This window comes from Oryx dammah, unplaced genomic scaffold, assembly GCF_014754425.2.
Source record: "Oryx dammah isolate SB20612 unplaced genomic scaffold, SCBI_Odam_1.1 HiC_scaffold_23, whole genome shotgun sequence".
Lineage (NCBI taxonomy): Eukaryota > Metazoa > Chordata > Mammalia > Artiodactyla > Bovidae > Oryx > Oryx dammah.
The window spans coordinates 30,598,673-30,670,761 of NW_024070207.1; the positions used below are offsets into that span (position 1 = coordinate 30,598,673).

General features: G+C 39.2%; 2 non-coding genes and 1 pseudogene across 2 annotated transcripts; 1 reads left to right on the forward strand and 2 right to left on the reverse strand.

Annotated features, from left to right (window-relative positions):
* Positions 1–18,280: 18,280 nt before the first annotated feature.
* On the reverse strand, positions 18,281–30,114 carry LOC120882604 (annotated as a pseudogene).
* On the forward strand, positions 22,868–22,939 carry TRNAY-GUA. The gene has a single exon. It is a non-coding gene; the product is annotated as a tRNA-Tyr (tRNA).
* A 12,497-nt stretch (positions 30,115–42,611) lies between the features above and the next one.
* On the reverse strand, positions 42,612–42,683 carry TRNAF-GAA. Its single transcript has one exon. It is a non-coding gene; the product is annotated as a tRNA-Phe (tRNA).
* Positions 42,684–72,089: the final 29,406 nt, after the last annotated feature.

Consider the following 72,089-nt stretch of genomic DNA (forward strand, 5'->3'; position numbering starts at 1 on the left):
CATTAGGCATTCATCAGTGGTCCAGTCAGCTATATTGGTGTAGCAGCCCACAGGTTCAGATACTGTCCCTTCAGTAGAGATTTGAAGAAGGGCCTGAACCCCAAGACTTGTAAAATATACTTTCCTCTGTATTTTACTTTGCTCCCAGATGTACTCTCCTCCCTTGTAGCCTCTGGCCTAGCAAAGAGGGACCCTAGTAGTTAGCCGGACTTTGTCGTACAAAGGAGATCAGATTGTGCCACCCAGGACTTGTAGTGGGAGACGTGTTTAGTTCACCTGGACTTGGGCATCCCAGAGTGTGGCAAAGGGCTCAGAAACCTTTGTAGGAAAATAAATGGAAAAATGTTCTTGGGTATTTGTTTTTGCATGGAGTAAATCCTTACAAAACGACTTTTTGAATTAGAATGAACAACATAAAAAGCCTTTACCGTGTGGAAGAGTTGGTATACACATGGGTAAGAAACATGAATGCAATCTACCTTGCCTGAGGTTTTCCTACCTGTGTAAATAGTAGGAAACATATTTCTATATATAAATTGTACTGGATGCTTTGTTTCTCATAGGTTCACCCATACTTGAAAGAGAAGTATATATGATGTTGCTGCCATTTAAGGCCCAGGACTTCAAAGAGCATCATCAAACTACACTGCAACCCTTTTATACTCATGTGTGTGTGTGTGTGTGTCTGTGTGTGTCTGTGTGTGTCTGTGTTGAGAATGGAGAATTACAGTGTGAGGTGGGAGTAATGCTTACAATATAGGCTAATAAGGTTATAGGAAAGTTTGGCCTTTAGGAGTTATGGTTTGAGTAGATGATAACAATTTTGATATATAAGGACTTGGTTAAGAGAATTCTAGAGCACATGAGTCTAGTCTTGATGTATCATATTGTGAGGCTGCAACTCTGATTTTCTAAAAAGACTAACAAAGGTTTCCTTGGTACTCCTCAGGCATCTTTCATTATGAATACTTAACTGAGGAGGTGAAGAAGAAGGTCATAATCAACAACTCCTCAAACTTGGCTGCATATCACTTTCAGATTTGAGAGTTTTTCCTGGAAGTGCTTTGCTTCTACCGCTTGCCTCTCCCCAGTGTCAGCAGGTTTAGCAGCAGCTTAGGGAGAGCTCCCCTGGTGGCTCAGACAGTAAAGCATCTGTCTACAATCTGGGAGACCTGGGTTCGATCCCTGGGTGGGGAAGATTCCCTAGAAAAGGAAATGGCAACCCACTCCAGTACTCGTGCCTGGAAAATCCCATGGACGGAGGAGCTGGGTGCAGGCTACTATCCATGGGGTCGCAAAGAGTCAGGCACGACTGAGCAACTTCACTTTCAGGGAGGGCTCACCACTCTGTGGTTGCCCAAGCTTTTCTTCCTCAGGGCCTTTGCATATGATGAGTCTCCTAAACTTCATGGATAATGATTACCTGTCACTTCAGGGAGGCCCTCCCCAACTATCCTGTCTAAAACATCCCTCCTATTATCTCACTTAACACTGTTTTATTTTCTGCATTTTACTTATCACAACCTACACTTATTTTGTTTAATCATTTTATGCTTTACTGAATGTTTCCCATCAGACTGTATCTATGTAAGTCACCATTGGTATCCCCAGTGCTTTACACAGCGTTTTGCACAGAAAAGGTGTTCAGTAAGCATTTGATGGATGGATAAATGAAGAAAGCAGTGGAACATTATCACCCATGATTACAAAGGAGCCACATAAACCATTGTTTCACTTTAGAAAACATGTAAGAAATGTATTGCCACACTGGCTGTGTCTCTAATATTCACTTGGTTAGCATTAGTGTCATCCATGCAGAAAGGGATGAGGGATTTGAGCAAATCATATATATGGAAAGTCCTCACATCTGCCTTTTAAAAATGGTATTTATCAAAGTTTATTATAAATATAGAAAAGCTCCCTTACTATAACTGTTCAGGCCAATGATTTTTCATACATTGAACGTACCCATGTAGTCAATGCACAGATCAAGAAACTGAATACCCCTAATACCTTGGAAGCTCCCTTCATGCCTTCTTCCAGTTACTATCCCTTCAAGGTTAACCACCATCTTGTCTTCTAACATCATACATTAGTTTTATCATAGTTTGTACTCTTTCAATATTGTGTTTGTGAGATTCATCCATCAGCCATATTCTTGCATGTCCACAGTTAACCTTTTTAAATGAGTAGAGATGAATCCCAAGACACAATGAGAAGCCAAGGTAATGGGAGAAGGAGGTTACTCATATAGAGTGAAGATTGGAGATTTATGTGCTGAAGTGAGCCATGTTCCAGTCAATTCATTTTGCCTTCTTTGCTTCCTCTAGCCTTGCTTCCCAAATCTTAAACATGTAGCTTACAGATATCTTCCCTTGGGAAAAATACTTACTGATCCACTGAAATCCATCTCTGCTACTGCAAAATAAAGAAATAAAAAATCTTTTGAGCCCATGCTTTCTCCCTGAGGTGTGTCCATAGTGCCATTTTTTATACCAGGGGCAGCATTTAATTATTGATTCTTAATGCATATGTCTTGAAGGTGTTTATTAAATTGAGTTTAGGAGCATTGTTCTTTCCATCTCAATGCATGAGATTATGAGAAGATCTACTGGAGGAGGGGCAATAAAAAAAACTGTGAGTTTCTGGACTTTAACACAGAGACAGATAAAAATAGGATACTATGTGTGATTTAAAATTGGCAAGGACAGGCTTTCAGCATGAAGAAATCTCTTTGAGCTATTAATCATGAGTTATATGTTTTTGTGACAGTGAAAGGTAGAAGAAGCTTTAATTAAACACACCTTAATAACCTTCTCTTAGAAAATGTCTTTAAAAAAATAAATGTGGCATCAAATAATCTATGGAAGGTGGGGAGTAACTCTTCTAGAGTCCAATATAATGAGGAAGCACTCCCTGACAGAGAAGGTTGCCAAACACTTGCACAAATTACTAAAGAAAGCTGGGGAATCAGTGGCCATCTGTTCAGCGTGATTCTCAGGCAAATGTGCCTGGAGGCAGGGGGCTGGTTGACATGATCTTAGAAGGGAAAGGCCTTTTGCTTTACATTTGATGATTATCGAAGATTTTTCAAGCCTTAAAAATGCCTTAAAACTTAAGGAATGAAATAAGATGTGCCTTTGGCTCATGTGGTATATGTGTCTCCCTCTCAAGCGTTTTTAGACTTTATGCCAGAGACTACTTGGAGGCAAAAGACACCATTTATTTTCCTTTTTCTACTCTTAGTACCACACATTAAAAAAAGTTATTGTGCTGTTGCTTAGGTAAAGAGCTATTATTTAATGGGCCTCATTTTGAAATGTTTTTATTGCTTTTTAAAGTGGTCAAAATGACACTTTTAAAACCCACAATTTTGTGTGACCTGTGTATTGAACCAGCCCAGACACCACTTGAAAGGTCTTTGCAGGCCCCTATGGCTCCATACACAATAATAATCAATACCACTTAGACTACTTATTGGGTGTATACTAGGTGCCAGGAACTGGTAGGCACTTTACATATTTTATCTCATTTAATTCTCTCAATGATCTGGCAAGGCAGGTATCATTATTACTTCACTTATAATGAGGGAAATATGTCTTGGCCAAGTCAGATAACTAGCCCTCAGTCACATAGCTAGTTGTTCTAAACACTGAATCATGAACTCAGGTCTCTGACTCCAAAGCCCACAGTTCTTTTCTGTATTATACTTTCCTAATACTTTGAGAACCCTGGCGTATTTAAAATAAGGCTCTGAAACAAATACAACTTCTGATTTGGATATATTTCTAGGTTCAACTGATTTGTTTCCTAGTCGTTTTTGACATATTGGTAAGATTGAGTTTCAGAATTGGAGAGTCCTAGGTTTGATGTTTGAAGTCTTCCTCTTCTACCCATCACCTATGTGACCTGTAGCAAGTTAATTAACCTCTCTGAACTTCAGGGTCCTCTTCTGTGAAGTAAATCAAATTAAAGAACCAACCTCACAGAGCTATTTTAAGGATTAAATGAAGTGGTATAAGTGAAAGTATATATCAAAATAATAAAGAGCAGGTAGTGAATTTTCTAGAAATATTAATAACAGTGATACAAGAATGGATTTTGAACTTATGGGACCTTGACAGTCTCTCTTCCCCTGCTCAGTAGTTAACTTGATTACCTCCCTCAGAAGGCTTTCCAGTTCTAACAGGGCAAGAAAATGTTGCCTACCATTGAGAATTTAGGTTTATCAATTGAATGGAGGCTGTCATAACAAAAGAATCTTGTTTCTCAGACTTAAACCTATCTTCCCATTCTTAAGGTCTGAAGAATAACTACAAAAATATAAACTAACCTCAATCAAATTAAATCATAGTGTTCTAGCACCATAAACCTTTAAAAAGTTTTATGAGTAGAATTCATGCCTATTTACCTGACCTTTTCCCTGGTGGCTCAGTGGTAAAGAATCCGCCTGCCAATGCAGGAGACGCAGGTTTGACCCCTGGGTCAGGAAGATGCCCTGGAGAAGGAAGTGGTAACCCACTCTAGTATTCTTACAAGGGAAATCCCATGGACATAGGAGCCTGGTGGGCTATAGTCCATGGGGTCACAAAAAAGAGTTGGACATGACTGAGCGACTAAACAACAACAACATGAGTCTCATATATTGCAAAATAAAGATTGGGACACATGGCCTAAGCAAGAATTTTTTTTTTCTGATTTGTAGTCTTATTTATAGGCTAAGATTTATGGAGACATACAAATTAAACTGCATTTTTGCATTTTATGCATCACTTTTATGGGGAAAAGTTTAGGAATTCCATAGAGTTGAACTCTCCCAAAAATCAGGTGCTGCTCCACCTCCCTCTTTGGGGTGAAAGCTCATCAATGATCTTTTGAATCTCCTTGAAAAGTACAAGGTGATTAACATCTATTACAATATTAATAACTTCATTCTAGAGTTTCTTTGGGTTTCTCTTATATACCTTCACTTGTAGAACTCTTATTAATGTAATGCTCAGTTTACAGAAACAAATGTTTTCCCTAATTTTGAGTGTTGGTAAAAGTAATGCATATTCAGGGAAGGAAAAAAGATAATTAGCCCAGGGTTAGATAGACATTATTTAGTAGTTATCCAGGTAATCTAAAATCCTGCATATAATCAATTAATTAATAGTATAATGAGATTTTTAATTTTTAAACTTCCTATCCAGTGTCTTTCAATCATTGCTGCAAAACATTTGAGAGCCAACAACGCAGAAGTTGCTTTATAGGCCTGTTTTAGAAATGGTCAGATCTCCAGTAACCTAAAACAAATCACACACATAGAATGATCTTTTTACTCTGAGCAGTATATAATTTAGGCTTTGAAAAAATTGTATTAAGGAGTAAATCTAGCAACTTTCAGTGATTGAAAAAAAACAATTATTGCAAAAACAATTTGCAATCCTGTTCATAGAATACTCACCCAATGCCATGTTTTCTCCTGAGTTTTCCAAGGCAATCATACTAACAAGTGAATCTAGATAAAGGATGTTGAAGGCTGTGGGGGTTAGTAAGAGTCTTGTTTGTTTTCTGTAGGTCTCTATGTGGCTTTTGCTATTTAGGGTCTTCTCTGCTTCTCCTCCCTCATCTTCTTTCCTCTTCTACCTTGTTCTTAAAGAGATTGCCCTATTAGTTGAGGGTGATTCATTTTTACTAGTGGTGAAAAGGCATTTTCTTCTACCACTCTGAGGTAGTATTAATCTGTTAGGCCTTCATAAATTTCATTGTGGAGGGACTTAATTTGTTTCCATTATGAGAACTTTTGAGCACATTCAGTTATCATAATCAAAAAGCACTTAACTGCATGTGTGCTATGCCAAGAGAATTACAGAGACACATTTTCTGCCCTCTGAGTGTTCAAGTTTAAAAGTAGGTGCCAGGTTTTGTGGATCACTGTACAGAAGGACAAGATGATGCCTGATGTTGTTGAGCAAACTTGAGGTCAGAGTGTCTGTCCAGACCAGAGGACCTGTCTCACAATTGGGAATTTCAGGGTAGCTGGGAGGCAATATAAGAAGTCCAGCCATGATAAGGACACAAATGGAAGCATAGTTAGTTTGTGTAGATGGGAGAAAGAACTGCATCCAGAAAATCAAGTACAGCCAAAGGGTATAGGCAGGAGTGGAATCCAAGATATTCATGTCAGACAAGAAGAAACAGGTGATAGAGCCTTGGCCCAGACTCAAAACAGATAGGCCTGTCTACTTGATAACACAGCCATAGTGGGAATCTATTTTCCTTCCTTTGCCTTAATTTTAAAAACTTTTCTGATATATTTGGTTTAAGAATACTGGTTTGGGCTACTTCCTCAGGTGAAGCAGTTAACTATTGATGCTAGAATTGCAACACAGACTGGAATCCTAGAGTGAGCTCTTATTATTTTCCCTTTGAGGCCATATAAATATGAATAATCATTCATTTGAAGAGCAGATGATATCTAGTGTCTCTGAGCTTCAGTGTATCTGGACCTTTTCTTAGAATTCCTTCTTTCTTGGCAATGAAATACAGAATATAGACTGACTTCCATCAAAACAGCTTTTAACATTTAAAACAGAGGAAAACAATTGGTGTCTGAATAGAACTTTTTCTCCATTTCTTAGTCCCTAAGGGCAGTAGATTTCCCAGAAAGGGATCTTAGATTATGGTAAATTCCAGTGAATCTGGTAAATACAATGTTAAGTACCAAATTAGTCCCTGTTTGCAACTTAAAAAAATTTTTTTTATTTATTTTAAAATATTTACCTTGTACCTCTAGTCATCATTTAGTTTGATGCACATTGACTACTATGCTGGTTTCAACTCAGGTAGTGGTATTCTTTCTTTATAGTGTCGACTGTGATTTGGTAAACAGATACTACTGCCCTTTCTGGAATAAAGGCAAACATAAGCCCTTGGGCGGGTGAGAGAGGAAGGAGTCAAGGTCCTAAAGGGATTCTTGACAAGCTGCTAATTACTTTCGTTAGCATTATGCCATTGTACTGAACGACCGAGCAACAAATGCCACTGTGCATGCATTAAGGATTATCTGGATGTGGATCAGTGAACCAGAGAGTATCACTTGGAACCCTGACGGCAGGAGTAAGGGGTTGAAAAAACTGTCCTAAAGAATTCTGGAGCAGTAAGTCCAAGAAAGAAGAGGGCTCCATTTAAGTCTGACAAAAAGAAGTTCTCATAATTCTTGGCTCTATAATGAAAGCTCCATGGGGGCAAGGACTTTGTCTTTTCCACTATTGCATCCCTACCACCCAGAATAGTGACTGGTACATATGGATGCTCAACATATGTTTACTGAATGAATGGATCAATGACCATAAACAAATGAATATAGTCACTCTTAAAACTTGAATTTGAATGAGCTTTTTAGAAAAATATTTCAATTAAGTATGATCAAGGTAAATATTTTGTAGTATACATGTTCTATTTTAATTTTCCATAATAATAAAAATACATAATACTATCTCACCAAAGGAGAATGATCTTCATGTTGACACTTGATGGTATCTAAAGTAATTAATTTTAAAGTAGTTATGCCAAATTTGTTAGCTTATTCTTGTATCATTAATGAAGATAATGAACCTTGTCATTGATGACACTATAATTTACTAGCATTTTGTTATTTGATTTCAGTTTTTCTGTTTTGAGCAGTTGTGTAATATTTTCTGGTGTCTCTGCTTATAATAACATCAGTTGTATTGAATCAGGACCCATCCTTATGATCTTATTTAACCTTAATTATTTCCTTATCTCTAAAAATAGCTAAATCTAACTAGGATTAGGGCTTCAACATAAGAATCTAGGGGGACACAAACATTGAGTCTATAACACACTCCAAGAGCATCACCACAATAATGCTTAGAATAACTAACATTTTTTAAAATTTATTTTAATTGAAGGATAATTGCTTTTCAGTATTGTGTTGGTTTCTACCAAATATAAACATGAGTCAGCCATAGGTTTACCCATGCCCCTTCTACTTGTACATCTCTCCCACTCCCTCCCCATCCCATCCTTCTAGATTGTTACCGAGCCCTGGTTTGAGTTCCCTAAGTCATGGAGTCATGCAGCAAATTCCCATTGGCTATCTATTTTACGTATGGTAATGTATGTTTCCATGTTACTCTCTCCATACATCCCACCCTCTCCTTCCTCCCCACTAGCCGTGTCCATAAATCTGTTCTCTATGACTGTGTTTTCATTGGTATGCTGCAGATAGGTTCATCAGTAGCAACTAAGATTTATTAAGCACTTTTTTGGATATACCAGGCACTGTAATAGACACTTTAAATGAATTATCTCATTTTAGTCATCAAATATTTTGGTGTCTTCTCACAATATTTATTTGGCATTCACATCATAATTCCATGAGGGTCAGTGAAAGGAACTCTTTTTCCATGTAATTATTCAAAACACAGACTCTTTCCATCTTGTGGCTCTCATTTCCTCTGAGTCCTAGGAGTCTAGCCAGTAGATGATTAAAAAGAGTGAAGGTTGCAAAAGGGAGGTTTTTAGGGCCTATGCATGAAAGTGGTACTTCACCACATTTCAGTATCATGAACCTAATCACATGGCTATACCTAACAGTTGAGAAATAGAGTCTACCTGTGTTTTGAGGAAGAGAACAACAAAGAAATATAGATTTTGGTGAGCTTCAGCAGTCTCTACCACATTCATTTGATTTTCCTGGTAACCCACTGAGGTCAGTATCATCATTGTCCTTATTTTACCAATAAAGAAAGGAGAAGTAATTTGCTCAGAGTAACACAACTAGTAATTTGGAGTTGAACTCAGTCCAACTTCAGTGGTTTGCTTTTAAACACTATGCTGTTCTTTCTGAACTAGAAATAAAAGTATTATTTCATTACTATAGTGAATGTTTAAAATGTTTAAACCATCTATCAAAAATGTTTTAGCAAATTGCTATGTTTGCATAATAGATCAGTTTATTAAGTGTTAATTTGTTTTGCTAAGGAAGGAAAGATGAAAAAAAGGAAAGAAGGAAGGAAATAAGGAAGGAGAGAGAGAAAGAACAAATAAGAATAACAAGCGTTTGGTGAAGATCTTGGATGCTGTTTGTTGTATTCAGTGTGTATTTATTAACAGAAGTTTATTCACTATCAGGGTCTTTTCTTCATTGGCATAAATTTTAGAGTTACTTTGAATGTGTTTAGGGTGTGATTGTGATAACAAAGTGTATGGAGTCTTTTGTCTGCTCTCCTCTCATAGGTACCTCTTCAACAAAGGAGGTTGTACTGTCCAGAAAGACAATGCAAACTCATCTCAGAATTTAAATCCATTTGTCCACATTGACCGCAAATGGAAAGGTCAAGGACTAGGATCCTGCTTCCCATTGAACTAAGTGGTTCCTGAAGTGATCCAAGACAGGCAGGATAGAGATTCCCCCTTCCCTTTTATCTAAGTGAATACAGTACTGAATATAAATGACAATAGGCTGCCACTTATCTTCTGTATCTGGAGTGACTTGCAGCCACTTGGATTGGACTTCCTTTCCTTTGTACCACATTAAATGGTGCATTGGTTAATTTGTGCTGTGCTGTGTGCTGTGCTCAGTCGGGTCCGATTCTTTGTGACCCCACCAGGCTCCTCTGTCCATGGAATTTTCCATGCAAGAATACTGAAGTGGGTTGCCATTTCCTACTCCAGGGGATCTTCCTGACCCAGGGTCAAACCCACATCTCCTGTCTCTTTCACTGGCAGGCAGATTCTTTACCACTGTGTCACAATTTGCAATATTCAACAAACATCCATTTTTTTCTATTCTTATATTATAGTTGAGAGTTTTAAAATGTTTCATTGAAATATAGTTGATTTGCAGCATTATGTTAGTTTCACTTGTCTATTTTAATTTCAGTTGTACAACATAGTGATTCAAAACTTTTATGAAGTATTCTCCATTTAAAGTTATTATAAAATATTGTCTATATTCCCTGTGCTATACAATATATTCTTGTGGCTTATTTACTTCATACATAGTAATTTATACCTGTTAATCCCCTACTCTATCTTGCCTCTCCCCACTTCCCTCTTCTCACTTGGTAAAATTAATTTGTTCTCTATATCTGTGAGTCTATTTCTGTTTTTTAAATTCATTCGTTTCCTTTTTTAGATTTCACACATAAGTGAAAACACAGTATTTGTCTTTCTCTATCTTATTTCAATAAGCATAATACCCTCCAAGTCCATCCATGTTGTTGCAAATGGCAAAATTTCATTCTTTTTGAATAATGAATAGTTTTCCACTTTATATTTATCTGCTAATGTACTTTATCAATTCATCTGTTGATGGACACTTGGGTTGCTTCCATATGTTGGCTATTGTAAATAATACTGCTGTGAACATTTGGGGACATCTATCTTTTTGAATAAGTGTTTTCCTTTTTTCCAGATATATACCCAGGAGTGCAATTGCTGGATTGTATAGTAGTTCTATTTTCAGTTTTTTGAGAGACTTCCATACTGTTTTCCGTAGTGGCTAGACAAATTTACATTTCTGTCTACAGTGTATGAGGGCTCCCTTTTCTCTACATCTTTGCCAGTATTTGTTATTTGTGGTCTTCTTAATGATAACCATTCTGACAGGTATGAGGTGATATCTTATTGTGGTTTTGATTTACATTTCCCTGATAATTATCAATTTTGAGCATCTTTTCATGTGCCTGTTGGTCATCTGTATGTCTTCTTTTGAAAAATAGCTATTCAGATATTCTGCCTGTTTTTTAATCACATTGTTTATTTTTTTATATCGAGTTGCATGCAGTTTTAATAAATTTTGGATATCAATCCCTATCAGTCATATTATTTGCAAATGTTTTCTCCCATTCAGTTGGTTGTCTTTTCATTTTGTTGATGGTTTCCTTTTCTGTGCAAAACCTTCTAAGTTTAATTAGATCTCATTTATTCTTGCTTTTATTTCTTTTGCCATAGGAAACAGATTCAAAAATATATTGCTGTAATTCATGTCAAAGAATGTTCTGACTATGTTCTCTTCTGGAAGTTTTATGGTTTCATTTAGGTCTGTAATCCATTTTGAGTTTATTTTTGTACATGGTGTGAGAAAACACTCTAATTTCATTCTTTTACATGTAGCTGTCCAATTTTTCCAACACCACTTATTAAAGAGAGTGTCTTTTCCTCCATTGTATATTCTTATCTCCTTTATTGTAGATTAAGTCACCATAACCCACCCATAAAGTATGTGGGTTTATTCTTGGCTCTCTATTCTATTCCATTGACATATGTGTCTGTTTTCGTGCCAGTACTAAAGTGATTTGATTACTGTAATTTTCCAATATAGTCTGAGGTCAGGAAGCATGATACCTACAGCTCTTTTCTTCTTTCTCAAGATTGCTGTTTTCATATAAGTTTTAGAATTATTGGTTCTAGTTCTGTGAAAAAATGCCATTGGTGTTTTGATAGGGATTGAACTGGATCCAAATAGGAAAAGGAGTACATCAAGGTTTATATTGTCACTCTGCTTATTTAACTTATATGCAGAGTACATCATGAGAAACGCTGGGCTGGAAGAAGCACAAGCTGGAATCAAGATTGCTGGGGGAAAAATAACCTCAGATATTGAGATGAAAGCACCCTTATGGCAGAAAGTGAAGAGGAACTAAAAAGCCTCTTGATGAAAGTGAAAGAGGAGAGTGAAAAAGTTGGCTTAAAGATCAACATTCAGAAAACGAAGATCATGGCATCTGGTCCCATCACTTCATAGGAAATAGATGGGGAAACAGCAGAAACATTGTCAGACTTTATTTTGGGGGGCTCCAAAATTACTGCAGATGGTGATTGCAGCCATGAAATTAAAAGACACTTACTCCTTGGAAGGAAAGCTATGACCAACCTAGATAGCATATTCAAAAGCTGAGACATTACTTTGCCAACAAAGGTCCATCTAGTCAAGTCTATGGTTTTTCCTGTGATCATGTATGGATGTGAGAGTTGGACTGTGAAGAAGGCTGAGCGCCGAAGAATTGATGCTTTTGAACTGTGATGCTGGAGAAGACTCTTGAGAGTCCCTTGGACTGTAAGGAGATCCAACCAGTCCATCCTAAAGGAGATCAGTCCTGGGTGTTCTTTGGAAGGAATGATGCTAAAGCTGAAACTCCAATACTTTGGCCACCTCATGCAAAGAGTTGACTCATTGGAAAAGACTCTGATGCTGGGAGGGATTGGGGCAGGAGGAGAAGAGGACGACAGAGGATGAGATGGCTAGATGGCATCACCGACTCGATGTGCATGAGTTTGGGTGAACTCCAGGAGTTGGTGATGGACAGGAAGGCCTGGCATGCTGCTATTCACGGGGTCGCAAGAGTCAGACACGACTGAGTGACTGAACTGAACTGAACTGAATTGGTTATGTAGATTGCCTTGGGTAGTATGGTCATTTTCATAATATTAATTCTTTCAATCTACATTGAGGGTTCATTTTCTTTTGATAGATGGTACAATACTATCCTAATTCTAGCTAAGTTTCACTAACAAAGTACAGAATATGAAATTCTAAGCTTCTAAAAGTTATTTTCCTACCATTCAGATGGTATGTTTCTTAAAATGCCAACATATCTCAAACATCTTATTTCAGCCTTCTTGAAGCACAAGAAGGAAGTATTTCTCTAGCAAAGCTGTTCTCCTACCATATTAAGTGAAATTTCTCCAATACTATAATAGTTCTGGTAGCTTTTGAAGGTGGAGGGAGATAAACTGTTTAGACAGTGTGTGAAAGAGCTTAAATGTTTCCTTCCTATATTAAGGAGAGTAGCTCACTAGGATAGTTTCATCTTAAAATAAATTTATGTTCTCTGGTTGTTGGTAAAGAAATAAGGAAGTACACTGGACTGACCTGTTCTGTTATTAAAAGCTATATCCAGATTGTTGCCTGTGCATATATATGTGGTCAAATGAGAGTTCATAGACAATGACATTACAACATTAGGCTTTCATCTGGTGCTGTTGATAGTAACAATAATATGGATTAGGCCTCTTTTACCAATTCTGAAGCACTCTATAATCTGAGAAAACATTGAAGTCAGACTTGTAGAACTGAATTAGAGATGTGTGGGTATTAAAATACTCCATCCAACCCATTTCCACATGTACCATCTGTTGTTTCCAGATGTACTGCTTCCTAGAGGCGGTATTCATGGGCATGGTATTATAACAACAAATCGGCATTCCTAGTTCTGAGAACTAATTCCCAGAAATACAAGTTTTCATTGGCTGCACTTCAGGGAATTAGACTCCTCTGTGGCTAGGGACATGCCATTACAACCATGGTAATGGAAATAGACCAATTCAGAGCTTATAAGGCATTAGGGAGCCTTCAAGTTGGGAGCAGTACTAAGTTTCTCTTATGTGTCTGTAACTCAAGGTAAGTTAAGCAACACTTATTAATGCTCCCCCTCCTTGGTGATTAGATATGCTTAGCTCATTGTAGATAATGTGTCACAAGTATCTCTTCTATGTTAGTTTTGATAAGGAAAGTTATAAAACACTCCAAAGGTTCTAGAGTTTATGCTTAAAGCCTCGTATATTGTCCAGCACCTTAATCTGGTGCTGTCTGTAAAGCAATGGGCTGTCACCTCCCTCAAGACCACTGCTTGCCTCATTAATACCACTGGAACAAATTATCACTTCACAGCCCAGAAATCTTCTATAGCAGTTGTGGTGATTGATGTAACAAGGCTAAAAAATAATGATGAAATGCATGTTCCAGAAGACAGATTCAAATGGCAGGAGCTTCAAAGGCAATTAAATGTGACACAGAAGGAGTCTTCCTGGAATAAAGTATTTTCAAATAAATGGTAAGATAAGTGTGATAATCTCCTAGACTCACATTACACATAAATTAGTTTTCAATGAATAATTATTTCTGAAGGCTTAGTATGCAATAAAATAGAAGTTTAGAAACAGCCAGTTTGAACTATTTAAAAAATATATTTTGGGGTTTAAAATGGGAAAAAAGCAATGCTTTGGGACTGGCATATAGGCTCATAGTCTCATAAAGGGACTCATTTATTTGTAGCCATAGTATTTGAATGACACCTTTTGATATGCTTTAAAGATTGCTGTTGGTTGGAAAGTAATTGTGACTACAGATGTCAGGTTTAACTGCCTTCCTCCAAAGTGGGTCAAACGATCCTTACGATGTATTGATTCTATACCACTAAGTTACTAGCTATGAGAGGAACCTGCCTACTCAAGAGAGTGTACCTGTGCATTAGACAGGCACATCAAGATCGCCATGAATGGGAAATTTAAGACATGTGGAAGTAATTGAAACAGCTTGGCAATGTTAAAGCACTCTGGCATCTAAAGTCTTGAAGAAGGTAAACCTCAAACTGCCTTTTTGGCCCTGTAAGTGCCCTTGTTTTCTTGAAATTTGGGCATAGGACAAATAAGATGAGCACTGGCTCAGATGTAGCAAGAGAGGTTATTTTTATAGGAATTCTCCACTAAAAAGTTAATCAGAGGACTGTACTTCCAAAGAGACTTTTTAAATAACTTCTAAATAGTAATTTTAAAAAAATCATGTTTTTGAGTTTGGTGTAAAATTATCTGGGGTTGTATTGGATACTTGTTTAAAGTTATTTCTTCACTAGTCTTATTAGCCAAACCTGATGAGGTCGTTTTTTTGATTTCTTGGCATAATCAAAGGAACACATTTATTTAAGGTAGATTACATGTCTCTCTTACTCAGAATTATTGAGATATAAGTCAATGCAAGTCAAAAATCATTCATTGCACTTCAATAATCAGTTTGAAATTTTTTTTACAATATCTTGACCACCCTTTTTAATAACACGATTGAATTATTCTGAAATGTTTTATAATTGTGCAGTCATCATTAACAGTGTTATTTGCCCTGAGTGGGAGTTTGAAATGTCCTTTTGAAAGAAAAATTAAAGATTATTTTGACCTAGTTCTTTAAAATAAGTAATATTTTATGTCAAGACACTGGTTAATATGTAGAACACAGACAGAAATATTCACCAACTGTCAAAAGAGGCTGAGGAATTATTTCCACTTTAAGATGTCTACAATTCACTAGGTTAGACTAAGAGACATAAACATGAATCAAGTGACTTTTTATTACTTAAATGAACTTTAAAAAATTGCATTAGCCTCTTAAAAACTTTGAATTTGGACTTAGAAAATTCTGCCTTTTACTTTCCTGGCCTGTTAATTGGTTGGAAATACTGAAAATACATAGTTATGTATCATGGATAGCAGAAAACACATATGACTAAAATGACAGCTGCTTAAAATAGAAAAAGCAATAAAATGACTGTACTTTTATGACACATTTATAGGCTGGTAATAAAGCTCCTTCCTAATCTCATTCTCTTATCACAGCACCCAAGTGATTTGTGTAATAATTGTTTTATCTATCTTTTTAAACCATGGAAAAGCCAGAAGATGGACCTAATGACCCAGCATTCCTTTTTTTATTGTTACCATCCTTCAACTGCATGCACATTCCTAGTCATTTTGAAGAAAACCTGGGGTTTTTTAGTCCAATCCCCAAAGCATGTCACTAAATTCTTGTGACAATTGACAAAGAATAGCTAACATGTATTTTTTTCACTAACTGCTTTTAAACAATGTTGAGAACTGGTTGCTTATATAGCATAGTTAAATTAAAACACAGATGGTACGGGGAGGGAGGTGGGAGGGGGGTTCAGGATGGGGAACACGTGTATACCTGTGGCGGATACATGTTGATGTATGGCAAAACCAATACAATATTGTAAAGCAATTAACCTCCAATTAAAAGAAATAATTTTTTTTAAAGAAATAAGCCATTTTAACTGAATACTTGGAACCACCCCACTCCCAATTAGTCATGTAATATTTTGAGAAAGAAAGTATACTTACATTCACTGAGTGCCTGCTCTGGGCCAAACACTGTCGTGTATGTAAACTTATTTAACAGCAATTTCACAACAACATTGTGCGGTAGTTATTTTTATCCCTATTTTTATAAAGGAAGAAACTCAACCTTAGAGATGTTAAGGAGCTTCTCCAGTGACATAACAGCTACTCCATGGCAGAGCCAATATTCAAATGTCCATCTGCCTTGTTCTAACTGTTACATTGCATAGCTTTGAAATAAATGTGGAGAAAATGTTTGATAATAATGGTTATATTGTAATACGTTGGAGTAGATCTGTGTAACACTATTCATCAAGATAAAGTATGTGTTTAGTTTGTTAAATTGCTTGATTTAACATGCTGGAATAAATTAAATGCATGAGCAATGTCAGAATGTACAGAATTGTATTGATTATATTAATGCTATTTTATAAATTATAGTAATGATTTTCATATAGGAACACTCTATACAAGTATTTAATGGAAAAAATAAAGTTATTTGCACCCACACATTCATAAAATTATGGGTTTTAAAGCTATAATTTCTGTTTTCCATAAACTCATATATAAAATAATTCAACTACCAAAATTGAAAAATGATATTGCTTCACATTTGAACTATCTGTTGCTAGGTGTAGGGACTGGTAAAGATATTCAGGTGCAAATTATGCTTTAAAAAGAGAACTTAAATATATTTAATTGTATAATATACTTTTAGCTTTAGGTTGTAATACAATCAATTACTTCACTGTGATTTAATATTGACATATTTCTGCTGAAAAAAAAAAAAAAGGCCAGTGACTATGGAAAGCAATTGTATCATTCTACATTTGTAGAAATCTTACAATATAATTATATTCCTGTTATGTTCCTACTAATCATTTATGAATGTTTAAGGCTTTTTATTTTTTTCACTTTCAATTTAAATGATACTTTTTTTTTGCAGTATTACAGAAAGAATAGGCTAAACCTAGAAATGTATTTATAAGATATAGTGACTATATGAGAAAGTACATCAAAATAAGTTCCTATTTTTTTATGAGATGAATCAGCGCTGTGTACCTATGATAGCCCTTTAATTCCATATAACCTTGTAGTTCAGGGCTTCCCAGGTGGTGCTGTGCACTGTGCTTAATCACTCAGTTGTGTCTGACTCTTTCTGACCCCATGGACTGTAGCCCACCAGTCTGCTGTCTGCTCTGTCCATGGGGAGTCTCCAGGCAAGAACACTGGAGTGGCTTGCCATGCCCTCCTCCAGGGGATCTTTCCAACCAATGAGTCGAACCAAGTCTTCCACATTGCAGGCAGATTGTTTACCATCTGAACCACCAGGGAAGCCCACCCCCCACCCCCTCAGGTGGCATTAGTGGTAAAGAACCTGCTTGCCAATGCAGGAGACATAAGAGATGGGGTTCTATCCCTGGGTCAGGAAGATCCTCTGGAGGAGGGCATGGCAATCCATTGGAGTACTCTCGCCTGGAGAATCCCATGGACAGAGTAGCCTGGCAGTTCATAGTGTCACAAAGAGTCAGGCACAGCTAAAGTGACTTAGCATGCATGCATGACCTTGTAATTCTGTAACCTCTCTGAGCCCATAGTTTTCCTTTATTAACTGTGAAATGGGATAGTAACTACTACTCTGGGCTCCTATGATAATTGCATGATGTAATATACATAAAGAGTAATGAACAGTGTCTAGCAATGAGTAGTTATCAGTTTGTTATAAAATCAATTAATGTTTTTGCATATAATTCAATATTTTGAAATAAGATTTATGAATGTTTTAAAATCTGATGCAAAATTTGATTTTTAAAATGAATGAAATCTCAATTACATTACAGCTGCTTATCATATCCTTTTGCTAGCTTCACCAACATTGATCAAAATGACATAGACTTCTCAGGAACATGACTCCTTTACCATGTCTTACCCAGACTTTCCCTCTTGTGTTTCACTAGTTTCCATCTCAAAGCAGAATGTTTTGATATGACTGCCTGACATGACTATTTTGATGGAAGCATATTGACATAACCATATCCAAATAATCCCTTCAAATATAAAATCACTGTTTTTTCCTTCCATGGGTTGTATATCATATCAGATTTTTTTAAAACTATGGCTCTTTATTTTCATATGGACAGTTCAAAGGAAATATCAATAGCTTTTTTTTTATGTAAAGAAAAAGAAAGAAAAAAAGCACCACCCCTACACAAACACCTTCCTTGAGAACTTAGCATCTGTTATTAGAAGCCTGGGTAAAGGATTCCGTAGTTTAGAAGGGAAATACAGTGCAGATTTCTCTAGAGAGCAGTTATTGAAGTTTGGGGGTAAGAAGTTTAAAGCTACCTTGGTGGGCTTATTTCCCAGGCTCAATGTGATTTGGGAGAGGTGTCATAGGGCTAGGTATAGGTTATTGGGACAGTGGTCACTGCCCAGAGCCTTGGAACGGATTTTGCTGTCACACAATTCAGGCAACAGAGACTGAGATAACTAAAAATAATCAAGGCACCAACCAACGTTTTAGGATTGTGCATTCATCAGAGGTCCAAAAGGTGTAGGCGTAGGCCATGTCGTGGTAGAGGTGCCGGAAACTGTCATTGAGTGGCACAGCCTGCAGCAGTTTCCCGAAGCCTTGATGCTCTTGTGGAGTGAAGCCAGCATTCTTTTTTATTTCCCTTTGGGTTGTGAAGGGCAATTTCTTCATGAGCCATGTTGAGGTCCCCACAGAGTACAAGGGGCTTGCGGGATGCCAAACCCTTCAGGAATTTGCAAAAGGCTTCATCCCAGTGCTGGCGGTACTTCAGGTGTACCAGACCTCCTCCTGCATTAGGCACATAGGCTGTCACGAGCACAAATGCATCATATTCAGCCACAATCACTCGGCCTTCCTGATCACGTTCTGCCTCACCAATGCCATAGGAGATTTTGAGTGGGCACTGACGGGAGAGGAGGCCCACACCACTGTACCCTTCCTTGTCTGAAGGAGCTGACCAGTACTGATGGGATAACCCAGAGAGCTCTTGAAGTTCAACTGGTAGTTTGTTCTCTGAATATTTGGTCTCTTGGAGGCACAGGATATCTGGGGCTTCTTCCTTTACCCAATCTAAACATTTCTTCTTAATCCAGGTTTGAAGCCCATCCACATTCCACGAGCAGAACTTGAGTGTGGCTGATTTGCCACTGGGTGAGGTTTTCTGATCTGGGGGGTCTTCATGCAGAACTGCGCCCTCTCCTGCCGCCTCTTTTTCGCTCCTGCCTTACCCTTCTTGGCCTCTGGCTCGGTTTTGGGCTCTTCCCCATCTTCAACCACCACTCCTTTTGTCCTGTGTTTCAGGCATCACTGTAATGAACCGCCCTTCTGCACACATTGAGCCTGGGAAATAAGCCGAGTTCCACATCGCCCACTGAAGCAGTATTTTGATTGCATTGCTTGCTTCAGTCTCTGTCTGGCTCCTCCTTAACCCAGCACAAAGAACCCGTATCAGATATTCTTGAACCTAGTTGTCTCTCTACCACCCAGACTGCATGGTTCTTTCTCTCCCAGTTTTACTCATATTTAAATTGTTTGATTTTTTTTTCATTGAAATGTATTACTTTTATAGTCATAAAAAAGAGAACTATTTTTAAAATGCATACAATTGAGTTAGCCTCTGAGGGGACGGGTGATTTTTGTCTTCCAAAATCATCAGTATAAGAGTGCATAGTGTATGTATATCACTGTGGAAACTGTTAGAAGAATTTATTCTCATCCATCATCCCCAGTGTCTTATGGGGTTAGCAAAATCAAGAAACCTACCAAAAACAAATAGCCATTTAAAAACCATTTTCTACTGGAAAACAGGACAAATTCTATGATAACAAGGCTAAGTCTGTATATCACTAGAGATTAAGTATGACCATTGTAACTGTAAGAGATCATAATTTGAAATGGTGGCCAGCAAACGAAATGAATTGTGACTGATACTCCTTTGTGAGAAAAGCAAGTGTGATAAGCATGTGGCTCCTAGTTTTATGTCATGTGGATGCCAGGTGGTGCCTAAGGCCAACCTCATCTTTTACTCCATTTCCAAGCTTCTTGTCATCTCATACACCTGGGATATAGATCAGGGGTGGGGTGAGGCTCAAAGATAGGCTGAGGATGACTGCTTTACATAACCCGAATATTTAATAATTTTGTTGCTTAGACCTTGTCACATTATTAAAATATAATGTACCCTCTTCCTTTCTTTTTAGTATACTTGTCTCCTCTCTCTACCAAAATATCAAGTGTTAGATAGTTGTGCTACAGATTGGGATTTTGTCTGTATGTGTGTATGTTGGTGAGGTGGGATAGAGTAGAGAATGATGTATGCAGTTGGTATAAGATGCTGAGAATCATTTTCCTTGATTTTTTAGAAATTTTGATTTCCTGTTTCTGTGAAATAATAAAGAATATTAAAATGTGCTTTCAAACTAAAAATTAATCTCTATTCAAAGAGAATTTCTTGGAAAATGCAGTTGAAAGGCCAGAACATTGGGAAGAGATACAGCGATTCGGAGAGATATTTGTGTTTAAAAAAGAAAAAAAACAGGCCCTTTTTTTGCAAGCAGCCTGCCTGACTTTAGTTATATAGTAATAGACAAAGATTTGAGTGAGTAGAATGACAATAGGAAATATTAATATGTGTATATATATATATAACTGAATCACTCTGCTGTACACCTGAAACTAACACAACATTGTAAATCAGTACTTATATACTTTAATAAAAAGAAAAGAAAATACCAATATGGAACAGGCTCTACTTTATAAGACCACATTGGTCTGGCATATCCCATACAACAGGCAGATGTTCAGATAGTGTCAATAATTAAGCATTTGATGAGGATCTATGAGCAGTGTGTTTTTATAATATAATGGATGCAGACATTTTGATTCCTGTCTTTGATGGCTTTCAATCTAGAGGGAACCATATGACATGCTGACATACAACTTATTGTAAAGAAGAAAAAATTTTTAATATTGCTTAGACTGATATTTAAATAGTGTTAGTGCATAGAACTCATATTATCTGGATCAGTCCAAATGAACCGAATGAACCTTAAGATGAAATTTCTAGGAAAGAGTTTTGTTACTCTTACTTTTGAACCAGACTTATTAAAGACTGCTCAAGGAACTCTGCAATCTGTATTATCTTCTAAGCCCAGAGAAGAAGATTGCTGTCATAAGAAAAAGTTCATGAAGAGAGACTGTTGGAGGCTTTGGTTGGGTTTAGTACATGCTGATTTTATGGCAGCAGTATTTCATCAACTGGTACTATAAAGACTATTACACACTACTAACACGATTAGAAGATAACAACCATTCATTTCCATTTTGATCATCTTCATTATTTCTAGGATATTTGTAACTTATAGGATAACCTGATTAAATTTAGTCCCTTGAATCAAAAGGAATTCTAGATTATTTCCTTTTTAATTCTGGGAGAATTTAAGCCATCTGTTGCCTTGAAGCAGAGAGATTTAGCAATCAGGCACAGCAATAAGAAGATATTTGTCTAGGGATGCTATTAATTAACAAACTTGGAAAGCATTCTGCATTTCTTACCTTAAAGTCAAAGCACCCTAACAAGTACATTGGACACTTAGATGATTAAACTTGTCTTGGATCAGATGCTCTTTATGTTCTGCTTTGGATATACAGAATAAAATGTGAATAGAATGTATTAGATCCATTACCATAAAAAGAAAAAGGTACTTACTAAGTGACAAAATTGTTGATTCTGAGATACCAAATAAGTGTGCATTTATAAAACCTGAATATTTCTAAATAAATATGATGATATTTTCACATAATCCTTTTTCACTTTTTCTAAAAGTAACTCTCCTGGCATTTCTTCTAATGAACTACTAAATTTAAATTTGAAAATTTGTGCAACAAATTTTGAGGGAACTGAAAGACATTTTTTGTTTCTTCTTAAATCAACTTTATTTAGGTATAATTACATACAATAAAATTCACCCATTTTAAGTACATGCATTAGTGACTTTTCACAAATACATAACCCATAAAAATCACCACCACTACTCAAGACTGAGGATGTTTCCATAACCCCTTAAGATAGATTTTTTTTTTTTTGCCCATTCCTGGTCAATTCTGTCCTATCCCCAATCTCATTGATCTGGGAATCATGGATCTGCTTTCTGTCACCATAGATTAAATTTGCCTTTTCTAGAATTTCATGTTAGTGAAATTGTATAGTATTTCAGTTCAGTTCAGTAGCCCAGTCGTGTCTGACTCTTTGCGACCCCATGGACTGCAGCATACCAGGCTTCCCTGTCCATCACCAACTCCCGGAGCTTGCTCAAACTCATGTCCATCGAGTTGGTGATGTCATCCAACCATCTCATCCTCTGCCATCCCTTTCTCTTCCTGCCTTCAATCTTTCCCAGCATCAGGGTCTTTTCCAATGAGTCAGTTCTTCGCATCAGATGGCCAAAGGATTGGAGTTTCAGCTTCAGCATCACACCTTTCAATGCATACTCAGTACTGATCTCCTTTAGGATTGTCTGGTTGGATCACCTTTCAGTCCAAGGGACTCTCAAGAGTCTTCTCCAATACCACAGTTCAAAAGCATCATTTACTCTTCTGTATATGACTTCTTTCACTTAGAATGAGGTTTTTGGAGAGTTTGCTTTGAGGGATAATTGACAAATTAAAAATTCTATATATTTAAGGTGTACACGATGTTTTGATATATGCCTGCACTGTGAAATAGCACAGTCAAGTTATTTAACATACTTACCACCTCACAAAGCTGCCATTTTCCCTGTCGTTCCTTCCTTTGTTCCTTCCTCCCTCCCTTTCACTTTCCCTCCCTCCCTCCCTTTCCTTCATTCCTTTCTGTGAGAATACTTAAGATCTTCCCTTTAAGCAAATTTCAAGTATTCAATAGAGTAGCTATGTGCTTCCCAGCTGGCTCAGATGGTAAAGAATCTGCCTGTAATGCAGGAGACCCAGGTTCGATCCCTGGGTTGGGAAGATCCCCTGGAGAACGGAATAGCAACCCACTTCACTATTCTTGCCTGGAGTATCCCCATTGACAGAGGTGCCTACAGTCCATGGGGTCGCAGAGTCAGACACCTCTGAGTGACTTAAGCACAGCACAGAACAGGAGTGTAGACATTTCTTTGAGATCTGGATTTCTCTTCTTTGGATTTATACCCAGAAGTAGGATTGCCAGATCATAAAGTAGTTCTACTTTAATATTTTGAGGAACCTTCATACTATCTTCAAAAATGGTTGTGCCAATTTACATTCCTAGCAACAGAGTACCAGGGTTCTATTAGTTCTGTCTGTATCCTCGTCAGTACTTATCCCTTGCCGTTTTTGCTAATAGTCTTCCTAACAAGTATGAGGTGGTATCTTAATGTGATTTAGCTTCAGATTTCCCTGATGATTAGTGACACTGAGCACTTTTTCATGTAACTGTCAGCCATTTGTATGTCTTCTTTGAAGAAGTGTTTATACTCAGATTTTTTTTCAGACACTTTTTGCTATTCAATTGTATGAGTTATATATATATATATAATTTTTATGTTAGATATAAATTTTATATATTTACATACATAGGTCTTCCCTGGTGGCCAAGTCAGTAAAGAGTCTGCCTGCAATGTGGGAGACCTGGGTTCAATCCCTGGGTTAGGAAGACCCCCTGGAGAAGGGAATGGCAACCAACTCCAATATTCTTGCCTGGAGAATCTGTGGACAGAGGAGCCTGGTGGGCTATAGTGCATGGGGTCACAAAGAGTTGGACAAGACTTAGTGACTAATGCTTTCACTTTTCATATATATATATATAATTTATATATTAAATATAAATTTTATATATTTACATATAAATATATGTAGGATACTAACCCCTTATCAAATAGATGGTTTGAAAATACCTTCTCCCATTCCATACCATTAATTTTGTTGAATTTCTGTCCTCAAGTGCTTCCAGGGTACATAAATAAGTTAAGAATATCCAGTCTAGACTTTAACGTCAAGCGGACTAGAATTGGAGTCCCAGCTCTTCTATTTACCACCTTTTTACTTTTGCAAGTTCTTTTACCACCATAAACCATTACTTCTTCAATTTAGAATTAGTGATAGTACTTTATGGTGGATTTATTATTATTGCTAGGATTGAATAAGATTTTATATATATAGGATTGAAGTGCTTTTACAGTAATGACTGCCACATAGATATTTCCCACAAATGTTGGTCCCTTTCTTCTCTTCTGTCCCTCTAAGAATTGACTTTATTCTTTAATACACTTCTGTACATCCCATCCATGAAAGTGAAAGTGAAGTCGCTCAGTCATGTCCGACTCTTTGCGACCCCATGGACTATAGCCTACCAGGCTTCTCTGTCCATGGGATTTTCCAGGCAAGAATACTGGAGGGGGTTGCCATTTCCTTCTCCAGGAAATCTTCCCGACTCAGGGATTGAACCCGGGTCTCCCACATTGTAGGCAGATGCTTTACCATCTAAGCGACCAGGGAAGTCCAGGGAAGATCCCATCCATGGGAATCTCCTAAAACTACCTTTTGGACCATGGTATACCCTGCCACACAGCGTCCAATGGTGCCTTATTATCTGCTGGGTGAAGTCCAAACTTCAAATTCAAAATTCAAAGTCCTCTACAATCTGAACCCAGCTGTTTCCTTCCTACCACTACATGAATATTTCACTCAAGTTCAATTAGTGGACACCAGGGTTTCTTCAGTCTGTCAGAGGGCTTGTTGTTTAAGAGTAGGGAGGTTTGGTCTTATAGGGGTGGATGGTAGTGTGATGATGGAAGTTCTGATAGCATTTCAGAGAGGAGATGACAGGATTGAGAAAAAAATTGTCTTTTTCATTCTGCTCCCTTTTCTCATTAAAATATCCTTCAATGAAGTGTGCCCAGGTTATCTCAGCTAGGAAATATTTCTTTAAAAGACCAGTTACTGCACATCAACTCTGTGTAAGATATTACCTTAGCAATGAGGACCAAAGTAACCTGAGAGTTCATCACAAATATGAAACAAACTTGAAAACAGATAATTTTAAAAAATTGTAATATGATATAGTACTGATCATGGCATCCAGTCCCATCACTTCATGGCAGATAGATGGGGAAACAGTGGAAACAGTGGCTGACTATTTTTTGGGGCACCAAAATCACTGCAGATGGTGATTGCAGCCATGAAATTAAAAGACACTTACTCCTTGGAAGGAAAGTTATGGCCAACCTAGATAGCATATTCAAAAGCAGAGACATTACTTTCCCAACAAAGGTCCATCTAGTCAAGGCTATGGTTTTTCCAGTGGTCATGTATGGATGTGAGAGTTGGACTGTGAAGAAAGCTGAGCACCAAAGAATTGATGCATTTGAACTGTGGTGTTGGAAAAGACTCTTGAGAGTCCCTTGGACTGCAAGGAGATCCTACCAGTCCTTCCTAAAGGAGATAAGTCCTGGGTGTTCATTGGAAGGACTGGTGTTGAATAAAGGTAAGACACGGAGAACATTTGAGACAGAGGGAACAGAAAATGCAGTGGGATAGAGGATGTGAAAGGGTTCCATGGGTTCAGGAAATCATACAAAATCTGATGAGGCTTCAGTATAGGACTGGGGCAAAGATGGAGTGGAAAATGAGAAATGAGGCTCTGAAGGTAGATCAGAGTCAGTCTGTGGTTCTTATATTACAATAATAATTGCAATAATAATTTATTGAACTACTACTATGTATTAGGTGCTCTGTAAAGTGCTATATATACATTGCTTTTTCCAAAGATTTCTACCAGCCATGTGACATATAAGGAATATTATTATTCCCATTTTTTCATTGAGGAAACTGAGGCAGAAAGTAAGTAGTTGCCCAAGGTCACCAACTGGAAAAGGCAAAGCTAAGACTGAAATCCAGGTGTGAATAACCACCGAGTTCATGAACATGAATGTATGAGGCAGTGATGGTAGCAACATGGATGTAGAGCAGAGGGAGTTGCATCCTCTGAGGCATTCTATGAGGTAGAAAGATAGTGTTGTTGGGGCCTAATGTTGAGTGATAAACCAGAGTGAGGCATAGAGGGTGATTCTAAGGTTTCTGGCTGGGGAGATGTGGTTTTGGGAACATGGTTAACTCATTTGCAGACATGGAGAATTTAGGAAGGAGAAGAGTGAGAGGCGTTAATGAATTTGAATTTGGATGTTTCATAAACTTCAGGATCTTCCAGGGGATTGAAGCTGGTCACTAGAGATTTACAAATACAGATGGCAAGATCTGGACTGGATAGACAGATCTGGAATCAATCACCATGTTGACAATAACAGAAGTTGAGTCATGAATATAATTACCCAGGGAGGATGTGTAAAAGTAAAAGAGCAGAGCATCAAGAATAGATTGCCCCTTCCTTGGAAAATTTTTAACATATTCCTTGCTAACTAGCATAAACTTCTAGTGTTAAATAGAGACTTTTTTTTTTTAATCTCTCTGATGCCTGTTGGATTATCAACTACTTGAAGACAGAGACTGTTCTGAGTAATTTCTACAAGCATTTAGCAGAAAGCCTTGTGCAGAGTGTGAATTCATTACATTGGATTGTCCTGGTACACTGAATGGTTTTAGAGACAGGACTGTGAGAAACCATAAATAAGGGGCTTTTGGTGAGAGCTGTGTATTGGGAGCAGTGGAACTGAGGAGAAGGTGTCAATATCTCCATCCATACCAAGGGTTGGGCTATTTCCCTCATTTAAAGTTGGAAATATAGTCATTTCCCAAAGTACAAATTTTGTGCTTTGTTAAGCAAAGATTCTCAGGCTTGGTGTATGATAGAATTAATTAGGGCAGAGAGAAATCTTCAACTTGAGCTTTCACATTCTGAAGAAAACTTCTGATTGTAATAAATGACAAACTTCTTTTTTTAATTGAAGGAGAGTTGATTTACAATATTGTGTTAGTTTCTGATGTACAGCAAATTGATTCAGCTATATACATATATATATTCTTTTAAAATGATTTTTCATTATAGATTATTACAAGATATTGACCAAACTGAGTTTTTATTTGTTTTAAAATTTAGGAATAATATTTCAACTATGCCTCACACTGCAACTGCTTAAATGAACTATTCACTGATTATTCTGGGATTTGAGAAGACTCAGGGCACCGAATAAAAGCTGACTATTGTTATTTAATTGTTGGTAAAAGACACAATCAATACTTGATTACTCTGAATTGGTACATCCAGCCATGCAAATCTTTAACCTCAGATTAATTAAATGTAGGACCATGACCCAACCTACAACAGTAATCTTTAGTAATAGAGAATTAACTGATGTAAAGTCCATTTGTAAAGCATGTAGTTGTGCTGATGCCCAAGTTAATCTTCTACCTATCATTCTGTCTGAACTATCAGCAGAGTTATGGCAAGCAGAGTGTTAACATTGGCATTTTGGAGCTTCTTCCCCTTCTCCCTATTCCTACTACCCGTTTTTACCACAGTTCATAAATGAGATATTTCTACACCCAGTGGTATTTTGCATCTTAGTGAAGATTGTTTCCTTCCTTAAAATCCCAAATATTTTTACAAATTGCCATTTCTCATGTCCTGAAATATTCATTAAATCATTCAAAATGTAACACTTGTGTATTGGGTACGTGCTATGTGTCAGGTACTACACTACTACACTCGGCATTAGGGATGTCGTGGGGAACAAAACTGACAAGTAACCTGACTATACCTCCTGTAATGAGACAAATACATAATAGACAAACAAAGCATAGGTAAATGAGATAATTTTAGAGTAGTGTCATGTAGACAATAGAAGTGAAAAGCAAAGGAGAAAAGGAAAGATATATCCATTTGAATGCAGAGTTCCAAAGAATAGCAAGGAGAGATAGAAAGCCTTCCTCAGTGATAAATGCAAAGAAATAGAGGAAAACAATAGGATGAGAAGGATTGGAGAGATCTTCAAGAAAATTAGAGATACCGAGGGATCTTCATGCAAAGATGGGCTCAATAAAGGACAGAAAAGGTAGGGACCTAAAAGAAGCAGAAGATATTAAGAAGAGGTGGCAAGAATTCACAGAAGAACTGTACAAAAAAGATCTTCATGACCCAGATAATCATGATGGTGTGATCACTCACCTAGAACCAGACACCCTGGAATGCGAAGTCAAGTGGCCCTTAGGAAGCATGACTACAAACAAAGCTAGTGGAGGTGATGAAACTCCAGTTGAGCTATTTCAAATCCTGAAAGATTATGCTGTGAGAGTGCTGCACTCAATATGCCAGCAAATTTGGAAAATTCAGCAATTGCCACAGGACTGGAAAAGGTCAGTTTTCATTCCAGTCCCAAAGAGAGGCAATGCAAAAGAATGCTCAGACTACTACACAATTGCACTCATCTCACACGCTAGTAAAGTAATGCTCAAAATTCTCCAAGCCAGGCTTCAGCAATACGTGAACCGTGAACTTCCAGATGTTCAAGCTGGTTTCAGAGAAGGCAGAGGAACCAGGGACCAAATTGCCAACATCTGCTGGATCATGGAAAAAGCAAGAGATTTCCAGAAAAAGATCTATTTCTGCTTTATTGACTATGCCAAAGCCTTTGACTGTGTGTATCACTACAAACTGTGGAAAATTCTGAAAGAGATGGGAATACCAGACCACCTGAACTGCCTCTTGAGAAATCTGTATGCAGGCCAGGAAGCAACAGTTAGAACTGTACATGGAACAGCAGACTGATTCCAAATAGGAAAAGGAATACATCAAGGCTGTATATTGTCACCCTCCTTATTTAACTTTTATGCAGAGTACATCATGAGAAATGCCAGGCTGCATGAAGCACAAGCTGGAATCAGGATTGCTGGGAGAAATATCAGTAACCTCAGAGATGCAGATGACACCACCCTTATGGCAGAAAGTGAAGAAGAACTAAAGAGCTTCTTGATGAAAGTGAAAGAGGAGAGTGAAAAAGTTGGCTTAAAGCTCAACATTCAGAAAACGAAGATCATGGCATCTGGTCCCATCATTTCATGGCAAATAGATGGGGAAGCAATGGAAACAGTGACAGACTTTATTTTGGGGGGCTCCAAAATCACTGCAGATGGTGACTGCAGCCATGACATTCAAAGACACTTGTTCCTTGGAAGGGAAAGTTATGACCAATCTAAACAGCATATTAAAAAGCAGAGACATTACTTTGCCAACAAAGGGTCGTGTAGTCAAAGTTATGGTTTTTCCAGTAGTCATGTATGGATGTGAGAGTTGGACTATAAAGAAAGCTGAGCACCAAAGAATTAATGCTTTTGAACTGTGGTGTTGGAGAAGACTCTTGAGAGTCCCTTGGACTGCAAGGAGATCCAACCAGTCCATCCTAAAGGAAATCAGTCCTGAATATTCATTGGAAGGGCTGATGCTGAAGCTGAAGCTCTAATTGTTTGGCTACCTCTTGTGAAGAACTGACTCATTTGAAAAGACCCTGATGTTGGGAAAGATTGAAGGCAGGAGGAGAAGGGGACAACAGAGGATGAGATGGTTGGGTGGCATCACTGACTCAATGGACATGAGTTTGGGTAAACTCTGGAAGTTGTTGATAGACTGGGAGGCTTGGTGTGCTGCAGTCCATGGGGTTGCAAAGACTCCGACATGACTGAGTGACTGAACTGAACTGAACTGAAGACAATGGAAGATGATAGGATAGAGTGATTTGGTGGTAGTAGTATTGGAGAGCTGTGAAACATCAACTAAGATTGTCACCTCCCTGAGGTGACATTTGGGCTGAAACCTGAGTGGTAGCCAGGCAAAGATACAGGAGAAGAGGGTCCCAGATGGGAGGAAGAGCAGGTGCACAGACTCCGGGCTGGGAACGAGTTAGCAAATCTAAAAAACGTAAAGAAGGTCACTGTGGGCCGAGCTAGTGATGGGGTGGGGGTGGTGAGTGTATGAGGTGACGCTGGAGAAGCAGGTGGAGTCTGGGTCACTCGGGGCCTCATGGGCCAGGATTCGCAGCTTGGATTGTGTTCCAAGAACAGTGGCAAGTCCCTGCTGGCTTTACCAGTTGGCTTCTGCGGTTTGCCTTTGGGGCCCCTGTGCCCCTCGTCATGCTTCTTTCTAGAGTGAATGACGCCCAGTTTTCCCTGTCCCGGGGGAATGCTTGGATCTCGGGTGGTCTAGAACCATCCATTCTGTGCTGTCACTGCCCCTCCCCAAGTTTCACCTCCCTCTGCCCCGTCTCTGAGTGAGAAATCCTCATCATTCTTAACAGAGGGGCACAGCTGGAACTGGGGGATCAGATCAGAAAAAGACACCCCCTCCAAGATGGAAGACAACAAGAGTCTTCCTGGGGTGGATCAGTGCCATCTCATGTAGCAGCATCTCAAGACAGAGACAGACCTTCGTACAACCATGGGTGTGGGTGTGTCCAATGCCAGGCAGGGCAGTGTTCCTAGGAAGGTGTCCACCTCGGAGGGAATTCACAGCACAGACTCTGCAGACAGCATCCATCATTTCAGCCTGTGCTTCACGAGGAGACAGCAGGATGATGGAAGCTTTGGGTGTTCAAGGAGGAGTTTTGAAAAAGGTGCTAGAGACTGAGACTTCTCCATGTGTCCAAGGCACAGAGACTACATGTGGGGCTCTGAGCCCTTAGAAAAGCTGTCTCTGTGGTGCAGTAAGGATTTGTCTTCCTTTCCACCAGAGTGGGGATCATATTGCCTACAGAACTCACCAATTCCCCTTTCCTAGACACTATAGGCACCAAACTGCCTTCTTCTTGTTAAAAGTAACTCCTTCTATTTGTACTGTGCTCACAAATGTTGCCATCTATGCAATCTAGTTTAGTCATCAAACCAACCCTACAAGGTAGGGCTTATTCTATGTCAAAGATTATCAAATTAAAGCTCATAGAAAGTGCCCCAAGGAAAATATAACTCTGTATATAAACTGTAGGGAAATGAACATCAAATGTGGTAAATATCTTGGAAATAGAGCCAAGAGGATTTTTTTTAAGGATTTGATGTGGAAGAAGAATAATATAGTTTCTTTGTCATTGTTATAGACAGATGAATTTGTTAAGGTTAGTCTGTAGTTCTTGCTAGAAAACAGCTATTAATTCTTCCAATACAGTGTTGTGTTTAGGTTTCTGACAACTAAAATAAAAACTTTTAGGAAGACTTTGCTCTTTTATTTTTTCTAGTTGTTTCATCCTTGGGATAGTTCTAGATTAGTCACCCAATTAAGTCATCCAATTGTGAGTATACTGTTTGCTTACCTATTTACCAATGCAAAACCTCTTTTTTTAAAAAAACCTCTTTTAATATGAAGAAATTGGCTGTTTCCTTTAGTGGGTTGATGTGGTTGAGATGGACGAAATTGGACCTTTGAGGTGGGTAAAGAAGTTCTTATTGATGAAGATCAGACTTCAGCTATACAGTGACAAATGAGGCAAAAGGAGGTCCGGGATTTTGTGAAGGACATTTGACAACATTTTAAATGAAGGATGGAGTTAGAGATAGATCTTAGTTTCCCTAGACTTCTATAATTAGTGATGTGCTACATGTAAATCACTCCCCTTTCAGAGTTGTTGGTCATAAGGAAAAGTTTAGGAAGTAATTGGGAAAGAGCAATTGAACTCAGATTTATAGACCTCCTACAACGTGCCAAGAATTGCTGCAAGATTTTTCTAAATATCATCCCATTTCCTTTGCACAAAAACACTGGGAGGAGGAAATATAAAGCCCTCTTTACAGATGAAAGGATGCCACTGACCCTTTAAAGAGTTTAAGTAACTTAGTCAAGGGACAAAGCTGCTAAGTGGCAGATTCATGATTCGAACCTAGGTGACTCCACTGCTTACCTTCTCTTTACACTTCGGCCCTTGTAAATGAACATGAATGAACTGGCTTAATTAAAATTGCTGGTTTATTTGTATTTTTTAATGTACATCTTAGGCTTCTGGCTGTAAGTCTTAATTTTACAGTAAGCAAGCAGGATTGATCTCCCTAACTCTGGAAATTCGATGGTTGAATTATGGAAAGATACTTTATGGAAGCACTCTATATGATATTTCATTTTGCTCTCAAGTTTAGAAGAGCTATTTCTCTTAAAATCACAGTTTTTTGGCAATTTGATTAGCTTTTCCTTGGGATTGTCAAAAATATCTAGAGGGTTATAATAAAAACGGAGTCCTAAAAATGTGAACAGTCAGGTCGTGGGCCAAAGAGAATGTCAAACACTAGTCAGCATGGGAACCAAGATACGTGATTATATACTGAGGTATCATTAAGACCTGAGATGTTAGTGCCAAATGAGAACAAAATGGGACTCGTAATGTTCACAGCTTTCATGATGAATTTATAATATTGAAACCAAATTTACTTGGGGTACCATTTTATAATGTCTGACACTGTTTCTACTGTTTCCCCATCTATTTCCCGGACTCCAAAATCACTGCAGATGGTGACTGCAGCCATGAAATTAAAAGACGCTTACTCCTTGGAAGAAAAGTTATGACCAATCTAGATAGCATGTTCAAAAGCAAAGACATTACTTTGCCGACTAAGGTCCGTCTAGTCAAGGCTATGGTTTTTCCAGTGGTCATGTATGGATGTGAGAGTTGGACTGTGAAGAAGGCTGAGCACCGAAGAATTGATGCTTTTGAACTGTGGTGTTGGAGAAGACTCTTGAGAGTCCCTTGGACTGCAAGGAGATCCAACCAGTCCATTCTGAAGGAGATCAACCTTGGGATTTCTTTGGAAGGAATGATGTTAAAGCTGAAGCTCCAGTACTTTGGCCACCTCATGCGAAGAGTTGACTCATTGGAAAATACTTTGATGCTGCGAGGGATTGGGGGCAAGAGGAGAAGGGGATGACCGAGGATGAGATGGCTGGATGGCGTCAGTGACTCGATGGACGTGAGTCTGAGTGAACTCCGGGAGCTGGTGAAGGACAGGGAGGCCTGGCGTGCTGCGATTCATGGGGTCGCAAAGAGTCGGACACGACTGAGCGACTGAACTGAACTGAACTGACCATTTTATAATATTTCCATCAAAAAGAAAATTACCAGAGCTGGGAGAATCTAAGAAAAGCCCATAAGAACTACAAAGGAAAATCCTTATAATTGGATTTTTAAAAAATGGGCTTCCCTGGTGGGTCAGCTGGTAAAGAATCTGCCTGCAATGCGGGAGACCTGGGTTCAACCGCTGGGTTGGGAAGATCCCCTGGGGAAGGGAATGCCTACTCACTCCAGTATTCTGGCCTGGAGAATTCCATGAACTGTATAGTGCGTGGGGTCACAAAGAGTTGAACACAACTGAAAGACTTTCACTTTTTTTCAAGTTCAACACACACACAACTTTTGCATTAGAGTTGTAAACATTTTTGATCACATAGGAAAAGATGTGTGCCATGTCAAGTCTGCTGCCTCAACGAGGATAATTTATTGAGAGTCCAAATATGGGATTTAAAAATCACTTCAGATTAGAACTATTTTCACCATGACTATTGTTAGTTTGTTTCTTATACTCCAGCAGATATTTCCTCACTATTTTGGCTTCATTTTCCATCTCCAGGACATAATCTTGCAAGATCACCTCTCACCCTTATCTCTTGGTGACTGGGCACTGAGATGGGACATTATGAACTTGATCTGACAACTTAATAAGATGTAATAAGACCTGAAATAGGGGCAGTGCCCTTTCGACTGAGAAGATCTAGATAGGTATAGAATCTTTTCAACGGTATGTCTAACCAAATTCCCTTTAAGACTTCCCCTTAAAACATTAGATGTCTTTTCCTGTTTCAAACTAAAATGTGATCAGTTGGAATATTGGCAAAGAACATGTCATTAGCAAAAACTCCAATGAAGACAATTTGCTTTGGGTTTGATTTTCCTGTTTTTGTGGTTAGCTTAGCACCAGATGGTGCCCTAGTGAGTTCTGTATAAATAATACAATCATAGGGTTGAGTGATTCTCTACCAGTCACAGAATCAAGCAGAAAATAGCACTTGTCTTTCTGCACAAGCCCATGTAGACTATCTTATTGCAGATTTGTTCTTATGCAGCTCAAACTCTCAAATTCTTGTTATGGTTGGTGGTTTTTTTTTTTTCCTATTTCTTTATTGGGCAAGCCAGCAGCCAACTCCTCATTGTGACCCAGAGGGAAGGACTACTGACTTGAGGCTCTTTAGATGATACATCCATCCATTGCAGAGAGGAGAAGAGGTGAAGAAGCAAAAATCTCTGCATTCCCTCTCTTGTTCCTGAAAAGGAAGAGTGGCCCCAACACTCCCTTGACAGTTGGTGCACATTAGGCAGTGAGGGAACTGGCTTTGCCCACAGAAGCCCTGTGGCAACCCCTTACAGGCTTTCAAGGTCCAGTCCATGATGCTCAGTGATCTTTCCTCTTTCTCCGGGTTCAGACGACAGTTACAGTTTGTTCCTTAAAATCTAGCTCTTCATTAGGTTCTCTTTGATATTATAGTTTCCCCAAACCTCTCCCTTTGGATGTAAGTCTTATCTCACCCATGGGATTCTAAGTTGCTCAAATCTATTTTCTTACAACCTAAATGACTTAGCACAGAATTGGGCATTCAATAACTGCTGTTGAATTGATAACACATATGTGGGTTACAGCTCCCACACACTGGAGCACAGATTTAATGGTCAGTACCCCATTCAATGAGCAGTTTATCTATGGTGACACAAAGGATTCTCATTTCTTAAGAGTGATGGAGAAAGAATGAAAAACTTCCCCTGCTTTTCTGCTTTCATTTTTCATATAGTAGCAAACCACAGAAAAGGTGATGTAGCCCATTGAAGGAAAATAGGTGGAATCACTGAGAACCTTTCTTCTTTTGAAAGCTGCCTGTATTTTTACTCTGGAAGCACAGATGACCATACGGTATGTCCAGCATTCACATAGACCTATAATAAAATTGAGCCACTCAAGTATTTTTCTGAGCTTGTGGCTCTGTTTACAAGTCTTTGCTTTAATAGTTCCTATGTATTAGATGTTTTGGGGTGACCTCAAAAAGGCACTTAAGAATTCAGATCAGACTATTTAAACCAGTAATTTACTAATTATAAAGATCTAATTTCTAAAGAATTTATTTCACGTATTTCCCAAAACATCTTATGGTCTGTGACAGAGTTCTCAAAGTGTGTCCTATAGAATATTAGTATTTCATGACATATGAATAGATGCTTCCTGGAAAAATAATTGGTTGCTTGGTTGTTGGGAGAAATGTTACGTATCCTGTTTGCTTCTTGGAGCATCACATAGCATATTAAAGGCTCCAAAGTGTCTTATAGCAAAAAGGTTCTGTTTAACTTGTTTATCTTGGCATTTAGCAAACATATTTGATCTCAGGAAGAGAATAATATTTAGTGGGTATTCTGTGCCAGGTATATATTAGCTTATCAAATTTTCACAATAAAATTCTAAAATTCCCTTGTGGCTCAGATGATAAAGAAGCTGCCTGCAATGCAGGAGACCCAGGTTCAATCCCTGGGTCAGGAAGATCCCCTGGAGAAGGGAATAGCAACCCACTCCAGTATTCTCGCCTGGAGAATTCCATGGACAGAGGAGCCTAACAGGCTATATACAGTCCATGGCGTCAAAAAGAGTCGGACACGTCTGAGCGACTAATGCTTTTCACTTTCACCCATATTTAAAGATAGGGAACTGAGCTTCTGCTGTATTAAATGATTTGTTCCAGGTCAAACAGTGGCAGAGTCTTATATAGTGAATTTTCATGTGGACTCTGCCACCAAGTAGCTATGTACAACTGTTTTGGACAAATAAGTCATCTTAATTTCCTTATCTTTAAGTCACATGAAAATAATAATGGTTTAAAGATGAAAGGAGTTGAATTTATATTACCATGTTTTGACAGAAAAGTGCCCTACAGGTAGCATTTGTACTTTTCAAAAATAGGAGGAGGAAGGGGGGAGGAAGAGGTCAACAACTAGTTCCAGGAAACATGTTCACTCAAAACATACAAGGTTAAGTGCTAAACTTGTAAGAAAGTGAAAGTGTTAGTCGCTCAGTGTCCATCTCTTTGCAACCCCACCAGGCTCCTCTGTCCCTGGGATTTCCCAGGCAAGAATATTGGAGTGGGTTGCCATTTCCTCTTCCAGGGGATCTTCCCAACCTAAGGATCGAACCTGTGTCTCCTGCATTGCAGGCAGATTCTTTACTGCCTGAGCCACCAGGGTAGCACTGCTGCTAAGTCACTTCAGTCGTGTCCGACTCTGTGTGCCCCCATAGATGGCAGCCCACCAGGCTCCCGTCCCTAGGATTCTCCAGGCAAGAACACTGGAGTGGGTTGCCATTTCCTTCTCCAGTGCATGAAAGTGAAAAGTGAAAGTGAAGTTGTTCAGTCGTGTCTGACCCTCAGTGACCCCATGGACTGCAGCCTTCCAGGCTCCTCCATCCATGGGATTTTCCAGGTAAGAGTACTAGAGTGGGGTGTCATTGCCTTCTCCACTAGGGTAGCACATGTAAGAGCAAATGTTAAAAAAAAAAAAAGTTACAGCTACCCTGAATGTTCACCAGAACACATATTTTCATTTCATAACTGCTTTGTATTTTTGGTATTGTTAGATTCTCAGATTCATGGATTGATCAAATTGGGCAGTACAGCATTAAAGCACTCAGTGGTACTGTTTTGAAATGTTAAGACTAGAAATACATTATCACTAGATATTGGAACTTTGACTCTTAACAGCAACTTTCTTTGCTTCTATGGCTTTAAGCCAGAAGCTAAGCTTCTTTCTGTTTATTTTTGTATCATTCATTAAGTAGGCATTGCAAAGAGCTAATGGTCTTAGAGAGTGGCTCTGCCTCACTCTACCAATTCTAAGGTATGGTACTTAATTCTTAGGACTCTATCATCTCTCTCTCAGTTTGTCAAGTTTACCATATGAGCTAACCCATTTTTACTTGGCCCCTTGCAAGCTTGAGTGAGTTGGATGTAGATACATTTTCCCCCTAACTTTTGAGAGTCTTTGTAAATTTGTTCTACCTGTAAATTTAACAGATAAATAACACAGTGTATAATATAATACTCTGGAACTTATTCCACATACTGACCTGAATGTGGTGATGGGTGTATGACAAAGGGGAAGAAGACTGCTAATTAGACATCTACTTTGCCAAACTGGAAACTGATTTCCTCGTTACCTAAGTTGAACTGAATTCCATTTCCAGTCTCGAAGTCATTACAAAGGCAGTGCACAACTGAACTGAGACAGACTGCATTTTGCATTCTGTATCCCTGAACTATCATTAGCTGATATCATAAATATTGATAGATAGTATAATACTCCACCAAGTTTATTAAAAGAATAATTTAGAAGCCCATGGTGGTTTTATCATCTGGGGTTCTACCACTCTCTAAAGTGTGATGACTGTTTCTGTGGTTTTCCTAGATTTGGTATTTATGAGTTGTTTATGGCTCTGACATTATTTTATGCTAGAATTCATTAACCTTTAAAGTGTTTCTGATATGGTTACTCACTATTGTCACCTCTGGTTTCTAGACACACAGAATGCATCCTAAAAATAGGAGATGAAACTGATAGCATTCAGATTCACCGGAAGTTGCTTTCTTTGGCTACTTGGTTTCTGAGGTGTAGTGCCAGCTGTTCTGGAGAGAGCAGAACTGCCCTTAATGTGATGACATTCCAGTTCCTTTGACAGAGCCTCAAATTACAAGCTTCACTGTCTGATAACTGTGATTTCTTAAAAGACGTGCATCTATATCTTTGTTGTAAAGAATAGAAGAGAAATAATGGCACTATTTAAAGGATAGTTTCAATATATAAAAAAGGGTAATTGCTGTGAAATCTGTGCATAGCCTAAACGAGCTTATACTCTGATAAAAGCATTTCTCTAAAGGCAACTGCCTGGGTAGATTAATGCTGCCGTCTGGGTTCTGCTCAATAGAGCTTATGGGACTGAATGGGATGGACAGTAAAAACAGACATAAAACCCCAAACTTCTTTCACTCTTTTCTAAACCCTTTGGTCTTTATGTAGCTCAAAAGATGAAGCAAGTATCAGAAGTACTTCTTAACACACATTAAATACTGAGCCTTCTGCTGCTAAGAAGTGACTTAGGAAGGATTGAGGCTGAAGTAAGATATATTCTAATATTGATTCTGGCCTGAAATAAATGCTTATGTCCTTGAAATAATTTGCTGGTAGCTGTTTATTTATTATTTTTTAATATATATTAAATAAAAAGTCCTTTGTTCTCCTTCAAGTTCTGGATGGGCTAATTAGCCACTTTGTAAACCAACATAGTACAGTATTTCATCTGGATAAATTAATTTATAGTCTTGCATTGAAATGTAATTAAAATGTTGTTGCAACTAGTTTTTAGTCCCTAACCAGCAATTGCTGTTACTCTTTACATGAATTGGATGGTAAATTTCATTAGCTTGTTTTCCTGGGCAAAAGATAGTGTCTAATTGCAGTCTCTGATCCACAGAGCTACAGAACAAACCCCCTTAGCTTCAGCTTGCTAAGCAAAAGTTTTCCATGCCCCATAAGATATAGAGATGAAGATGCTCCTTTTGCTTTGATAACATGTTTTTCATTTCCTTGAAGCTGTCTTTCGGGTTGCTAATCCCAATTTATGAACTTGAAGTGAGGCTATTTTTGGCTACAATTTAAGCCAAAATTTGCTTGTTTGTTCTTCCTACATAAATGTCAAGTACAGTTACAATCAATCCATCAGTTTGTCTGCCAATGGTATTTAAAAGTAAATTTCAACACTGAAACGTATACATTCATTCATTTATTCTGTCACTCAACAAATATTTATGTCTATGTTGTTCAAGGCATTGTGCTAAATATACCCTATGATGCTTTTTGTGAACATGGACAATTTATTAAGTTTAAAATTTGAAGTTGAAAAAATTAAAAATTTTGAATATCAGATTTTTAGTAGAACCAGGCCAAATTGGTGGCATTATCTATCAGTAAGCATGGTGTATTTTCACAACTTTAATACTTAGTAACTGTGTAAAGAGCAACATATTTGCTGAATTAGCGACTTTTTTGGAAATTTAAATTGTTTGACTGGTAGTCTTTTAAGAAAACACTGACAGATTTTTCTGTAATGGTCTGTGTAATCATGTGATTTACATTGCTAAGCTTTTTTCCTGGGAAGGCACATTGCTGAAGGACTAAATTAAAAAATACTGTACTATGTTTGTGTCACAGACCTCAGTTTTTAACACATTTAGTAAATTAAATTGAGGAAATTAAAAATCAGTGAGGCTTTTGGGTTTTGAGAAGGTTATTTGGAATTTGGGGTAACAGCTCATTGCACCTTAGGTGAGATTTTTAAAAATGCTTAATGTTGCTTTACAACATTGCTTGAATTTGTAGAAATGGGGCTTTATGGTTGTTTACACACACACACACACCCACACCCACACCCACACACCCACACCCACACCCACCCCCCCACACACACACACGCACACACACACACACACACACACACACACACACACACGCCCCTCGTTGAGAACCCCGTTGAGGAAGGAAGGTTGGATCTAGTCAAAACTAGTAGATACAATATAGTTAATGAATTTGCTTGTTTAATTCAAGGTATACTTCCTGAATTGATTATAGTATAGGCCAGCAAAATATTCTGGTGTTTGATTTTTAGAAATGCTTAATGTTGCTTTACAACATTGCTTGAATTTGTAGAAATGGGGCTTTATGGTTGTTTCCACGCACACAGACACAGACACACACACAGACACAGACACACACACACAGACACACACAGACACCCCCTCGTTGAGAACCCAGTTGAGAAAAGAAGATTGGATCTAGTCAAAACTAGTAGATACAACATAGTTAATGAATTTGCTTGTTTAATTCAAGGTATACTTCCTGATTGATTACAGTATAGGCCAGCAAAATATTTTGGTGTTTGAGCTAGTTTACATTATCCTTAACGGGGTAAAGAAAGAACAGGAAATGCCTTCTCATCTCAGCTTGTCCTCAGGCATCAGGTCACAACTACCACTCAGTACCAGAAACCCAGTCTTCAGGAGGTAGGTCCAGACGGGAAGCCAGCTTTCTAACATGAAGGTTGCGTAGTAATGCTTGGTGAATGTGGAGATTCACACCCTGGAGCACAGAGCAACACTCTGATGGAGGCTGAGCACACCACACAAGGTGCCACTCTTTGACTAGCTTTTCTGTGTCCTACCAGGCTCTTGTTTTCACACTGCTAGCTCATCTTTTCACCAATCTTTCTTTTAATGTTTTACCATTATGATAGTTGAAAAGAGAGCCTTTCTGAAGCAAGTGTTTGTTGAAGAAACTTTTTCCCATCACTCTGCTGCTGTGGTAGTTCTCCAGAGGAGTTTCCTCACCAGATATCTTGATCCAGGTATCATAGGGAATTAGTGGTATTTGTCAAGTCTAGTTGGGCTTCCCAGGTGGCTCAGTGGTAAAGAATCCTCCTGCCACTGCAGGAGATGTAGAGAGTTGGGTTTGATCCCTGGGTGGGGAAGATCCCTGGAGGAGAAAATGGCAGCCCACCTCAGTATTCTTGCCTAGGAAATCTCATGGACAGAGGAGACTGTAGGCCATGGGGTCCCAAAGAGTTGGACATAATCGGGCAACTGAGCACTCACACACACACACCTTATGTCTGGTTAATCACGTATCACAGACTTCCAGGGTAGGGGGAAACCTTCTGTTCATTTAGGCCGACATTCAGCTGATGTTTGGGTCTTTTGCTTTTAAAAAGAATCTCACAAGGAACTCATTGCCTCCCGAGACAGCCCTTATTCAGTATTTCCCCAAGGGTATCCTCTTTAATGGCAGTCCCACAAGGTACTTTACAAAAAGAAGTGTTCCATGGTCAAGTAAGTTTGAGAAGTAATAGTCAACATTTAAGCTCTGAGTATTCTTACAGAAAGTAGACTTGTTTAACCTGTAGCTTCCCTTAACTAATTTGGTCATGAAAACTCTTTCTCCCATATAACACATTTTAATATTCATTCTACAGAAAATGTTTCAGGATATGTTTTTTTCCAGATAATACATGTTTGTTAAAGCAACTTAAAATTGCATTGACTTTTTGGATGTGTATCAAGCTGACCTTTGACTCCTTGAGTCTCATTTTCTAGTACTACTTGCTGTTTAGTCACATCTTCCTGTTTTGCTGTGGTTGGCTTTTTGGATTCAAGTATTGGTCTTTTTCACATTTCATCTTACTGGATCTAGTCCACCTCTTCAGCTTGCCTTTTTGGATCCTGACTGTGTCATCCTGAACATTCATTAGCAGTCTGAGATCTGTGCTACTCACTGATGTCATGAGCATGCCATCTAATATCTTTATTCAATTTGTTGGTTAGAAGTGATGAATAGGACCAGGCAAGGTTGGTACTGAAGAGGAAAAGTTAAAATTTTGCCTAACCTCCTGCTCATTCTGCCTCTGTAACTCAGCTTGCTTCTTGCAATATCTGGCCACATAGGTCATGTAGTCTCAGAAAGTGGGGACTTAAAATACTAGGAACTGGAGCTTATCTCATTTATCCTTGTCCTGCTCTTTGCAACTGCCCAGCCTTGCAATCCTGCTTAATCACGCCTGTCCGTGTAGAGGTCAGGCATCCCCCTCCCAGTCTTGACCACTATTCCCCCACGCACCAAACCCCTTAGTTTAAAGCAGCCTATTAGCAGCTAGTGTTGCCCACTATAGTCTGTCTATAAAAACTCTGTAACCCCTCTGTTCTGGGCTCAGAGCTTGGAGAGTTTACTCCTCTGAGCCCGCTGGGGTAATAAACCTGAGTTCTCCAACTCTCCAAGTGTGGTGCTTGGTTTCTCGATTACTGTTTTCTACAACAGTATCATTCCATAAGCCATCACCCTTTGTTTCCAATTGCTAATCTCTCTAGTTAGTAACAAATCCTTCAGAAGAGAGTTTCCAGTTTCCCTGGCTTCTAGCCTCTAGTCTTTGTAGTTTGCAAACCTATTTTTTTTTAAGAGTCAAATCATCTTTTCCTATTATTAGCTCTTCCAATTTTTCCAAAGCAAAACGTAATAATTTTGTTTCTAAATATAGTGGCTCATCAACTCTTCATAAATCTAATGCCACATCTTTTCAGGAAGTAGTGCTGGTCAAAATCCTGCTATATTTTTGCAGAAAATATTTTGGGGAGATGTCTTAAAACACCAGGGTGTCTTTCTGTGCCTAGATAATTTAGTTGGCGTGGTTTCAGTATATTTGTATTGTAATTTTCTATCTGGAGGGATAGTCTTTTGAAATTGTATACACTAATTAGTGTAGTTTGCAAAATAATAGATATTTTTGTATGTGTGGGAGGTAAGGCTTTCAAATGCAGCATTTAAACATAATTGCTCTTTAAACATCATTTCACTCAAAAGACATGTATTAATTTTCCTTATAACTGCAGGTTTGAGGTGGCCTATTAATTAATCTCCACATCAAGCAAAAAAAAAAAATCCAATGATTTCCCAAATGTGTCCCAAATATCCTATTTATCTGAAAGTCTGAAGGTAAAGTTGCTCAATCCTGTCCAACGTTGCGACACCATGGACTGTAGCCTACCGGGCTCCTCTGTCCATGGAATTTTCCAGGCAAGAGTGCTGGAGTGGGTTGCCATTTCCTTCTCCAGGGTATCTTCCCCACCCAGGGATCGAACCTGGGTTTCTTGCATTTCAGGCAGACGCTTTACCATCTGAGCCACCAGGGAATAGTTTATTTATAATTGTGCCAGTATATTTGCCAAAGTTTAGCCCCAATTATTTATTTACACCAAAATGAATCCTAGAGAAGAATTTTTGCTTTGTTTGCAAATTACTAGAATAATTTTATTGAGATTTTGAATCTACTTTTCAGTATCAGAGCATCTTTACATTTTTATTTTTAAAGTTGACTTAGAAGTATGTCAGAAGTTATAGAAAGGTCAAGTTCTGAGACTGAAACACATGAGTTCATAATAGGCACCATGCCTTTGTTTAGCTGAGGTACCTGGGATAAGGGCTTCCCTCTTAGCTCAGCCAGTAAAGAATCTGCCTGCAATGCAGGAGAACTAGGTTTCATCTCTGGGTTGGGAAAATCCCCTGGAGGAGGGCATGGCAACCAACTGCAGTTTCTTGCCTGGAGAATCCCATGGACAGAGGAGCCTAACAGGCTACAGGCCATGGGGTCACAAGAGTTGGACGCGACTTAGTCACTATATCCCACCCCCACCTGGAATAAGGTTATTCAATGTGTCTGAACCTCAGTTTTTCATCTGTAAGATGTGAGATAAGGATGATGATGGATACTTATCTCTTAGGATTCCTTTAAAGATTACATGAGGAGTATTTAAATAAAGCATATTCCACATTGCTTTATATACAGTTGAGAATTGGATAAGTGATAGTCAGTCTGTTAAGATTCATCTATAAGCAAAACCCTTAAAATGTCTAGAAAAATTTGGCATGTTATATCAAACTTATTTCTACAGTGTTCTCCTAATCAAAATGGTTACATTTTTCCAAAGTCTTCAGTTTTCATGACTGTGGATTTATATTATTTGACTCACAGTCATAAAACATGGCAGCATAGTTAAAATTCAGACTGTTCCAGAAAGTCTATTTCACATAGCTACCATCCAGTAGTATCCAAAACGTTTCTCAATCACAGCACTTACCACAGTGCCTGATTCAGTCTGTAGGAAAAACAAAACAAAGCAAAACAATAGGCCCTTTCCATGGGGCATCTGACTATTCTGAATTTTTCAAAGTTTGGGCTTTTTAAGTTGAGTTTAGGACATAATTCTGGATATTTTGTGTCAGACGAGTATAATCTCCTCGGTTCTGTCTTGTCTCAACAAAAATTTGAAGTGAGGGACATTAGAGCCCTCGGCGTGTCACAGCTCACAGACAGAGCGTGTTATAACTCTTAGGTCTTGGACAGACAGTGTTATAGCTCTTAGACAGATCAGTGTTACAGCTCTGTGTCATAGCTCAACTTTATTTAGAAAATAGCAGGAAAATACATCCTCAAGGTGTGAGGGTATGCTGACCCAAAGATGTAAAGGGAAGAGAAGAGAGCCCCGGCTCTGTCTCCTCTTTTTACGTGTTTTTTCCCTTCCCACTGGGCCTGCCCTATGTAAATTGGGCTAAAAAGGAGTGTTGTTTGTTCTACCTGAGGTCCTCACTCCAGTCCTCAGACCTTCCTTTGACCTTCCTTTGTTCCATTTTTGTGGGCTTTTCCCTTCCTTGTCTTTTAGCCACTGTCATTTTGGACTCCTGTTTCCTTCTCTAACTACCTAACATTTTGTTTCCCTATCAAAGTCAGATAGTTTGATTAATTTTTATTCTGGGTATTTTTCATTTTTTTTTGGAACACCACCCTTATGGCAGAAAGTGGAGAGGAACTCAAAAGCCTCTTGATGAAAGTGAAAGAGGAGAGTGAAAAAGTTGGCTTAAAGCTCAACATTCAGAAAACGAAGATCATGGCATCTGGTCCCATCACTTCATGGGAAATAGATGGGGAAACGGTGGAAACAGTGTCAGACTTTATTTTTGGGGGCTCCAAAATCACTGCAGATGGTGACTGCAGCCATGAAATTAAAAGACGCTTACTCCTTGGAAGGAAAGCTATGACCAACCTAGACAGCATATTCAAAAGCAGAGACATTACTTTGCCAACTAAGGTCCGTCTAGTCAAGGCTATGGTTTTTCCAGTAGTCATGTATGGATGTGAGAGTTGGACTGTGAAGAAGGCTGAGTGCCAAAGAAGTGATGCTTTTGAACTGTGGTGTTGGAGAAGACTCTTGAGAGTCCCTTGGACTGCAAGGAGATCCAACCAGTCCATTCTGAAGGAGATCAACTCTGGGATTTCTTTGGAAGGAATGATGCTAAAGCTGAAACTCCTTTACTTTGGCCACCTCATGCGAAGAGTAGACCAATTGGAAAAGACTCTGATGCTGGGAGGGATTGGGGGTAGGAGGAGAAGGAGACGACCGAGGATGAGATGGCTGGATGGCATCACTGACTCGATGGACATGAATCTGAGTGAACTCCAGGAGTTGGTGATGGACAGGGATGCCTGGCGTGCTGCGATTCATGGGGTCGCAAAGAGTCGGACATGACTGAGTGACTGAACTGAGAACTGAGAAGTTACAAAAAGAAGGTTGTATCATGGGTAAGAGTAAAATGTCTTTGCATAGGGTATACATCTATTTAATATTAAAAGGACAATGAAGTTTCTTGACTGAAAAAAATGCACAACCTAAAAATTGAGAATTATGTTTTATTTGGGGTATTACTGAGGACTGTGAGCCTGAGATATAGCCATGTAGATAGCTCTGAGAAACTGTTCAAAGAGGTAAAAGAGGAACTAGGATTTGTAGTTTTTTGCTGAGGGAAAACAAAGCAAAACGTGTATTCAGACATCAAGAGGTTATTCCTAATCACAAAAAACAGACATCTCAAATTAATAATTTTAGTGCTTTTTTACAAGGTGAGAAGAGTCAGGAGTCTGGGTTCCTTGAAATTATTCCTTTGAAATAACTATCTAGGGCCAGTATCCTGTTGTGTTTTTTTCATCCTGAATTCCCCTTAGGGGCCATGGAGAAGAGTACAGTGGCTGATGGCTTGATGGCTACATCCTTTGTTTACTGAAATGGCTGGCAGTATTCTTTGTCTACACGTTTATTCATGACTAGTCCTGTGAGGACCTAGGTGAAGACATCAGCCAGCAGCCCAAGTCCTCTGGAGTGACAGCTCCAGAGAATAAATCCAATAGATGATTTTACGCAGTCAGCCAGAGCACACAGATTCTTGTGCAATTTGTTTTCTATACAAGGATGCCTTACAGTGAAAGTGAAAGTGAAGTGAAAGTGAAGTCACTCAGTCATGTCCAACTCTTTGCGACCCGTGGACTGTAGCCGACCAAGCTCCTCCGTCCATGGGATTCTCCAGGCAAGAATACTGGAGTGGGTTGCCATTTCCTTCTCCAGGAGATCTTCCCGACCCAGGGATCGAACCCAGGTCTCCCATATTGCAGGCAGATGCTTTAACCTCTGCACCACCAGGGAAGCCCTTAAAAACAAGAATACAGTCTCTCAGAAAACTTCCTATAGAGACACAGAACTTCAGATCCAAGTACTAACATCAAAGATTTCAAGGGAGGAAAGGAAGCCAGGTTGAAAGAAGAAGGGGGAGGAAGTGAGGGGTGGGTAAAAGGGGTGGCCTTACAGATGTCTTCTGCCACCTACAGATACCCAGGCGTTATGAGACTTTTCCCTGGGCCTCCAGAGAAGGGAGGACTGGAACTCGGCCCTACCAGAAATCAGACCAGACCAGAACCAGAATTCGAGTTCTCTGCTAAGAGGAGGTGATCAGTCTCCAATCCTCAGCTCAGTCTGAGGGCCCTTTGACCAGATTCCTGCATCCAGGACTGGGGGACTAGAAAAACATGGAAGGATAGGAAGGGTTAAGGAGAGGAAAGAGAGGGAGAAGGGGAGAGAGGTCAATAAAGTCTCTTGTTCCTTACTGGTCAGGGCACTCTGGCCAGTTGTCCACGTCAGGAGACCAGGGAAAAAAGGGTCCCAGTTGCGGCCACTGGGTCTGGTCCATTGGCAGGCAAGCTGGCCCCTGAGTACCCTGAGTGGTCAGGATGTCAGTCTCAGTGAAGAAGAGTCCCACCAGAGTCGCCATTTGTTGCAGGAAGGCGGACCCCTTCCAGGGGACATGCCTTACAGAGGGGACATGAATTTGAGTTGAAATTTAGTCTGCATTATACTCAATGTAGGCTTCCCTGGTGGCTCAGTAGTAAAGAATACAGGAGATGCAGGTTCGATCCCTGGGTGGGGAAGATCCCCTCAAGAAGGAATTGGCAACCCACTCCAGTATTCTTGCTTGGAGAATCCCATGGACAGAGGAGCCTGGCAGTCTACAGTCCACAGGGTTGCAGAGTCTGACATCACTGAGCACACACAGGCAGGGGCTGAGAAGGCATAACCCAGCCCCTCTAGAACCATGTTCTTGGTTTATGTGATATTGCGATTTATAAGAAAAATATATATTTGGTCATAGTTACTATTCAGTTGAGAGGTGGACTATAAAGAAAACTGGACACTGAGGAATTGATGCTTTTGAACTGTGGTATTGCTGAAGACTCTTGAGAGTCCCTTGGACTGCAAGGAGATCCAACCAGTCCATTCTGAAGGAGATCAGCCCTGGGATTTCTTTGGAAGGAATGATGCTAAAGCTGAAACTCAGTACTTTAGCCACCTCATGCCAAGAGTTGACTTATTGGAAAAGACTCTGATGCTGGGAGGGATTGGGGGCAGGAGGAGAAGGGGACAACAGAGGATGAGATGGTTGGATGGTATCACCAACTCGATGGACATGAGTTTGAGCAAGCTCCGGGAATTGGTGATGGACAGGGAGGCCTGGTGTGCTGCAGTCCATGGGGTCACACGACTGAGCAACTGAACTGAAGGGAGTCTGGTTCTCAGCTCTCCAAGCCCTTGGAATTTCAAATATATAGAGAGATTAAGGTATGTTTTGTTTTGTTAACGAATGTCCTTAGGAAAGAGCCTAAGTGTGGGGCCTGGTTGCTAGTAGAGCAAATCTAGCTCCCGCTAGAACTTCGGAACTTTGGGTTGCAACTTTCATTTCCACCCCACCCCCAAACTCCAGGGAGGGGAGGGGACCTTGAGTTTTAAATAATGGACAATAGCCAATGATTTAATTGAACATTACTATGTAATGAAGCCTCCATAAAACCCCCAAAGAAAGAGTGATCTTCTGGTTTGGTGAACTTGTAGAAATTTGGGGAGAATGGCACTCCTGGAGGGCAGGGGAGTGTTCTCACCCTTTCCTCATACCTTCTCTTGCATCTGGCTATTCCTGAGTTATAGCCTTTTATAATGAAGCAGTGATCTAGTAAGTAAAATATGTCTCTGAATTCTGTGAACGGTTCTAGCAAATTCAGCAAACCTGAGGAGGTGGTCATGGGAATCTCTGATGTATAACTGACCAATCAGGCAGAAGTACAATGATAACCTGAACTAGCAACTGCCTTTTGAGTTGGGGGAGGGAGTGGAAGGGCAGACAGTCTTATGGGACTGAGGCTTTTATTTATATGTGGGGAATCTGATTCTCTCTCCAGGTGGATAGTATCAGAATTGAGTTAAATTATAGGACACCCAGCTGGTGTTCTCCCCTCCCCATTGGAAACTGACTTTCAGAATACCAAGAGTTCCATAATATTTCTAGAAATCATTCAAGGATCACATTAGTGATACAATAGAAAGAACTGAGGGTTTGTAGTCAGAAAGCCCAGGATTTTAATCCTAATTTCAACAGTTACTGCTTCGTGACCTTGGTCAAGTTAATGAAAAATTTGGGCTGTTCATCATCTCTTATATAATGTCTGCCTCTAGGATTTAGAGGGAGTGACTCCCCATGCTGTTATCTGGCCCACACTGAGGTTTGAACATTTTAAATGATCATATATGCTGTGAGTTCTATTACATTTTGGTGAAATTTGGTACAGAAGTAGAAAGAAATGACTTTTGAGACAAGAAATGACTGTGAAAGTATGAAACTGAAACTCGCTCAGTTGTGTCCAACTCTTTTTGACTCCATGGACTACACAGCCCATGGAATTCTCCAGACCAAAATACTAGAGTGGGTAGCCTTTCCTTCTCCAGGGGATCTTTTCAACCCAGGGATCGAACTCAGGTCTCCTGCATTGCAGGCAGATTCTTTACCAGCTGAGCCACGAGGGAAGCCCAAGAAATGACTAAGTTGCTATTTTAAAGCCAACTAGTCATCCTGTCTATAGTATTTACCATAGGTAAAAATCGCTTCTGGTTCACATTGACTGATAGAATATATGTATGATATTTACAATTGTGTGAATTCTAGAATTCAGAGAACCATCTCTTATATAATGTCTGCCTCTAAGATTTAGAGGGAGTGACTCCCTGTGCTGTTATCTGGCTCACTGAGGTTTGAACTGCAAAGGGGTGATACCCCATACTGCTACGTTTTGAATAGCTTGGATTTAAGAGCAGCAAGCCAGGTCACAGAACAGTCACCACAACATCCAGTGTGCCTTTCTTACAAGTATATTTCAGAAATTGATAGGTGGCCTACAAAAATCCCGTTCTCTTAAGAAAGTTTAAATTCTTTTTTCTTTAATTTCCCAACTAGAAATAGTTCTTTGGGAAGAGCCCATTGCTGCACTTAGCAGCAACAAGAGCTTCCCTAGTGGCTCAGTGGTAAAGAATCCTCCTGCCAATGCAGAAGACTGCACATTTAATCCCTGAGTCAGGAAGATCCCCTAGAGAAGGGAATGGCTACCCACTCTAGTATTCTTGCCTGGAGAATCCCGTGGATAGAGGAGCCTGGTGGGCTATAGTCCAAGGCATCACAAAAGAGTCGGGCACAACTGAGTGACGTTAGTGATCTCCTGGACTGTAGCCCACCAGTCTCCTCTGGCCATGGGATTCTCCAGGCAAGAATACTGGAGTGAGCAGCCATTCCTTTCTCCAGGGGATATTTCCATCCAGGGATTGAACCTGGGTCTCCTGCATTGCAGGCAGATTCTTTACCATCTGAGCCACCAGAGAAGTCCCAGAAAACAACAAGCAACAAGAATATTCCAAGGTTCTTATTTATACAGGAATGGGAAAAACCAATAGAAGGTTCTAGGTAGCTTTCATCATTATAATATGCAGTATATGTAGATTTTACATATGTTAGTCAGACACAAGATGTTCTGCAGGAATCCTGAGGTGCAACCTAATACACGACTACAAAATCAAACTCCAGTAACATCCCTATAATTCTTACTAGCTCTAGGAAAATGGGAAGAAGCCCTCCAGAAAATTATTTCCTTTCATGTAAATTCTTTTAGTAAACAACACTGAATCATAAAGAATGTTCTGCCTTTTGTTTGCTAGTTGTTTTTATAATTTGATCTGTGATTCATATATTTAATTCTGTTCCATACCTGTAGTTCCTTATTATTTTCTGGTGGTACTTGGGTCAGAACCCATATTAACTTGTGGTTTCCTTGGTTCACAAATTACTACTTCTCTGGGGCACTTTACCCCCATATTACACCATAGAATTACACTTTACCCAAAAATTGGTTTTTGTAGCACCTACATTCTTTGAAATCACATCTGCTATTGGGTTTTACTTTCCTGAAGAATATTTTCTTTCTTATGACTAGTTTTGTTGCAGAAACCAGTAATCAAGAAACCAAGAACCACACTTGGAGAGTTGGAGAACTCAGGTTTATTACGTCGGCAGGCCCAGAGGAGTTAACACTCTGAGTTCTGAGCGCCAAACAAAGGGGTTACAGAGTTTTTATAGACAGACTACAGTGGGCAACTCTAGCTGTTAATAGGCTGGTTTAAACTAAGGGATTTTGCATGCACAGGAATAGCAGTCAAGATGGGGAGGTGGGTACCTGACCTTTATAAGGACAGGCATGATTAAACAGGTTTGCAGGGGCTGGGCAGTTGCAAAGAGCAGGACAAGGGTGAGTGAGATAAGCTCCCATCCCTAGTATTTTAAGTCCCCACTTTCTGAGACTACATGACCTGTGTGATCCAACTTTGCAAGGTGTAAGCTGAGTTATAGAGGCAGAACAAGCAGGAGGTTAGGTAAAACTTTAACTTTTCCTCTTCAATTCCTCTCTTGACGCTTCTGTCACTCATTGTGGAAAGCATCATCTCATGTTTTGGTAGGACATTCAGAGCTCCCCATTGTTTAGGAGGCTATATTGAGCTATTACCATTTGTAACTTTATGGATTCAATCCAAGAGGTTATGAACTGGGTAATTGCATTGAGTATACAAGGGCCAAACAAGAGCACTGCAAAGAGCATGAAGAGAGGACCCGTTAAAGGGAAAAGCCATGATATTCAGCTCCAGATAATGTTCCAGTTACCCCAGGAATTAGCTAGTTTCTCCCTCCTTTTTATGATTTGTTCCCTTAGCTGCTGGGCCACGTCCCTGACTATTTCTGATTGGTTTACATAAAAGCAGCCTTCTTCGTTCAAGAAAAGGCATAGCTCTTCAGCTGTCAGTAGGTCTGCTGCTGCTGCTGCTGCTAAGTCGCTTCAGTCGTGTCCGACTCTGTGCAACCCCAGAGAGGGCAGCCCACCAGGCTCCCCCGTCAGTAGGTCTAGCCCTCCCTTATTCTGTGAAACCATCTCAGCCAGTGAGTCTATTTGGTCCTATAATGAAGAGCACAGCAGTAATATCGATTAGGAATAGAGGCCAGGGTTGACAGTAAAAATCTATCAATATTTTGATAGCTGGATCCTCAAGCTCCTGCTGTGCATTGACCAGCCAGCTGCCAAAGTGTGGCTGGAGCAAGGCTGAAGAATCCTTAGGTTTCTTCCGTGCATTGACTAGTCACCTTCCACAGTGACCAGAGCAGGACCCAGCATCCTTTGTAGGTGAGGGCCTTGTCTTTGGAACCAGACCTTGAGGATATTTTTGGGTTCCTGAACTGCTATCACAGGCATCACAGGAAGTCACTGCCTTCTTTACTCTGGTGTGGTGGATCCAAGGGATGACACCTATAATGTTAACAGCAGAAGGGGTTGCCGTGATGACCGTGTGAGGGCCTGTCCAAACTGGCTGAAGTGTGTGTTTTTTTTTTTTTTTTCTAATCTTTAACCCGTACCTCATGTCCTGGTTGATAGGGATGAACCCAATTGCCCAAAGGAATTGGTGTCCATTCTAAGGCTATATGGCTGAAGACTTTTCCCAGGGCTTGGAGGTGTTGGGACATCTCCAGGTCAACTAGTTGTTGATGGTTTCCCTTGAGCTTTTCTATCACTGGAGGTGGTCTCCGTGTAAGATCTTGAAGGGAGAATAGCCTGAGGACTTCCAGGGTGCATTTACAGAGGGAGGTGAGAGTCCACAGAATGATAAGACAGCTTATACTAGCATTGTCTTGGTGTTGGCTGGGGGATATTCTTGTTGTACTGCTGCTGCTGCTGCTAAGTCACTTCAGTCATGTTGGACTCTATGCAACCCCATAGATAGCTGCCCACCAGGCTCCCTTGTCCCTGGGATTCTCCAGGCAAGAACACTGGAGTGGGTTGCCATTTCCTTCTCCAGTGCATGAAAGTGAAAAGTGAAAGGGAAGTCGCTCAGTCATGTCTGACTCTTCACAACCCCATGGACTACAGCCCACCAGGCTCCTCCATCCATGGGATTTTCCAGGCAAGAGGACTGGAGTGGGCTGCCATTGCCTTCTCCGCTTGTTGCACTACTGCTTGGATAAACAAACTTAACAAGAAAGTTAAAGATATATGGCCCAAAGATTAATAGAGGAAAGCTGCTGAGGGGCTAGCCAGGAGAACGAGGTCCAGACATTGATTTGTGACATTAGTGTTTCCCTAGGTATGAGAAGATGGAAGAATTTGGACTCATAAAAATATTTACATGAAAACATCTATCTGAAGGCCTGTTTTTTTGTTTTCGTTTTTCCCAGAGCACAGAGTGCCTTATTTCTTGTCTCCACCCTGAACTCCTTTCAAGGGGGTGTTGAAGGTCAGCATCTTGTAGTGCTCATGATTTAATCTTTGTAGAGGCAGCTGGCAAGGGCCAACTTTCAGTCAGCAGGGCCCCTTCACAGCCACATATTTGACCATGTTTTGGCGGCATTTCATGGTCATTGTGTCCCATGGTGCTGGGAAGGCTCATTCCCAGGTCTAACAAAGATTTCATTGACAGGCCAATCGGTATGTTTTCACTAGACCAGGCCTTGTAAATAGCAAGTCTTAGGACCATACCTGTCTTATTAGCTTCTTGGTCCAGGAAAATATTTCCTCTTGTTGCTTCTTCCCATATCTAGATTTACATTATTACAATTATTGATCTCATATGGGACTTTATATCAGCATTTTATCACAGGCTCAGTCACACATTTGGTAATGTAAGAAATAATCTTCTGAACAAGCTACATAGAAAATTATATAGCTAGCAGTTATTAGTAAGGTCACAAGCAAGAATTTAAGTCAAGAACTTTCACTGGGTATAGCCTGGTATACCCCAGGTCATCTGACTCAGTTAAATGATTATAGCCAAGTGTTCATCTCCTGGTTGTACATCAAGGAACATCTGAGCTTTATCTAAAGATTGGTTACTGAGATAAGCTTTAGAAACAATCTTAGAGTATCCTTTTTATAACTTAATTAAAGCTTTTAGCAATATAACATAACAAGGAACTATCTCAGAAGTGAGTCTTAGTAAGCACAGACCTTAATTAACAAAACTAGAATTTAATATTTAGTGAAGCATAATTTTTTTTTTTGGAGCGGAGAATTCATTGTGAGAGCATTGACATTGTAGCCAGGGAAGCCTTTAACCCATCAAATGAAAATGAGGTCTGTCAGGGAGCCAGAAAAATCCAAGCAGCCATCTTGAATTTCCCATAGCCTTGGCTCTTTGATTTTTAGCTGTTGTTTATCCATTTTTAATTTCCTGATTAGGAGCAGACTATTGCCATGTTTTAAGGACATTAGGATAGCAAAAGTCTTGCCATGAGGGGTTATTTTGTGTAGAAGCAGAATGAGCTTTGTCTACATGTGCCATGTACCATAATCTTAAATAATGATTATTTACTTTACCAAAGTAACAAAAAGACTTTAAAAACAAATATAAATCACTTAAAGGCAAAGAAACTCATAATCTGTTTTTGAAAGCTAGGTTGGTCATAACTTTCCTTCCAAGGAGTAAGCGTGTTTTAATTTCATGGCTGCAATCACCATCTGCAGTGATTTTGGAGCCCAGAAAAATAAAATCAGCCACTGTTTCCAGTTTCCCCATATATTTGCCATGGAGTGATGGGACTAGATGCCATGATCTTAGTTTTCTGAATGTTGAGTTTTAAGCCAACTTCTTCACTCTCCTCTTTCACTTTCATCAAGAGGCTCTTTAGTTCTTCACTTTCTGCCATAAGGGTGGTGTCATCTGCATATCTGAGGTTATTGATATTTCTCCCGGCAATCTTGATTCCACCTTGTGCTTCCTCCAGCCCAGCATTTCTCATGATGTACTCTGCATTTAAGTTAAATAAGCAGGTGACAATATACAGCGTTGAAATACTCCTTTTCCTATTTGGAACCAGTCTATTGTTCCAAGTCCAGTTTTAACTGTGGCTTCCTGACCTGCATACAGGTTTCTCAAGAGGCAGGTCAGGTGGTCTGGTATTCCCATTTCTTTCAGAATTTTCCACATTTATTGTGATCCACACAGTCAAAGGCTTTGACATAGTCAATAAGGCAGAAATAGATGTTTTTCTGGAACTCTCTTGCTTTTTCCATGATCCAGCGGATGTTGGCAATTTGATCTCTGGTTCCTCTGCCTTCTCTAAAACCAGCTGGAACATCTGGAAGTTCACGGTTCACGTATTGCTGCTGAAGCCTGGCTTGGAGAATTTTAAGCATCACTTTACTAGTGTGTGAGAGGAGTGCAATTGTGCAGTAGTTTGAGCATTCTTTGGCATTGCCTTTCTTAGGGATTGGAATGAAAACTGACGTTTTCTAGTCCTGTGGCCATTGCTGAGTTTTCCAAATTTGCTGGCATATTGAGTGCAGCACTTTCAAAACATCATTTTTCAGGATTTGAAATAGCTCAACTGGAATTCTATCACCTCCACTAGCTTTGTTCATAGTGATGCTTTCTAAGGCCCACTTGACTTCACATTCCAGGATGTCTGGCTCTAGGTGAGTGATCACACCATCATGATTATCTGGGTCATGAAGCTCTTTTTTGTACAGTTCTTCTGTGTATTCTTGCCACCTCTTCTTAATATCTTCTGCTTCTGTTAGGTCCTTACCATTTCTGTCCTTTATTGAGCCCATCTTTGCATGAAATGTTCCCTTGGTATCTCTAATTTTCTTGCAGAGATCTCTAGTCTTTCCCATTGTATTGTCTTCCTCTATTTCTTTGCATTGATCACCGAGGAAGGCTTTCTTATCTCTCCTTGCTATTCCTTGGAACTCTGCATTCAAATGGGAATATATTTCCTTTTCCCATTCCTTTGCTTTTCCCTTCCCTTCTTTTCACAGCTATTTGTAAGGCCTCCTCAGGTAGCCATTTTACTTTCTTGCATTTCTTTTTCTTGGAGATGGTCTTTATCCCTGTCTCCTGTACAATGTCACGAACCTCCTTCCATAGTTCATCAGGCATACTGTCTATCAGATCTAGTCCCTTAAATCTATTTCTCACTTCCACTGTATAGTCATAAGGGATTTGATTTTAGGTCATACCTGAATGGTCTAGTGGTTTTCTCCACTTCTTCAATTTCAGTCCGAATTTGGTAATAAGGAGTTCATGATCTGAGCCATAGTCAGCTCCTGGTCTTGTTTTTGCTGACTGTATAGAGCTTCTCCATCTTTGGCTGCAAAAAATATAATCAATCTGATTTTGGTGTTGACCATCTGGTGATGTCCATGTGTAGAGTCTTCTCTTGTGTTGTTGGAAGACGGTGTTTGCTATGACCATTGTGTTCTCTTGGCAGAACTCTATTAGCCTTTGTCCTGCTTCATTCTGTACTCCAAGGCCAAATTTGCCTGTTACTCCAGGTGTTTCTTGACTTCCTACTTTTGCATTCCAGTCCCCTATAATGAAAAGAATATCTTTTTGGGGTGTTAGTTCTAAAAATTCTTGTCGTTCTTCATAGAACTGTTCAACTTCAGCTTCTTCAGCATTACTGGTCAGGGCATAAACTTGGATTACCATGATATGGAATGGTTTGCCTTGGAAATGAACAGAGATCATTCTGTTATTTTGAGATTGCATCCAAGTACTGCATTTCGGACTCTTTTGTTGACTATAATGGCTACTCCATTTCTTCTAAGGGATTCCTTCCCACAGTAGTAGGTATAATAGTCATCTGAGTTAAATTCACCCATTCCAGTCCATCTTAGTTCGCTGATTCCTAGAATGTTGATGTTCACTCTTGCCATCTCCTGTTTGACCACTTCCAATTTGCCTTGATTCATAGACCTAACATTCCAGGTTCCTATGCAATATTGCTCTTTACAGCATCGGGCCTTGCTTCTATCACCAGTCCCATCCACAACTGTGTGTTGTCTTTGCTTTGGCTCCATGTTTTTGCTTTCTGGAGTTATTTCTCCGCTGATCTCCACTAGCATATTGGGCACCTACAGACCTGGGGAGTTCAACTTTCAGTGTCCTATCTTTTTGCCTTTTCATACTGTTCATGGGGTTCTCAAGGCAAGAATACTGAAGTGGTTTGCCATTCCCTTCTCCAGTGGACCACATTCTGTGAGACCTCTCCACCACCGAAGCATTGGTCTTGGGTGGCCCCACACAGCATGGCTTATTTTCATTGAGACAAGACAGTAGGATCATATAAGTTACTATGAAATAATATTTATTTCCTTAGCCAAAGTTAACAAAAAATTTCAAAGGTAAATATAGAAGAGATCAATTAAGAGGTAAAGAAACTTTATTATTAAAAGCAGTTCAACATCTGAAGAAAGTATGTCTTATTAACAGAGAGAAAGGCTGAATTAAAGTTTTTCACTAGCTTACTTTAAACTCATTTACGTAAACTTAATTAAATTTATTTTAAACTTAGTCAGTCCTAACCATCCACAAAACTTTTTTCAGGGTTACTTTCCACAAACCTAATCACTTTTTGTAACAGTCAACTGTGAGTCAGACCTACTTTCTTTTCCCTTTATAAAATTAATTTTATTTTTTATATCTTCTTTATTAAAAACATACATCCTACTTCCTTATTAGATTAGCAAACAAACATTAATACTAGATATTTAATATTGAATATTTCCAAGTTTATGTGAATCTGAAATTTATTCAGGTTAATTTTTCTTGTATTTATAAATGTTTGATTTGTAAGCACTTACTTTCTCCGGTCCCATCACTTCATGGCAAATAGATGGGGAACCAGTAGCTGACTTTATTTTCTGGGCCCCAAAATCACTGCAGATGGTGATTGCAGCCATGAAATGAAAAGACGCTTACTCCTTGGAAGGAAAGTTATGACCAACCTAGACAGCATATTCAAAAGCAGACATTACTTTGCCAACAAAAGTGCATCTAGTCAATGCTATAGTTTTTCCAGTGGTCATGTATGGATGTGAGAGTTGGACTATAAAGAAAGCTGAGCACAGAAGAATTGATGCTTTTGAACTGTGGTGTTGGAGAAGACTCCTGAGAGTCCCCTGGACTGCAAGGAGTTCCAACCAGTCTATCCTAATGGAGATCAGTCTGGGTGTTCACTGGAAGGACTGATGTTGAAGCTGAAATTCCAATACTTTGGCCACCTGATGCAAAGAGCTGACTCATTTGAAAAGATACAGATTCTGGGAAAGATTGAGGACAGGAGGAGAAGGGGACAACAGAGGATGAGATGTTTGGATGGCATCACCGACTCAATGGACATGGGTGTGGGTGGACTCTGGGAGTTGGTGATGGACAGGGAGGCCTGGTGTGCTGTGGTTCGTGGGGTCGCAAAGAGTCGGACATGACTGAGTGAACGGAACTGAACTTTCTTTAGGCCAATTAAATTAGAATTCATTTACAATTTTAATAATATTATCAGAAAAAACAAAAGGCATACATAAATACAGACAGAGATCTTATAGTTTTCTGTTTGAGATTTAAAATATCTCTTTGACCCCTTTTTTTTTCTTTGCTTGGAGTTCTAATTTGTCCAAAGCTGAGGTCTCAGGCAAAGTTGGCTGTGTATTTCAAGGACATGGAAAGAGTTAGCTTCAAGCTTTTTCCTAGACAGGTCTTTTAACAAGCCAGTTGTTATTAATTGCATATGCAAAAAGAATTGGTTTTGCAGTTTCCAAAAATAAAAATTTCTCTCATTCTGTTCAATCAGCAGTCATGCACTCACAGTCATTCAGAGGCTATCAAAATGTTTCCCTTCTCCCGAGAACCCAGGTTTCCTTAACTGTTGCTCCTTTCCCGGGAGCTCCAAGGAGGTTATCCGTCACAATGCCTCCCTTCTCCTGAGTCCCCAGTTCTCCCTATCTGATGCTCCCTTCCTGGGAGCTCCAAGTAGGTGATCAGTCTTCTCTTCTACCAGTTGGGGTAAGACCTGACTGGGGACTGGGCCCAGGGCCTTACCTAATCCTGCGGCCATTCCTGGTCAGTTGGTCCGTCCCTCCAATGAGTCCAGTTGGGATTCGGCTGTCCATAGAGTTGGAACACTGGTCTGAAAGAGAACCTGCAATACCATCAGGTGGTTTGCCTCCTTGTTCATCTTGGGTTCCTTCGCTCCAGCCTGGCCGAGCCACCTGTCCGGTGACTCAAGGGGCTGGTGTGGTTGGAATCTCGCTGGGGCCTCCAGAAATGTTGCAGAAACCAGAAACCAAGCACCACACTTGGAGAGTTGGAGAACTCAGGTTTATTATGCCAGCAGGCCCAGAGGAGTTAACACTCTAACCTCTGAGCCCTGAACAAAGGGGTTACAGAGTTTTTATAGACAGACTATGGTGGGCAACACTAGCGGTTAATAGGCTGGTTTAAACTAAGGGGTTTCATGTGTGTGGGAACAGCAGTCAAGACTGGGAGGGGAATGCCTGACCTTTACAGACAGGCATGATTAAGCAGGTTTGCCGGGGCCAGGCAATTGCAAAGAGCAGGACAATAGTGAGTGAGATAAGCTCCGAATGCTAGTATTGGTAGTCCCCACTTTCTGAGACTATATGACCTATGTGATCCAACTTTGCAAGGAGCAAGCTGAGTTATAGAGGCAGAACGAGCAGGAGATTATGTAAAATTTTAACTTTTCCTCTTCAGTTTTAATGTGCCTTTAGTTTTTTACTGTTGCCTTTATTGACAACATTTTGGGGAGAAATGTTAAATTAGTTCTGCAACTTTTTTGGCTGCTCTAAAGTCTACAAAGCTTTACTTGTAAAGTAATATTGGCAAACATAATAATTTTATAATGCATAAAACACTTTAATTTGACCTTTCTCCTTCCTTTTCTTGATTGAATAGCTTCCTTCTGTTGGGATCCTTAGATTGACAAGCTAGTTAAGCAAGGCATGTGTTTGTTTGGTAGATTGAGTTGTCACATTCTAGTTTTATTTTGATGTGTGCTTTGATTAAAAGAATTTATATACAAGGGTGGGACATGCTTTCAGCAGTTGGTAGGGATTATTCAAACATGTTTTCCCTTACTTTTAGGTGGATATCTTTCTTTCCAGAACATCACTTTGGCAGATAATGGTGTAAGTATCCCAAGGAAAAAAAAAAAGTTGTAACTATCCTTTGTCCCAGTTACCACAAAATCATCATCCATTTGTCCCGTTAAAAATACTACTCATGGTTTAAATTATCAGTCAGTCAGTTCAGTCACTCAGTCATGTACGACTCTTTGCAACCTCATGGACTGCAGCACGGCAGGTTTCTCTGTCCTTCACCAACTCCTGGAGCTTGCTCAAAGTCATGTCCATCAAGTCGGCGATGCCATCCAACCGTCTCATCCCCTGTCATCCCCTTCTCCTCCTGCCTTCCGTTTTTCCCAGCATCAGGGTCTTTTCCAATGAGTCTGTTCATTACATCAGGTTAAAATTATAGGTCTACATTAGATGCAAAGGCAACACTTTTTTCATCTAGCTCTCCTGACCCCTAGATGACCTTCTTGGTATTCTGTTTACCTAGGGGCAGGTTTCTGGCCACCTGTCTTTATGCTCCCCCATGGATCAATTCTCCTGACATCCTCGTGTCATTTGCTTAACACACTCCACTTACCTGGTCTCCTATACTACAATAGGCTATACTACAATTAAACATTTGCAAACTTAGCTGATCTCTTAGCATTTCTTTTATAAGACAATTTTTTTATCCCTCCAAAGTAAGCTTTTTTTTTCCATTCCTCTAATTAGCTGTCTCCAGTCATGTCTTCCTCTCAGTAGATGATTAGGTCTTCTAATTTCACTAAAATTCAGGTTATCAAGCATGAATGCTCTCAAGTTTCCTCACCTCTGTCTTCAAAATATGCTTTAAAATAGGCTTAAAAGTACGGGGAGGGAGGAGTAAGGGGGGTTCAGGATGGGGAACATGTGTATACCTGTGGTGCATTCATGTTGATGTATGGCAAAACCAATACAATATTGTAAAGTAATTAACCTCCAACTAAAATAAATAAATTTATTTAATAAAAAAGTATGCTTAAATCATTTTTCCTCTTTCCCTTTTGTTTGTGACTAACAAACCTGTGCCAGTGTTTTCTCTTCTGTTCTTTTGCTTTCTACTTTCTTCCTGGGTTTCCCTGGTGGCTCAGATGGTGAAGAATCTGCCAGACTATTGTCATCTGTTATCTTCTAACTATCATTGTCTCCAGTCTTATCCCACAGCCCACTGATACATTCTCTTCAGTATAGCCAGAGCAATTTACCAACTGAGCCATGTCACTTTTCTGTTTCCAATTCTTTGTTACCTTAAGATTAGTATCTAAAATACTTGACACAGTGAACAAGATCCTTCCTAATCTGGCATGCTATAGTCTCATTTGCCACCATTCTATTTATTACAGTCATAGTCACTGTTTCTGAACTGTAAAACATAATTTTATATCTTTGTGTTTTGCTCATGAAGCTATCTTTTATTGCATTTATCTACAATGTCTTACCCATCTTCAGGACATAGTAAGTTCCTACTCATTCTGCAAGACCAACCTGAAATATTGCGTCTGTGTGAAGTCTTTTCAAGTCTGACTCTAAGCAGCATTCAATTTCTATATATTAACATGGCCCTCTTTGCATATTTCTATACAGTGTCTCCACACTGCCTTCAATTATGTGTTTATGTGCCTTTATATCATTTATAGACTGGTGAGCATCGTGTCCTAATCATGTTTGTTTCTCAAGCTTCTAGCATAGTGCCTGGCATGAATTGGACACTCTGTATTGCTTAATGAGCAAGTAGAAGAATTACAAGTGAGCAGAACAGGTTTCATTTTGGAAAGTCTAGAATAACTTGATGTCTCAAACTCTAGACACTTGAAAAGATAACATTACAACAAAATTGTCAAAGTTTGAGATGCCACATATAGTGGCAGAGATAATTATTGAATTGCTAAAGATGTATAAAAGCTGAGGCATACATGTTGGTGGGGAAGTAGGGAGGCAGGGATAGAAAGAGAAGTGGGGAGGAAGAATGAGTGGCCAACAATGGTGGATCTCCTCTTCATCCCATGACTTCCATACACACTTCTATATTTTCTGTTTGGCTTGTCCTGTAATCTTCTTAGATGAATATTGGAAGTCACTTTCTTTCACTTCTCTCCAGGAATACTTTCCTAAAGGGTCATGTTTACCACTTGACTGTGGTGTCTTTTTGAATGTTCTTCTTTGTGCTTCTCTATGGTAGAAATACCAAAAGGAGGATGGTTCAACTTACTCCCTTCCTTACTTGCTATGGCTTTATCCCATAGAGCATGCCCAATATTTTTATTGAGTTCTGTCTCAAAAGACTCTAGATAGATCCAATAGCCCACTAAGAGACATAACATGAGATTAAACTATGAGCTTCTAAACAAATGTGTTGAAAGACTGCCCTATTTATTCATTTATTCATTAATTCAACAGTCAGATTAAGAGTACCTACTGTGTGCCATATCACAGACTATTCAGAAAAACATTCATCATGCCCTATGTGGATGTCATATCCTCACATCCTTTAAGATGATGCCTTCCTCTTGCTTTTTAATTTTTAAATAGTGTTTTAGAGTTTATTTACCAGTCATGTATAAGGGTAATTAAAGTTTCTGCTGCTGCTGTTTAGTCACTAAGTTGTGTCTGACTCTTTGAGACCCCATTGGACTGTAGCCCCCAGACTTCTCTGTCCATGGGATTTCCCAAGCAAGAATACTGGAGTGGGTTGCTATTTCCTTCTCCCAGGGATCTTCCTGACACTGGGATCAAACACACATCTCCTCCTTGGAAGGTGGATTCTTTACCTAAGTGGTACTAAGATTGTTGTTAGACCCAACAATCTTAAAAAGTATCTGAGTGCAGGTAACCGCAGGTAAAGTTTGACAAAAGTCTTACAAAGTAATTGATGAAATCCTAATAGGAGGCTCTTTGTGCAGATGACCCTGATAATTTATGAACTTTCTCTGAAGATCTTTATAAAAGATCAACACCCCTGTAAAATGTTACAGACAGTAGTAAACTTGGATCAGTTGATCTTTTTGAGGTCCTTTGAGCCCTAAGATCCTATGGTTAGAATCCATGTTTGATATTATAGATTCTAGGACAAACCTCTACTCAGCTTTCTGATCCCTTTTTGGCATCCCATTTAGGAAACCGAACAGTCTTTGGACTAATTTAAAGTACAGTGAACCCTCTTGTCATCACTGGTGATGGGGAAGGACTGTTTTATGTCCAGATTTTACTGTGTATAGGTCTTTTTGAAGTTATGATTTCATTCATATTGTAACTGATCCTATTGTAATGAGCAATGTTATGACATTGACATTTATACACAGTGGACTTGATGTTAGGAAAAGCCTCCTTGGTCTTGTCTTTTTACCTTTTTTCCTGCAAGAGGTGTGGGAGTTGTTTTTTCCTCTTTTTTTTTTACTATTATCTGCCTGCTTGCTCAATCATGTCTGACTTTTTGTGACCCCATGGACTGTAGCCTGCCAGGTTCCTCTGTCCATGGGATCTTCTAGGCAAGAGTACCAGAGTGGGTTTCCATTTCCTCCTCCAGGGAATCTTCCCTACCCAGGGATCAAACCTGGGTCTCCTGTGCCTCTTGCATGGTAGGCGGATTCTTTACCGCTGAGCCATCTGGGATAATCTTCTAATTTTTCTGAAGTCTGCAGTTTTATAAAATAAAGTTTATTCACAACAGTTTTAGGTTTACAGAAAAATTAAGCAGATAGTTTAGAGATTTGCCATTATGCCCCGCTTCACACCCCCACACAGAATTTCCCCTCTTATTAACATCTAGCATTATTACAGTACATTTGTTACACTTAGTGAACTTATATTGATTCATTAACTGAGGGGAATAATTTATTCAGATTTCTTTACTTTTTACCTGATGTCATTTTTCTGTTCCAGGATCCCATCCATGTTACCACACTACAGTTACTTGTCATATCTCCCTAGACTCCTTTTGACTCTGGCATTTCCTCAGAATTTTTTTGATGATTTGAACAGTTTTAAGGCATATAGGTCATGTATTTTGTAGGATGGCTTTTTATTGGAATATGTAGTATGCTTTCCTCATGATTAGCCTGGGGTCATGGGTGTTTGGGAGGAAGACTACAGAGACAAATACAATTTTCTTCACAAATTATCATAGGTACATATTATCAGCAGGACTTTTTGTTGATATTTGCCTTGCATCACCTGACTCTGATAGTGTTTGTTAGGGTTTTTCACTGTAAACTCATGCTTTCCCCCCTTTCTATATATACTCTCAGGAAGGAAATCATTATGTGCAGTCCACACTCGGTGAGTAGAGTTAGAGTCCACTTCCTTAAAGACAGAATATCACCACAAGTTATTTGGGGAACTGCACAGGATATCTGTCTCTTCTCTCTCATTCATTTATGTAATTTATTCTTTTTAGTTTTGATTTTTTTTTAACTTTTGGTTGTGCTGAGGCTTTGTTAGTGCACGCAGGCTTTGTCTAGTTGTGGCGAGTAGGGGCTACTCTCTAGTAGTGGTGCATGGCTTCTCATAGTTGTGGCCTGAGGAGTTGGCGGGCAGCATGTGGGATCTTCCTGGAGCAGGGAATGAACCTGTTTCTCCTGCACTGGCAGGCAGATTCTCAACCACTGGACCACCAGGGAAGTTTATGCATTCATTTATGTATTCAGTCATTCATTTATATCAGTGTGGACTCAGGAATATTTAGTTTATATATTTTAGGTCCAATACTATTTGTTGTTGTTGTTGTTCACATTGCTCCAACTTTGGAGATCTTTCACTTGGTTTCTGTGATGCTCTAACATACCCCCATCAATGTAGGGTTTTTTTTTTTTTTTTTGTATGTACTTATGTTTTGGAACAAAGGGATGCTCCTGTTTTTTATTTCCGTTTCATTTTGTCCATTCATCTCTTTGCTTTTAATCTTAGTGATTTTTGTAGAAGTTGCTAGAGGATCACAGATGACCAGAACAAACTGATTAGTGGTTTAGAAAAGTAGAATGACCTTATGCTTTTACTAGTCTCTCATCTGTGACTGCAGATGGCAATTAATAAGAATTCTTTTCATGCTTTATATTGATTTCCCCAAAATTTAAACCATTTTCTATACTAGTAACCTGGAATTTGTGCGTGAAATCATTCATAAATTTACAAAGCCTTCTGTGAATTTTAAATTCACTGAATCAGCCTTAGTCTTTACAAAAAAGTAGCTAATATGTTTGTGCTCAGACATCATAGGCATTAGATATAATTAATGAGTTAGAAGAAAACATTTTTCTGTATGAAATATTGAAATATGATATATTATCTAAACAATTGAAATGGCTATGTAGATTGATTATGCCCTAATAGTAATTTTAAGGGAGATAATGGACATTGAATATGATAAATAAGACAGTGATTCTCAGGGGAAAAAAACATAGTTTACATATATTGCCTATGTACACAGATATTGTGATTTACACATAAGTGACATTAGAGATGCTCAGTCTTCTCTCATAAAGCCTGTCAGCATTTTCATTGTAAACTTGCTTTTCAAGGGCATATAACATCTCTTCTAAAATTTCATTTGGGATTTAAACTTGCCAAACACAGTTGCAGACTGTGAAAATTTATTTTGATAATTTAATCAGAATCATTGTTTTTGTCCCAGTGCTTTGACTTGGGGAGAGCTACTTTCTTCCTGTGTCTTGATAAATGGTTGCTCTCTCATCTGAGAATGATGACTGTTGAATGAGAATGTGGCCTTAAATTCTGTGAGTTTGATGGGGGTGTGTAACATCATAACTCTTTGATTCTACAAAAGGCAACTTCAAGCAGAGAACATGTTTCCTAAATGACAATGTTCTTTTTTTTTAATAGCCTATTAATGAAGTCCCTTTGGTCTGTGCTATACTCCTCTCTTGACTTCTCTGCAATAACCAGTTAGAAATTATAAATATGAAAAAAAGAGTTTATTGGCAATACTTAAAATATCGTCAAATTCTAAGGATAACTTTAACAAGAAAAATATAAAACCTATATTTTCTTCAAAATTACTAAAATTTCTAGAGAAACATAAAGTAAAATTTGATTAAAGTGAGAGATGCATCATGTTCTTTGCTAGGATATCTGAATTACTAAAATATGCCAAGTTTTCCAGTTTAATTGATTTCATTTCAGTTCAGTTCATTCACTCAGTCATGCCTGACTCTTTGCGACCCCATGGACCGCAGCATGACAGGCCTCCCTTTCCATCACCAACTGCTGGACTCTACCCAAACCCATGTCCATTGAGTTGGTGATGCCATCTAGCCATCTCATACTCTGTCATCCCCTTCTCCTCCTGCCCTCAATCTTTCCCAGCATCAGGGTCTTTTCAAATGAGTCAGCTCTTTGCATCAGGTGGCCAAAGTACTGGAGTTTCAGCTTCAACATCAGTCCTTCCAATGAATACCCAGGACTGATCTCCTTTAGGATGGACTGGTTGATCTCCTTGCAGTCCAAGGGACTCTCAAGAGTCTTCTCCAACACCACAGTTCAAAAGCATCAATTCTTCTGTGCTCAGCTTTCTCTATAGTCCAACTCTCACATCCATATATGACCATTGGAAAAACCATAGCCTTCACTAGACAGACCTTTGTTGACAAAGTAATGTCTCCACTTTTGAATATGCTATCTAGGTTGGTCATAACTTTCCTTCCAAGGAGTAAGCATCTTTTAATTTCATGGCTGCAGTCACCATCTGCAGTTATTTTGGGGCCCAGAAAAATAAAGTCAGCCACTGTTTCCCCATCTATTTGCCATGAAGTGATGGGACTGAATGCCATGATCTTAGTTTTCTGAATGTTGAGCTTTAAGCCAACTTTTTCACTCTCCTCTTTCACTTTAATCAAGAGGCTCTTTAGTTCCTCTTCACTTTCTGCCATAAGGGTGGTGTCATCTGCATATCTGAGGTTATTGAGATTTCTCCCAGTAATCTTGATTCCAGCTTGTGCTTCTACCAGCCCAGTGTTTCTCATGATGTATTCTGCATTTAAGTTAAATAAGCAGGGTGACGATACACAGCCTTGACGTACTCCTTTTTCCTATTTGGAACCAGTCTATTGTTCCATGTCCAGTTCTAACTGTTGCTTCCTGACCTGCACATAGGTTTCTAAAGAGATAGGTCAGGTGGTCTGGTTATTCCCATCACTTTCAGAATTTTCCACAGTTTACTGTGATCCACACAGTCAAAGGCTTTGGCATAGTCAATAAAGCAGAAGTAGATGTTTTTCTGGAACTCTCTTGCTTTTTCCATGATCCAGCGGATGTTGGCAATTTGGTCTCTGGTTCCTCTGCCTTTTCTAAAACCAGCTTGAACATCTGGAAGTTCATGGTTCACGTATTGCTGAAGCCTGGCTTGGAGAATTTTGAGCATTACTTTACTAGCATGTGAGATGAGTGCTATTGTGCAGTAGTTTGAACATTCTTTGGCATTGCCTTTCTTTGGGATTGGAACAAAAACTGACCTTTTCCAGTCCTGTGGCCACTGCTGAGTTTTCCAAATTTGCTGGCATATTGAGTGCAGCACTTTCACAGCATAATCTTTCAGGATTTGAAACAGCTCAACTGGAATTCCATCACCTTCACAAGTTTTATTCATATTGATGCTTCCTAAGGCCCACTTGACTTCACATTCCAGGATGTCTGGCTCTAAGTGAGTGTGAGTGTTCATACCATCATGATTATCTGGGTCGTGAAGATCTTTTTTGTATAGTTCTTTTGTGTATTCTTGATTTAGGAAATTAAAACTTAATTTATGCTTCATATAAATTCAACACAAATTTCTGTTTACTTATTGACAATGATTCTAAAGTTCACTTTGGAAGAATAAAGATTTTAATAGTTAAAAATGCATTTAAAATATCAATAAAAGATACTAAGACGTATCACCTAGTTATAATAATTATTAGTATGGTAAGGTTGTAAGAATGAAAGGGTGAATAAAATGAAACAGATAGCTTTGAAAAAGTATCATGCTTATAATTATAAAAGCCATGAACAATGGGATAAAAATAATTCAATAAATAGTTCTTTGAAAATTAGCCATTCGAGAGGTGAAGGAGTTTACCATAAAACCTCAGACTAGAGCCCCACTTCACATTAGATGCCTAAATAACTTTTTGAAACATTTGAGTTAAATGTTGTAAAAGTTTAAAACTGAAAACAAATAGAGTTGGCTATTTAATTTTATGAAGAAGAGCAATCCCAGAAGAAGGGCTTTGGGTTTAAATCTATAAGAAACAATATTTGTTCATAAAAAATACAATTAACAACATGAAAAGGCAACTCATAAACATGCAAAATATGTGCAATGCATATGACACAGGTCTAATATGTATAATAGATAAATATCTCTTATAAGTCTTAATAAAAAAGTGAACACTCCTATAGGAAAAAGGCAAAGATCTGAGTAGGAAATGCAAAGAAATGCACATTGACAATAAACATGTGGAAAATACAAATTAAAAGCAGATTTTTTTGCCAATAATATTCACAAAGATTAGTTCTTATGAAGTTCTGAAGACAGACAATCTCCTGTACTTATAGAAGAGAGTAAATGTAATTTTTCTGGAAAGCAAATGGCAATATGTAAAAAAATAATAAAGAACTCAATTTCTGCTCCAAGTAGGTACATCAAAAGGTTGGCCATTCTCTTGCCTAAAACTCTCTTTTCCTTACTGCTGGGTCGCCCCTCTTTCTGGTTGTTCACCCATATTTCAAATTTGTCCTCTACTGTCTTTCTAGTTTGAGTGGGGAGATACCATGCTGGTCCCTCAAAGAACCCTCAGTTGTTGCAAATGACGCAGCTTTGGGTTAAGACAATCTAGCATGAAGCAGGATGAGGAGTGTAGGATTGGGGGTCAGGCATACCCTAGCTTTGCTACCAGGTAGGTAGTGACTTTAGGCAAATGGCCTAACCTCTCTGAACTTTAGTTTGTTATGGATAAAAGATAAAATATGTATAAAACAGTTCATTGCCTGGAATATAGCAGGCAATTAAAATGGTTACTATTGTTACTACTATTGTGTATCAGGGACTGCAGGAAACCAATGAATTTCTAAAGAAATTATTGAAGTGTTTAGGAAAAGGTACTTTATTGTTATTATTAATATCTAGTGCTACCAGAAGGACAGAATATGAACTGAGCTGCCAGTCTAAGTACTTAAGATAAAGGAAAGAAGTAGCTCTCAGGAAATGTTCTAAGCAAGTGACTCTTAGAGACTTCATCCATTTCTTCCATTTCTCTATTCCCAGCACCAAGCACAGATCCAGAATCGAGATTCTAGGCTAACAGAACAAAAGGATATGGCCTGAGTGACCTATTTTCTGAACTTTAAATTGGGATACATGGTCTGACCAAAGATTTTTTTTAATACATGAATGTATTCGTGGTGACAATCTAAAGAGATACATACGTCATATGCCCTTTAATAAATTACCATTATTGGAAATAATAAAATTCTCTCAAATCATAGCTGTCCTAAAAACTTGGAAGCATATGGTTGCCATGGTTTTTGGGATCTTTTAAAATATGAGAATTCTGAAGGATTTTCAAAAGATTCGGTATTCTGACAGATTATGCATGCATGCGCACACACACGCACAGACATTTATTTGTTGTAGGAAGTCCTATCAGGGTTTCAGACTGGTAAATTTTTCCACAGTCATGACCCAGGTAAAAAAAGCCTAGGCAGGACATGTTCAGCTTCAGAAGTCGCAGAGGGGAGTCAGGGCCAACAGATGCAATGTTAAGCAGACTTGACTGATGAGGGTAACAGAGTCTAGACAGCAGGAATTCAGGAATAAAAAATGGGACTAGAAGGGAGGGTTAAGCATTTATTGGGATTGGAGCATGATAATTATGTATACTTTGTCAATAAACCAAGAAGTAGATACATTTGTTCAATGAGAAAGTTAATCTTTGTGGGAAGACCACAAGAGATGTCAGGCTTTATGAAAGATGAAAAGGGGCACCTACTCATTTGGCTCAAAAAGAGAATACTAGGATGAAAAGTGAAAGTGTTAGTCACTCAGTTGTGTCTGACTCTGTGACCCCATGGAATGTAGCCCGCCAGGCTCCTCTGTCCATGGGATTTTCCAGGCAAGACTACTGGAGTAAGTTGCCATGCCCTTCTCCAGGGTATCTTCCTGACCCAGGGATTGAACCTGGGTCTCCCATATTACAGGCAGACTCTTTACCAACTGAGCCACCAGGGAAGACCTACTAGGATGAGGAAGGTGTTAAAGACAAAGGTGATGTCCACCAGTCTTCATTCAGTTAGTGAATATTCTTGGTGTGCCTTCCGTGTGCCAGAGAGTGTTCTAGGCACCAGGGATTCTGTGCAATAATAAAGAAGATATTCCAAGTTCCTGCTTTCTTGGAACTTCTATTTTAATGGGAAGACAAACAGTAAACGAATAAGCACATGTAGGCATAATGTGTTAGGTATAAATGTTATAAAGAAAATAACCCAAGACAAAGGGATAAAGAATGGTATAATGCAGTAGGAATAGGTTTTGGCTATGACGGTCATCAGGGTCATCCTTATTCTTGAGGAGGTGACACTTGAACAGAAGCATGAATGAAGTACAGTCAGTAACCATACCAAACCTAGGGAGAAGAGACTGGCACTGCAAACAGATTGATTAAGTCAATATGCCCTGAAGTGGGGTTAAGCTTGGAGTATTAGAAGAACTGAAAGCAAGCCAGTGAGGTTGGAGCTGAGTGATTTTGAGGGAGGCAGGAACAGGTTGTGTGGGACCCTGTAGGCCATCGTGGTGAATTCACTTTATGTTTGCCAGAAAGCCATTGAAGACCTTTGAGCAGAGGAGTTATAAGATCTGATTTATGTTTTAAAAGATTACCCTGGTTGCTGGCTAGAAAGAGACTTGAGAAAGGCAAGAATTGAAACAGTAAGGCCAGTGTAAAAGGTTATTGCCATAGCCTAGGTGCAGGCTGATAGTGGTGTGGATAAGAGAGTGGTGAGGACTGGTTAGATTCAGAAGATGTTTTGATTACAGTTTGCTGATCGCTTGGCTATGGGATAGAAAGGAAAGAGGAACCAGGCAGGGCAGGAGGTTTTTAGTCTGAGTAACTGGGTAAGTAGTGGTGCTATTTACAGAGGTGGGGTTATAAAGGTGGAGAATCAAGGGACAGATTTTGAACAACTTGAGATCTCTCTTACTTAGTGGCTGATAGGAGTAAGCAGTTGGATACATGAGTGTGAAGTTCAAGGTGTGGTCAAGATTGAAGTTACAATTTGAGGGGTAGATACATAGTATTTAGCTGTGGGACTGAACAAGATAATCTAGGGGATGGGATGGGTACAGATAGAGAAGAGCTCCCACAGATATGCATTCCATGGAAACTGCTGTCACTGAGATTTATTTGTTCAGTGAACACGTTTTTGAGTGCTTATTTTATGTTAGACACTGTGCTAAACTCTGGAAATACAGTGGAGAACCAAATACAGCTTCTGTCTTTACAGACCTTAGAATGAAAAGCTACATGGCTGATAAAAGGATCAGGACAAAAATGTCACCCAGAAAGATAGACTAAAACATTGAGCTTTACAAAGAATAAAACAAACATAACAATTGCTAAGTCAATATGCTCCAGTTAAACCAGAAGACAGAGAAAATGAGTATTCAGGATATGTGTGGGAGTGGGAGATGGGGAAGCAGATCAGAGTCAGGGACACTTCCAGGAGTGAGGCTAAATATCTCTGGAGAACATATAGGCAAAGAAGCTTTGGATAGAAAATTTTGAGCCTATGGGAAAATATCTTTCTCACTTGGTGAAGGTATATAATAGTAGTACATTCACATTGTGCCAGAAAAGATCCTAGAGTCACATTAGAGAAAAGATCAGAAAGGAAGTAAGTGGTTATGAGCTTAGGTTCCAAAGTCATGTGTGGATTAAAGTGAAAAGTGTGGAAAAGTATCTAGGAAGTTGCATGGCATATGGTACACAGTGAATAAAAGTTATATAATAATACTTAATCTGATGATAATAAATTTGAGAATCTTCTACAGCTGAGCTAGTATTGCTCTTCATTAGTGTGATATTTCCTCCCAACAAACTGAGGGAAGAAACTGAGTTAACTGAGGCTCATAAGTAAGCAGGCCAATGCTTGGTAAATATATCTGGGTTTGTACTTTAATTTTTTTTTCTTAAGTTGATCCTTTCATTTTTCATTGTTTGCTGGTCAGGATCTTTTCATATGTCCGCTCTCAGTTACCTCAGAGAAACAGAAAATATTTTCTTTAACTGGGCATCCTCCCATCTCTAGAGCAGTGCTTCTCAGACTTGAAGGTGCTCAGGAATCACCATGGGATTTTGTTAAAATGCAGATCTCCATTCAGTAGGTTTGGGGTGGGGCTCGAGATTCTGTAGTTCTAACAAGCTTCCAGGTGATGCTAATATTGGTGCTGCTTTCCATGAACCAAACTTTGAGTAGTGTTGAGCTAGGAAACTTACCTGGAAAACACTAGAAAACACAGGGCTGGGGCAATCAGTGATCTGAGTCTCAAATAAGTGAAGCATGCTTCACATGATTATCCCTGCTTCTCATCTCAGTCTCAGGTGGTTCTTTTACATTACAACAGTGTAAGGAGAGCGTTTCATGGTGGGAAACTGGGGTTACCAAAACAGAAAGCCTGCATGTGGTCCCTTACTGTCTCCATGTTGTCCTGAAACAGATGTAAATGCACAGCTGTCAGCTACAGAGAAAGCTCCTGAGGAAAGTCTCCACGGAGCAATAAATCTTCCTTTTATCATTTTCCTCTTCATGATGTTTTCTTTTCTCAATCCCATGAAAAATCACATAATAGGATTTTTATTGTAACCTGTTTGAATGGATAGGACAATGGAGAAATATTGCAGCCAAGAAAGTGTTCTCACAACTAAAAGAA